Source organism: Sander vitreus, chromosome 12 (genome assembly GCF_031162955.1).
Source record: "Sander vitreus isolate 19-12246 chromosome 12, sanVit1, whole genome shotgun sequence".
Lineage (NCBI taxonomy): Eukaryota > Metazoa > Chordata > Actinopteri > Perciformes > Percidae > Sander > Sander vitreus.
In genome coordinates, this window is record NC_135866.1 from 19,891,304 (window position 1) to 19,948,857 (window position 57,554).

General features: G+C 39.7%; 5 protein-coding genes and 4 non-coding genes across 13 annotated transcripts; all 9 read right to left on the minus strand.

The window, feature by feature from the left end:
• Window positions 1-11,992: 11,992 nt before the first annotated feature.
• On the minus strand, window positions 11,993-19,514 carry rabggtb (Rab geranylgeranyltransferase subunit beta). 3 transcript variants are annotated; one of them, XM_078264422.1, is made up of 9 exons: window positions 19,415-19,514; window positions 18,691-18,798; window positions 18,013-18,210; window positions 16,987-17,092; window positions 16,657-16,709; window positions 15,680-15,790; window positions 15,252-15,377; window positions 14,840-14,989; window positions 11,993-13,359 (listed from the first exon to the last, which is right to left on the minus strand). In XM_078264422.1, exons 3-9 carry the CDS (start codon window positions 18,181-18,183, stop codon window positions 13,219-13,221), a joined length of 858 nt encoding a protein of 285 aa, XP_078120548.1. In that variant the 5' UTR covers window positions 18,184-18,210; window positions 18,691-18,798; window positions 19,415-19,514; the 3' UTR covers window positions 11,993-13,218. The 3 variants fall into 3 exon arrangements, with proteins under 3 accessions (XP_078120548.1, XP_078120547.1, XP_078120546.1); XM_078264421.1 differs by having other exon boundaries at window positions 19,405-19,514; XM_078264420.1 differs by lacking the exon at window positions 19,415-19,514 and adding an exon at window positions 19,184-19,379.
• Window positions 19,515-20,036: 522 nt separating this feature from the next.
• On the minus strand, window positions 20,037-29,837 carry acadm (acyl-CoA dehydrogenase medium chain). Its single transcript, XM_078264423.1, has 12 exons — window positions 29,730-29,837; window positions 28,454-28,565; window positions 28,010-28,107; window positions 27,591-27,660; window positions 26,286-26,386; window positions 23,649-23,729; window positions 23,052-23,182; window positions 22,735-22,843; window positions 22,211-22,351; window positions 21,680-21,775; window positions 21,196-21,444; window positions 20,037-21,106 (listed from the first exon to the last, which is right to left on the minus strand). The coding sequence occupies exons 1-12, from the start codon at window positions 29,742-29,744 to the stop codon at window positions 21,035-21,037; spliced, it is 1,275 nt and encodes a 424-aa protein (XP_078120549.1). The 5' UTR covers window positions 29,745-29,837; the 3' UTR covers window positions 20,037-21,034.
• Window positions 29,838-34,347: 4,510 nt separating this feature from the next.
• On the minus strand, window positions 34,348-38,481 carry rps8a (ribosomal protein S8a). Its single transcript, XM_078264424.1, has 6 exons — window positions 38,400-38,481; window positions 37,326-37,432; window positions 36,971-37,070; window positions 35,972-36,147; window positions 35,324-35,453; window positions 34,348-34,502 (listed from the first exon to the last, which is right to left on the minus strand). Exons 1-6 carry the CDS (start codon window positions 38,401-38,403, stop codon window positions 34,393-34,395), a joined length of 627 nt encoding a protein of 208 aa, XP_078120550.1. The 5' UTR covers window positions 38,404-38,481; the 3' UTR covers window positions 34,348-34,392.
• Window positions 34,939-35,007, minus strand: LOC144527238 (small nucleolar RNA SNORD38). The gene has a single exon (XR_013502808.1). It is a non-coding gene; the product is annotated as a small nucleolar RNA SNORD38 (small nucleolar RNA).
• LOC144527239 (small nucleolar RNA SNORD38) lies at window positions 35,649-35,717 on the minus strand. The gene has a single exon (XR_013502809.1). It is a non-coding gene; the product is annotated as a small nucleolar RNA SNORD38 (small nucleolar RNA).
• On the minus strand, window positions 36,830-36,899 carry LOC144527231 (small nucleolar RNA SNORD38). Its single transcript, XR_013502801.1, has one exon. It is a non-coding gene; the product is annotated as a small nucleolar RNA SNORD38 (small nucleolar RNA).
• Window positions 37,170-37,277, minus strand: LOC144527240 (small nucleolar RNA SNORD46). Its single transcript, XR_013502810.1, has one exon. It is a non-coding gene; the product is annotated as a small nucleolar RNA SNORD46 (small nucleolar RNA).
• A 2,039-nt stretch (window positions 38,482-40,520) lies between the features above and the next one.
• hectd3 (HECT domain containing 3) lies at window positions 40,521-51,681 on the minus strand. 3 transcript variants are annotated; one of them, XM_078264426.1, is made up of 20 exons: window positions 51,596-51,681; window positions 50,777-51,236; window positions 49,946-50,199; window positions 48,649-48,784; window positions 47,077-47,198; window positions 46,408-46,521; window positions 45,893-45,975; window positions 45,591-45,756; window positions 45,268-45,349; window positions 44,428-44,610; window positions 44,215-44,267; window positions 43,937-44,105; window positions 43,728-43,841; window positions 43,527-43,616; window positions 43,029-43,235; window positions 42,775-42,904; window positions 42,033-42,107; window positions 41,791-41,872; window positions 41,589-41,660; window positions 40,521-40,684 (listed from the first exon to the last, which is right to left on the minus strand). In XM_078264426.1, exons 2-20 carry the CDS (start codon window positions 51,128-51,130, stop codon window positions 40,600-40,602), a joined length of 2,571 nt encoding a protein of 856 aa, XP_078120552.1. In that variant the 5' UTR covers window positions 51,131-51,236; window positions 51,596-51,681; the 3' UTR covers window positions 40,521-40,599. The 3 variants fall into 3 exon arrangements, 2 of the variants coding, with proteins under 2 accessions (XP_078120552.1, XP_078120551.1); XM_078264425.1 differs by lacking the exon at window positions 48,649-48,784 and adding an exon at window positions 49,702-49,837; XR_013502776.1 differs by lacking the exons at window positions 40,521-40,684; window positions 48,649-48,784 and adding an exon at window positions 49,702-49,837 and having other exon boundaries at window positions 41,791-41,886.
• Window positions 51,682-53,186: 1,505 nt separating this feature from the next.
• Window positions 53,187-57,077, minus strand: best4 (bestrophin 4). Its single transcript, XM_078264358.1, has 9 exons — window positions 56,926-57,077; window positions 56,730-56,830; window positions 56,421-56,654; window positions 55,128-55,282; window positions 54,873-54,950; window positions 53,964-54,116; window positions 53,787-53,867; window positions 53,553-53,707; window positions 53,187-53,460 (listed from the first exon to the last, which is right to left on the minus strand). The coding sequence occupies exons 1-9, from the start codon at window positions 57,075-57,077 to the stop codon at window positions 53,187-53,189; spliced, it is 1,383 nt and encodes a 460-aa protein (XP_078120484.1).
• Window positions 57,078-57,554: the final 477 nt, after the last annotated feature.

Below are 57,554 nucleotides of genomic sequence, written 5' to 3' on the forward strand. Positions count from 1 at the left end.
AATAGGCCATGCAGTTTCTGAATCTGTCTTCATTTCAGATCGACAAAGGTTAGTTTAAAAGATTTGTCAGATTTTGAGAAGCTCATCCGCTCGCCATTTCCGGGTGAGTCCCGACTGCCCTGTCTCCGACTGAACATGTCGGGTTGGCAAAAATGAACGCCGACGGCTCCTCGGACGGACGACGGCACGGAACACACCGAACAGACTCGAGTCACCGACCTCGCCAGACGGTCCGATGGCCGATAATCGGCTCTGTGTGGCAGCGCCCTTAGACATGAAAGGGGAGAGAGAGGGGGAATGACATGCAGCAAAGGACGGCAGGTCAGAATTGAACCCGCTGATGCTGACTGAGGACTGAGCAAATTCAAATTTAAACTTTCCAAAACAAACAATATTAAATCTTATTTCATGGTGTTTTTCAACCACATTAGTCAACTTACTGAAGACGGGACTTACTGGTGGCTCATTTAGCCAAGTTCTCTTTTGAAGTCCGGGACTTTTGTTTCACGTCGTCCTCTTGTCTCGCTACTTGTTGCTCTTTAATGTCAACTATATGAAATAAAAGAGAAACCTTTTCAGGGCGGTTACAGTGGTAGACCTGATCTGTTGACAGTCCATGGTCCAACAATTCAAATTGTATGAATACAGAGAGTAGATATGTGAAAGGATGTTTCAGTTCATACAACTTGCTAAGTGTCTTGACAAAACAGCATTTATCACAGAAAGAGGTTTGAATAAATGGTATAAGCTCATTTTAAGACACCAAGGAAACAAACAAGGCTTGGCCACCCAACCAACCAGATAATCTATTTCAATGTAACCTCCTTTGATATGCAGTAATTAAGAACCGTTTTAGTTTATGATACTGATTTTCTGTATATTTATACAGAAACTGTTGGAATTATCAGAAAAAGTGATGCAAACCTGGCAAACATCCTGTCCGTCTTCACCATCATGTTATTCAGATGATGCCTTTGTGTTTTGCCTGCCTGTATGGGAGGTTGTAATTGAGTTCAGCAGCAGTCTGCCTTCTGCCAGATGACATGATACCTTGAGTAAATAGACATTTTTCAAGATGTCAGTCTTGTTTGCAAATGAAAGAAACTAATCTGAGTTTTTTCTAACACAGAATATATTTGATATACACCATCTGTAATTACAGGAACACAAACAAGCATGAATCCACCGAGACTTGCTGGTGGAAAGAGGAACATACACTCAAACACTCTTGCAGGTAACCACAGGCTGCTGGTACACCTCACTTCTTTTGATTAGCTGTCGGCACATTGATTAAACTTCTCAGTTATTTTCTCTTGAATCTTGCCAGGTGTGAAGCAGGTCCTCTAAACAAATCAATAGCTCTATCGGGGCTATCACCAAATCTCCCTCTTCATCTTTGCCTCTCCTCTATTAAAGCTTTTCAAACAGAGCATGAAAAAAAGTAAGCCTCAAACTCTGAGAGGCACATCACGGATTTAATTCTCACAGGTGTTCACCCTTCTCAAAAAAGAGAAAGCCAAGGTCATCTGCAGACCGTGCATCTGAAATTACCTCTGGGTGATTAAGAGACTATGGATGAAACCTCACCACCTTTCTGGATGTGATAAGCAGCTATCAAGCTCAGGAAAGCAGAGGAACGTAACACAACGCCATCAAGAGTCAATTTGTTTTTTTTTACTCTTCATCTAGCAGCATGTGCACATTGTGAAGTTTACTTTAAACTCCCAATTGGAAACAATGCTGTATCCCAGTTTCATACTAGATATTAATTGTATACTAAATATATATTCATTGTGGGTTAGTATACCGTTATTGCAGTTAGTACACCATTTTTTACAAGATTTAAAAGTTTAAATTTATTTTTTTCTGGGGTGTTTACAAAGCTGTTTTACCATTATACACAATGTGTTTTAATTTTTTGCAGCTCCTCAAATTCCTTTGTGCATACCTTTATGGGAAGGCAGTAAAAGCACACTCAAAAACCAAGGATTTCTTGTTATGCAAACCAACTATAACGATGTGAAAAAAGTTTTACTAATTCAGCTCTGTTTAGTTCCGGTGTTGAGACGGCAAGACAAGTGCTTCGGGACTGTCTACAAACTACAACACCAAAAAGAGATACAAAAATATTTTCAAAAATAGGCATATGCTTATTTTTTTAAAGTAAGTGCTGTAGTACAACTAGCAGGGGACACGTTATAATTGAGGTAAGTTTGGAGACACTACCTTATTTAATAATTAAATTAATAAATATTTTTGTTGTATCTCTTTTCGATGTTGTAGTTTGTGGACGATCCCTATGTCTTGCAGTCAACACTGGAACTAAACATGCATGCATTTATGCATTTCTTTCATATCTACTGCAGTCAGATTCACTGTGTTCACTCAGAAGGAATCACTTCACATGGGTCGGCACTTAACATGTTCAAAATGTCATTACAAGAGGCTTAAAACCCAGTTTCAGTCTCCTGGGTGCAAACTGTAGCAGGAGGATAACATGGTGTAGGCAACACCGATTGTTCTCGTTTTTCTCGCTACTGACAGCACTCTCTCATTTACAAACAACAGAGCTACGTGTTGAAATCGACCGGAATCCTCCTTTAATAGAGTCACTTTTCCAGTACGAACACAAAAGTATTCACAACACTTGCTTGGATTTAGTGCGTACTAGGGATTTGCAGAGGCTTATGGAAATATTTGTTTTGCCAGTCATAATAAAAAACCAAATATTGAAATTCTGACCTAATGATGGTGCAAGAGGAAAAAGTCAGACGATCATCAAAGTTTTAACACATTTATCCTAAGGGGTACACAAATGTGTGCACCAAAATTCATGGCATCCAATAGTTGTTGAGATATTTTTGTCGGGGAAGAACCAGACTGGCTGGTGTATCAAACAGCACTGCCATCCCTAAAGCCACGTCACTAGCATGGCTAAAAATGACTTATAGCACACAATTAAAAACAGCTTGACAGTGTTATTCTACCTGCAGAAACCAGAAACATCATATACATTTATGTGTGGGTATAAAAGGTGTGAAAACAAAAGTGCTTAAAAGATTAAAAGTTCAAACCATAATTCTGTTAACAAGTGCAACTGTATAATAAATACAATAAAAAATTTAAAAATGCTGGAATTCAGACAGACATGTTGACCGTAGAGGTATTAGTCATAACTTGAAAGTGCCATGAGGTTCACCTCATTTAAGGATTTTCTCTCATCAGTGAATAAATGTAAATATGTGCACAGTGGAGCCAATTCAGTACAGTTCAGTACTTTTTCTTTCTGAGCTTTTGTCTAAAAATACTGGACACTATGCCGTGAAGCAGGGCTTTGATTTCAGTTTCAGAGTACCTGGGTCCATTTGCTTAATGAGAGTGGCGATCGTTGGTCTGGTTCCCAGGCTTTAGTCCAGTGAGCCCAGTAAGAGGATGCCTGAGTGATGATGCCTGAAACCCTCCTCCTGTGCTGACAGACGCACACACAAAGACACTAGTGAAGGTTCCCAGCTGATGGAGACAAGTCGCTCTTCACAGACCGTCAGTGTGGATGAGACTGGTCTTGGAGTTGAAGACAAAAGAGATGGAAAGAGAGGGAGGTAACAGGAAATCTGTAGTTGTTAGTTCTTAGTTTAACATGTAATTATCGACCTTAATGCCAATTAACAATTGTGTTTCAATGTGTTAGAGAAGAGGATGAGAACTGGTCAAATTAAGAAATAAGGATGTTTGTACATCACTGCATGTTTCACTTTCTTAGATTTTGAACAGCCACTGATACAATGTGCTAACGCACAATATTATACAATAAAAATATAGTGAACATGACAAGATTGGCTTACCTCAGTCCACACATTAATAGATGTATTAAAGGGGGGGATCACGGTGGTGCAGTGGTTCGCACCGTTCCCTCACAGCATGAGGGTTCTGGGTAGCCCATGTCAGCGTGGGTTTTCTCCGGGTTCAACGGCTTCCTCCCACAGTCCAAAGACATGCAGGTTAGGCTAATTGGCAACTTTAATTGCCTGTAGGTGTAAATGTGAGCGTGAATGGCTGGCTGGCTGTCTATGTGTCAGCCCTTTGATTGACTGGCTTTTTGTCCAGTAGCCCGCCTCTCGCTCAATCCAGCCCCACGAGACCCTGTAAAGGATAAACGATTATAGAGGATAGGTGATAGATGTATTGAGGGTATCCTTGTGAGTTTTTAACCTCTAGTAGCACTATGGAGCAGTTTTTTACCGTTCATATTTTAAGACAAATCGGCATCCACTACAGCGCCTGCTCTTAGAAATTGGGGGGAAAAAAAAGGATTACTTTGTAATGACTCCAATGAAAGTTTACCAGCACAGCAGCGCAGGAACTTCATTGTAACTTGGTTTCATCCATGTCCATAAAACTCACCAACACTCTCTTTTAAAGTAATTTTTTTCAGCTTTCTGTGCTATCTAAAAACTTCCACCCCATTCAGTCCTCTTAATCCTGCTGCTATTACAGACGCGTGTGAACTAACTGCAGCCTCTTGAAAAAAGAATTGAAATGAAAAAAAGGTAGTCCACAAATTATTTGACTTAGAAAGTTTTCATTTTCACTCTCGTGTAACTAACCTCTTGAGTTGCTTTTAATGAACTATTTAAAAATGTAGTTGTAATCTAATAGTCACTTTCTAGAACAGGTATAGTCTTGCTGTGACTTGAATAAAGTGTAACTCGAGCAGCACTTTCACACTCAAGTGGAGCATTTCAGACTTACCACTCTGTACAGAGGATGTACTAGCACATCAGATTGCCTCCAGCTACAGAAACAGTGGATAAGCTGCTGTCCTATGTTCCTTCTCTGCTTCCAAGAAGGCTTACCAGGATCAATCAGCATGACTCAATATGACAGATTTGTATCCCCTCCACTGAAAAGAAGCATAAATTGAAATCTAATTACCACCTGTCCTTTTGCACAAAAGTTTGTTAAAGTGTGTAATGGCTCATCTTAAAACACAAACTTCTTTTATATTCATATTGTTTATTTTGCCATTAGCGAGATCATTGTATTGTGTCTTGACAGCATCTGTCTACTAAAACAAACCTCTGATAGATGTCACCATCACCATGTACTGTGCAGTGTCTGTGCAACATTTGTGCTTTACTGCCTCCTAGTGATTATCAGGAATAAAACAAGGAGCGTCACATCATCAGGTATCATTATATGTTGATTTAAGGATGCTTTCCAGGCTGATTCAAGACCCCTCTGCTTCGCTTCAGGGTCCTGATCACCCTGTCGGGGTTGTATTCGCTAGAACGACCCCCCTCGCTCTACATTATCCCACTTATTACACGGCTACTTACCAAATAAATTAATAATTTGACACAAAATATTGTATTAGCAACCAAGCCGCGTAATTATCATCTATAAAAGACAGCATAATGTGTACAATGTGTTTGTGACATCTTTGCCGCTTTAAAAATTAACATCCGTAGGCCAAATGTGGAGTTGACAAAACAATCTCTCTTCAAAGTTCATTTAGTAGCCGGTACACTTGACCCAGTTGCCATTGAAAATGCAGATGTGATATCATATGAAGATGTGATTTCATATGATCAACAACAACAACAACGCCATGACAACGGAGCAACTCCATCTGCCAATGAAGATCAGCTACTAGACGCACCTTGAGGACTGTTTTGTCAGCTGCTGTTGCCGAGGTCAACAATTAACTTTTCTTCAGATTTCTGCATACAATCCATTAATATCAATAACTGTAAAAAAAGTATATATATATATATATATATATATATATATATATATATATATATATATATATATATATATATATATATATATTCAGCATTTAATCAGCCTCAAATTCTGTGTTGCCCTTGAGCAAGATGCCCTTGAGCAAGTTAGTTACTGCGTGAGAGGAGCTGTTCAGCATTCAAAACAGGCTGGTTGTTGCTGAATGGAGCTCAGTGGAGTTTTTCTGGAAAAACAATAGCTGATGAATGAATGGCGCCGTGAACACAGAGTGAATTTTATAAATCTTGTACGTACTCCAGGAATCAATATTATTCTTTGAGCTCTTGACAGCCCAACAGTGAGAGAACAAGTTAAGTTTTTAGTGAAGTCTGATCATAATTTACAGCAGCAGTAAAACAATGCCTTCTCTCTTGATTTCTAATCAATTATGGAAAACATGACAGACAATTTAAAGATGATCATAGGGTTGTCAAGAGGGGATTCTTCAGGATCACAATGTTTAGAATCCTTAAATCTTTAGGTAAAAAACTCTTTTTTGTTTCAAAGCATCTGTAACCCATAATTTTATAATAACAATGGTATGTATAACAATGTGAAAAGAATGTGACCATGTGAAAGGAGTTCACTCGTACTGATGTGGCTCTGCAGCTCCCCTCGGCTTTAAGGAGCTCTGTGAGTTTCAGCCCATTGTTTAGCTGTCCGACCAAGCTGCCCACACATGATTTGCGGGAAAACCGCTCTGTGCTGACTTTGCTATCGTTTTCCTATGGGGAGTAGGGGTGGAGACAAATAGGAGGAAGCTCTACCCTTGGCGTGGCGCATCATTTGAAACTGTCACCAAGCACTGCGCTCATATTTCAAATTATTTCAACTTTGGTTGCTGCTGACCTTTCAAAGCACAACCAATGAGATAACAGCTGTATGTGAGGTAGCCAGAAGCGATGACGACGTACACCTTTGCTGTGCTTTGCCTCTGAAGTGTCTGCACTATGCTCTGTGCCCTACCTCGCACAGGCAGCTGTTTTCAGGGGAAAATCTCCAAACACCCACAGTACATAACCTGCTTAGCAACAAACAGCAGACATAAACAGTTAGTAACTAGCTGGTAAACATAGTTGAGCATTTAACTGCTGAAAGAGAGCTAAAAGAGGGTGAATATTGGACTGTCATCTGGTGGACACAAACAACTCCAATTGAAATAGCTCAGCTCAGCTTAGCTTAGTTTAGCGTAAAGACTGGAACCAGAGGGAAACGGCTAGCCTGACTTTGTCTAAAAGTAATATAAAAATAATGTTAAATAATCTTCATCCTCAACAACAGACAGAAGGAAAGGTGAAGATGGCTATGAGCTAAGAGGTGAAGATGATTATTTGATATGGCCTCAGCAGATTTCGGTGATCAATTTGTTTTTAAGGCAGTTTAGAAGTTTTGTTTTTCTTCAGCTAGACTGCTGCTGTAGTTGGTAGTAGTGTAGTGGTAGTCTTGCAGTTGGTTTAGTTTTGAGATTTTAGACATCAGCTTTTGCAACTTTAATCAAAGCCCTGTATATCTGTATTTACACCTGAATGTGACAGGCGTGTCAGAGGACAGCAGAACTTTGACCAAAGCAACCACACCAGCAACAACTGCTCTGTCAACAGACACTGTAGTAACTTGATGGGTGAAAACTCCACAGTGACTTAAGATAAATTATGAATTTCATGGGAACAAACTTTCAACAAACAAAAGTATTCAGTCCAAGCCAGAGTTTTAAGCTAGAAATCAGACCTCCCCAGAGCTGTTGAGGGGGTCATAAGTACATGTCACACTATGTCCCTGATAATAACCACAGACGTCCACAGAGTAGACCAGTAGACCACAGAGGTGAAACATGAATCTCTTGTGGAGACGTTTTTAAAGCATTTCCATTTTCCACCAAAACTTGTGAGTCATCTCTACATTCACACATAACACTGCAGTGGTTTAATTAAACATTTATTAAGCGATTGTCTGCTGTGCCTGTGGTTCAGCAGCATTTGGCTGCAGCCCCTGTGGCCTGGACTAATCCTCAGCATTTTGTGCTGAGAGATAACAAGAGGGCGACGGGACGGAGGACAGGAGAGGGAGGAAAAATGGGTTGCGGCATTCCTTGCAAACAAACAAGACTGAGAGGTGAAAGCTGTGATGCATCCATCTGTCTTAGTGCTTCCGTTTCTCTCTCTGTAGCTTCCTCACTCTCTGCACACTCTCTCATTTCACTTTTCTCCCCCACCTTCCGTCTTTCTCTTAATCTGTCTCTTCCTCACTAATGAGAGCCGGTGGGGTTTGTCAGTAGCCTAACAACCAGCACAAACTTGTCTCTGCCCAGATACCAGGGGGCCACAGATTACTGCTCCCCCATCGCCTGAATAAATAAGACAAATAAATAGAAAACTCACAGGGCTGCCAGTATATTTTTTTTTATATTTCTTGCAGTTCCACGCTGCACTGACAACGTGACATTATGACTTCGCGTAAACATACAGGCCACTTTCCTAAAGCCAAGTGCTGTGTTATCTGTACGCATTTTGAGCTATCCGCGTGTATATCTACGCTGCTGTATGCAGCGTAAACATACACGCCACTTTCTAAAGCCACGTGGCGTGTCATTGCGAGGCTACGGTTGGTTTTAACATCACATGCGGGGGAAAAAAAATACCGGTTGGGATTAGGAAAAGAAGAACTGGGTTGGGTTTAGGAAAAGAAAAACGTGGTAAGGAAACATCACACGCGGGACACAATCCCCACTCTCCTGTGTGAAAGTCCTGTGTTTTACCCATCCACCATCGCGACCGACCTCCCTACCTACGTGTATTTTCACCCTTTCATACTACTCGCTATGTCGTCAATTCACACGCAAACGCAAGGTAATGTAAGTCAATGGAGGACAAACGGCGTTGATAAACACGCTGAAAAGCAAGTGTGCGTCTTCATAACACACCAATAATGCCATACATACGCCACTTCATGAGAACAGTCTGGCACTGAGAAAATTCACATGATGAAACATGCAGTAGCAGGAACAGAAGCAGGGCCAAAGGGGTGGCATGGGCCCCTTCCCTGGAATCTGATCCCCTCCCCCCAAAAAAAATAATCTAGGTAGTTGGCTTCTTAATATCATGGATGGATTACCGAACGGCCCTCACGGGTACAAGACCAGGGGCCGCTGGACCAAAGCCTCTGTATGAAGTTAAAACTTTTTGTTGGAAAGCAGGCTAAATCAAACGACTACAAAAAGATAAATTGGGGAGAAGATAAGGAGATCCAAAATTACTACAAAGCGATGCAAAACGAGCATAAAGAATACAGGCCATGAGGCTCTCAACGAGGTGACATTGTGTTAACGTTTCTTGTTCAAAAGTCAAACCACTACAAAAAGACCCAAAACAACGACTAAGGGATACACAATGATTACAAAGTAGGGCTGGGCAATATGAAGAAAATCAAATATTACAATATTTTTAGACCAAATACCTCGATATTGCGACGATATTGTAGGGTTGATAACTGGTGCTTTCACAAAATATATAACACAATGAGATTTGTGACAAATAATCATCAGTAATGTTGATATAATGACTTAGTGGGTAAAGTTAAATAATAGAACAGCTAGAACAGTCTTGTAAATTCAGAAAATTACATCACTTTACTGTAATGCAGACTGTAAAACCAGGAAAAGACAACACTGATGTCATATTACCATATTACAATATCTAGGCTCATATCACGATATCGACATATTGCCCAGTCCTACTATAAAGAAGTGAAATGACCACTAAGAGAAGCACAACAGCTATAAACGGATGCTAAACGACCACAAAGACGCCAAACAACCACAAAACGACGCAACATAACTACAAAGATGTAAAATGGCCACAAAGACACACAAAATTCCTAAAACAAGATGCAAAAATGACTACAAAGAGACGATAATGACCACAAAGACACAACATGACAATATACAAAAAGGCAGAACAACTACAAACAGATGCAAAACGGTCACAAAGAAATGAAAAAGACCACAAAAAATGCAAAACAACCGCAAAAGTGTACTGGCCCCTGTATTAGGTGACTGTTAACATTTCTTGTTGAAGAGTCAAACAACTACAAAAAGATTCATCCTTACTACCCCCCCCACCCCACCCTCCCTCTTATTCAAAAGATTTTAAAAGCACCGTGTCTTTCTCACTATCATGAAGGAGTAATTAGTGCATGGAGATAATAATGCTCCACATAGTTGCTGTTATCACTTGATCATTAGTCTGACATTTGTTATTCATTATTTTTTATACGAAAGCCATTGTTGGTAATTGTTCCAGGTAAAGTGTCATTTTCTTATCAAGCTGTACATTACAGGAGAAGTCCTTATCTTTATTACATGAAAGAAAACATTCCCTGCGGCCTCTAATTTCTCAGGCGGAGTGCATCAATCTTTTACGCTCCATTATTACAATCTTCTGCCACTGCTATGAAACATAATTTCTCATACAGTATCAGCTGTGGCATTTCTGGGGTGCCAGCATTATTACTTCAGCCTCAACATGGATGAGATAGGATGTAAAATGCATGAAAAAAAATGTAAAAGCGTTTCAAGTGACCCAAGTATAGGTTGCAAGTGTCTCACAGTACAACCTAACCCTGCAAGTTACAGTTTTGCTTGCAATCACATTACAAACAACCCATAATCTAGGCAGTTTCTCACCAGGATCATTGGTGAGAAAATAAGACGTATGTAGTTTGCATCAACATAAATGCATTTTGAATGGTAAGACTGCCATCTAGTGGCATCTACTCAAACCAGCTACAGAGGCTAATTTAATTGGTTTTGTAGAAAGAATCACTAAATGGGAAGATACAAAAGTATCATGTAAAAAGTATTTGAAAATGTTAACAATATTCAAGCATTTCACTACATTGGTCTCTCACAATCGCGCGCACACACACACACACACACACACACACACACACAATGTGGAAAAACATGGTTGGGCAGCAACTACATTGGAATGATGCAAAACCAGAAAATGACATTTTATATAATAAAAAAAATCACATCCCCATACAGTTTAACACAGTTGGTAATCCGACTGAGCACTACCTGTTCTTTAAAATTTGCTGTTACACTGCTCCATCCCCCGCTGTGTAACGCGCTGACAGTTTGAATAACTTAGCTAGCTAGCTATGTTTGCAAACAATTTTACCTTGTTATCCTGCTGTTTTCACGTATGGTAATCCCCTCAGAAAGACGCTTGTGATTCTGAAAGCTTGGTCTCTGGTACCATCCGAATAACAAACATGGGAAGCAAAAAAGAGAAGCGTCTTCTTCGACAAGATAACAGTTAACAGTTAACGTTAGCCACTCCACGTAAATCTGCGTATTTGTTACCAGATATTTATATCTGGTAAAATAGATTAAACTCCTCGTTACCCACCTTTAATCTCAAATTCTTCATCAAAAGGCAGGCTTTAAAATGTGTGATAAACCACATCATTCATGGTGACCGCAGTTTATGTTATTTAACAAACTTCTGACAACTAGGAGCCAGTGAGTGACAACAGGCAAAAAGCTAATCAAATTGCAGCGGGACAACAGCCAATCAGCACCATGGCTGTAACAGAACCATGCGCCATCCGCTTGCTAACTGCATGCTTGACTGTGAGCATGCGGCTGTGGGGCTATGGGGCTATGCCCACATAGGGCCTCAAGAACCAATTAAACCACATTTTTGGGGCTTTACTTGCCACTTGCCCCCATATTACCAAAATAAAATGTAACTCTATTTTGTATCTATATATATATATATATATATATATATAAAGCAACAGAAACCCAGCTCAGCTTTTTTCCATACTCACTGTGATCAACACAGTTACAGATAATGATACGTTTTAAAGGAAATTAGTAAATAATCAAAGTTAATCAGCCTTAATAACCCAATTGTATTTCTAATTCAGGCAGTTTAGGATCTCCATTCCTGTCCAAAAAAACATTGTCTTATATCTTATAGGATTTTCCGCACTGTAAAATACATGGAGCTAAAAAACAGCTTAATCCACTATATGTTAACTATCTGAGCAGAGCACTTTTTCGTCCATTTTGTCCTTTACAAAACAAGATTAATCCTTAATATCATCTCAGTGAGTATATACCAGTTCACTAATATACTGAGGCCTGGGCATCTGCTTCTTAAAATGCTCATTTAGTGCAAAAACACAAATCCAAAAAAAGTTGAGGGAGAAATCATACATTTATTTCCAATCAAAGATTACAAATAAATTACATTAATATACACACATTAAGTTGTGCAACAGTAATCAGCTTTTTGGATTAGAGCTGCCCCCACAACACAACAATGAGACCTAGTAGTTTAACAAGTTGTTAAGGTTTTGAGTTGTCTTTCAGATTTGAATCACCTTTAAGAGGCACAATTACTTGAGAACTGTGCAATGTTTGAGTAATGACTTAAAATTAATTTGCATAACAATGTCAATTAATACATTTACAATCTGAGAACTAATACATTCAACATAATTTAAATGTGTTTTACCTCTGGGTGTCAAACAAAACACTGCCCCATGCTCTAATTCATGCAAAAACATTTTTTCTTTACTGTAAAGTGAAGTTATTTTAATAAATAATAAAGACCTATTAGCCCGGTGGTAGTACGATTGCTCAAGTTTATAACAGGACGAGGATAGTTTGCCCTTTACATGCTGTCACTTTTCAAACACGGAAGTTTTTTCATTTAAAACAGTAGGTGCATAAAAAAGGCAGAACTCTCCAACAACAAACCAGTCAAGTGTCTTAAGTCCCAAAAACAAAATTAAATCACAGAGCCAACGTTCTCATTCTTGTCTGTTCCACACAATCTGTTTAGGATGCACAAATCTGTCAAATTAAACAGAATATTCCTTTATCATTCAGGTCTTTATCATAAAGTACATGAAAAAAAGCTGAGCCAATCAGTGCCTGTCTCTGGATAATGATTAAGTACAGTAAAATCTTCCTCACAGGGTGATGGGAGCAAGAAAGATAGATGAAACTGACTTCCACAACAGTTTGTCCCATGTTTTCCCTCAGACAAACTGACATGGTAAGTAAGTCAACGTGCTAAGGAATGTTGCTCAATGATTTCTGGGCTTTAGCAACGATGATCACACTTCAAAGCATCTCTTTCCCAAACTGTTCTCTTGCAGTAAAACCAACAAAAGTAACTTGATAACATAATGGTTGAGAGTGTAAAGACAGACTCAGAGGAATCGAGTCAGAACTGCGAAACTCTTTTTGTCCTTAGTGAGCAGAGACTGAAACCTGCATCTAAAATGTGTCTGTAGACTTCAGCTAACACTACGATGTGTGGTGGTCCTCTCTTTGCTCTCAACACATAGCCATGGTAGTTGGGTTGTTTAGCAGGGCAGGTGTGTGTGAGTGTGTGAGATGATGGTGTCAGAAGGCTAGCTGAGGAGGTCAGGCTGCAGGTTGATCCTCTGCAGGACATCCTCAGGCATGCACAGAACAGGATTCACTGGCTTGATCTGTTCATCTCCGAGAAGGGAGAGACCTGCAACTCCGAACAGAGTGTGGAAAGGATCCACCTGCAGAGAAGGAGGGAGCAGGAGACTTAATGACAATCAGAGAGATACCAAAAACAAAAAAGAAGTTGCATGTCCTCCTCCACTATTATCTGGAGTTGTAATGAAGTATTGTAACAGAATGAGTTGGCATTAGCTCAGTCTATCCATACCAAGTATGGAGTGTGGGCTGGTAGGTGCCAGTTTGCCTCTTAGTTTGCCTCATAGGAAGGCCCCGAAACGCCCAAACTGTTCCAGTGGTGCCGTACCATGGTTAGCCCTGCACTGCCCCTTGAATTGCATGTAGGCTGTGTGTATATAAAATGGATTTGCGAAAGCTACATTTCAACTGCCAATTTACCTTGGGGATTGACAAGTAAAATTAAAAAAAATAAACATCTTAGCACAGATTTTGGCTAAGAAAAAATATGAGGATGTGCATCATATAGTAGATCAAAATCAAGTACATCAAGTGGTGGGAAGTGTGGGATTGAATTCAGCAGAGATGAGCGGCCTTGTTCTACATTTAACGTGTTCTCTCTCACTCCTTAACAAGCTTAGAAGCCAGCATAGGTAAGGATCCACTTGTACATAAAGGCTGCTATTTCACTAACACTGGTTAGAGTTTATAAAGTTAATACCGAAATAGCAATGGTGAAACTGAAAACAATGCATTTGCATAATTCATAGGTAAGGAGGAAAAAACTGCAGGCAATGTGATCTTGTGATATTTTTCTTTGGGTTTTCTGCTGATGAAGTAATGAACCATATCAATTCAATACACAGTACATGTACAGTATTATACAAACATTTCACTTCTTCTCTATACATTTCCAGACATATGGACAGTACTGTGCATACTGTATCAACTGACCTAAAGAGAATTCTGTTAGCATTACTTGTACTTACACTATGCACGAAATGTTTTATTTTATACTATACCAGCACTGCCTACTATGTTCATACTGCTCATGCTGTATATACTGTATTCATACCCCTTACTCTTTATTGTATACTCTATTTATTCTATATATTAATCTGTACATTACTATGCACTTTACTGCTTTTTACACTTCTGGTTAGATGCTAAACTGCATTTCGTTGTCTCAGTACCTGTACTCTCTGCAATGATAATACAGTTGAATCTAACCTAATCTAAAACCTTACAGTACTTAAGAAGTTCTAAGTGGGGGCGACCTCTAGCTCACCCAGTAAGAGCGTGCGCCCCATGTAGGCTGAGTCCTTTGCAGCAGCCTGGGTTCGAGTCCGACCTGCGGCCCTTTGCTGCGTGTCATCCCCCATCTCTCTCCCACCTTTCCTGTCTATCCACTGTCACTATCAAATAAAGGGCAAAGCCCCAAAAATAATCTTTAAAAAAAGAAGTTCTGAGTGTATCAGCGAGATAACGTTTATCTTAAACCTTTTTATTTTGGGAACAGACAGGTCTAATACGTTCCCCCTTTCCATTGCAGCATGCAGGAGTTGGCTGTGTTTGACAGCTCACCATGTCTCCCGGTCTGTCAGCAAAACCTCCAGTCTCCTCGTCTTGACAGGCCAGTATAAACGATCGCAGCTTGGCCTTGTCGATCCAGTGGATCCGACCAATGATTTTCAGCGATGCCAAAACCCACCACGAGTAGCACACATCTGGAAGCTGAATGAGACAAACAAAACCAGAGCTTGGTCAGTACTGTAACTAAATCTGATTGAAGTATTAGCTTCAATACCTTTAACGGTAAGTACAGATGTAGACATACCATTTTATTTTACAAACGACTTAACTACTCGGGCTAATTTAGAAGCCTCGATTACTTTTAGAGTAGATATGTTGCAGGTTAAAGTACTATAACAGGAATCATGCTGTCCTGATTTTTTTTTTAAAGGTTTCCCCACTACAGCATCTGGAGAGGACAAACCTTCTCTGGTCGTCCATTGAGGCCTCCGGACGGCAGCTGCCTCTCGCAGAGCCACCAGCCCAGCAGGTCAGCGTTCACCTGGTGCAGCTGACCGGTGAGCGACAGGAAGCCAGAGCAGCAGTAAATCTGATGGACAGAAGGGAAAAGACCATAAAGATTACATTTGAGAAGGATTTTAACATGTAACTGCTCAGGTGTGTGAACGTAATACCAGCCACCTTCCAGAGTGAGAATATATTTCATCATGTTAGTGTCGGGGATTGACAATCTCTCCGTTATGCGTCAGACTCTCTCCCACAAGACCAGCCTACAGCCTCATATTTGTGATGTGTTAATAATTCAACTGTCTGATAACCTTTATGTGGGAACTAGCAACTTAAGTCCCACAGAGACTGCCATTCACTATACAAGAACATCAGTGGACTCACCTGACCAGCATGAGACTCTGAACCAGGTCTGCAGCCAAAACCACCGTCAAAGTTCATACAGGACAAGACGAACTCTACAGCTTTGTCAACATTTATTGTGTCCATCTTGCCCTTGCAAGGAGGAGAGGACAGAGAGTCATCTTCAGACTATAAAGTGTTACACTTAGAGCCCGACCGATTTTATCAGTCGATATTGGCCTATTGCAGGCATATCGGTATTTATCGCTATCGGCATATATGTTGTCCATCATGCACCGATATTAACTTTTTTTTTTACTGGAACATATGCAGAAAACAATGCTTTGTATATAATGTATGACAATGTTAAATATTCTTTTAATAAAGTTATTTGTTTAAAAGGTGCTCTAAGCGATGTTGGGTGACGGCACTTCTTGTTGACGTTCGAAGTATTTTCAAACAAAACGAGGCCAGCTCGCCCCTCCCTCCTCCTCATTCCGTCCCCTCTCCCTCCCTTCCGTGCTTCCGCGCACTAACCCCCCAACCCCCACCCCCAAATCCTTCTTGTCGGTTATTGGCTGGTACGCTGGAAGACTGTTTGTTATGTTTGGTGGTGCAGGTTGGCACAGTTTGTTTTTGTTGCCGTTTGTGGAGCCTGGGCTGTCTACAGAGACCGCTTTTTTACAGTGTGTTCAGGGGACAGGCAGCTTGTGGATAGTGAGGCGATGTTTGCTGTATGGGACAAAAAATGTTGTAGCCTAAAAAACGTGCAACATTGCTTAGAGCACCTTTAAGAAAGCAGCCTTCTGACTACATTTACATGGTCATACACAATCCACATAGAAAAGGTCTATTTTCATTCCAGCTCAAAAATTCACTATATCTGCGCCAAATCTGTAATCGGTGAATTTTTCCCCTCTACAATGGGTATCAGTCTCAAAAATCCCATATCGGTCAGGCTCTAGTTACAGTGTTGTGTAAAGACAAAAAAGTGAGAAAAACTGTTATTATATACATACCAGTAATGCAAGTGTGGCAACAGCACAGAAGGAAAATCTTGTGTCTATTTCTCCTGTAAAGTTACACAACATTATACTATTTTAATATTGTATTTAAAGCTAACTATAATTTGAATAAATGAAAATGACTATATGGTTTTACTGGAATTTCAGCCGCAAGCTCAATATGACAACAATTATTTAAGTTGTAGATTTGTACAAATATAGTGTGATACAAATTGTGTGCAGACATTGCCTATTATTTTATCCCCTGTATTAAAATTCTTGTGTGCTTTTCATTCACAGCAAATGTTTCGTGAGACAACACAGATCGGAGTAAATCTTGCTCACCCCATTTGTCCCCTGCAAATGAGCCGTCTTCCTGCTGCAGCCCTTTGATGTATTCCACCACTTTGTCCACATCAAGTGCATCTACACTGTCATACAAGCACAGGATCTGAGGAAAAAATAATACGGTAATTAAACCAAAAACCCGTCTTGCGCTGCTGGTATGAAATACTGCAAGATAGACTGTTGTACTAGTTGCAGCTTTCACTACACAGTAGCAGGAGTTGGTTGGGCTTGACATTCAGAGACAGCTTGTACACGACCCTAAATCTGTCTGATCCCATGTGGTATGAGACTATAATACAATACTTGGAGGACAATAAGCTAGGGGAGAGGACTAACAAATCAACAAACAGGAAACCAGAAATGGTGGAAGGTTGGGCTTGGGTTTGCAGCCCCAACCCGTAAAAAACATATATGCTACAGAAACATTGATGAAACCCTTTCGTTGATGACTTATGTTTTTTTGGGGAACATAAAGGCCTAAGTAAGTCAGTAAACCAAAACTAAAAAGTCATAAACCAGAAAAGACTAAGCACAGGAGTTTCAGAGCAATCAAGCTAATGTACAAACCTGTAGCTAACAGACCAATTGAGAAGTTTTGCTGGGAGATAAATACAAATATAATTTTCATCATAAGGATCCTTCAGAAGAAATGAAATCTTAAAAACCACAGAAGCTGTTCAAGACAGTGAAATATACAGCATTAACCACTGAAATTGCTAGAAAATTACAGTAAAAGAGACTTCCAATGAAATGAATAAATACAAATTTGAGCACCGCATTTATTTATAGCGCTGTATGTCATCCAAGAATAAAATCAATTAAAAATATATGTATATTTCTGGTTTATAAATTCTCGGCCTATTTGATTTATTGTATAGAGGACGACATCTCATCAATCTCAAATCACAGCAAAGTGTTGTCTAGTTGGTAACAATTCCAACTTCTCTCAGTATAAAAGTTGGTGTGAAAACAAGAATAAATTGGTCAATCTGTCAAATGTCAAGTTGACTGTCTTTCAGTCACCTGGACGGCGCTGAGGGTGTAGAGTAGGTGGGGGTCGTGTCCGATGCTGGCGCTGATGCCTCCACACTCGTGCTGACAGGCTTTAATGAAGTCTATGATCTCCTGCCGGTTCATCCTGGGCAGCTGCCCCATCAGGTCCATCACCGTCAGCCCCCAGTAAATGCCGCTCATCCTCAGGTACTCTGACAGCGTGTACTCCTGGACCAACACAAATAGGACACAAATGAACAAGAGGAAATAATACAGCAGGAGCTGTAATACCACATGTCATTGTCACATGTCAAATGTAAAACATAAAATTCAAAAGATAAAATGTCAAATTGAAAATTGAAAGGGGAAAGGCTAAAATAAAATAATTTCTTTTTTTCTATTTGAGATTTTAATTTAAGTATTTCCATTTAAGCTTTTACATTTCACATTTAATTATGGCATGATTTTTCCTAGTACCTTAGTAAAATAATACTATTTTTAATTCAAATAATACTATTTTTAATTTGATCTTGCTTCGTTTTCTTTTTGGACTTTCAATTTGAATTATGAATAAATATCCCCTCCATACATAGCCCAAACAATGAAAACAGCCAAAGTAAAAGTACACAAAAGTAACGTGAAGTTGACAAAGCTGTCTAAGGTAGAACAAAAACATCTAGAAAGCCCATATGATTGCCTTTTACTCACATAGTCATCTTTTTTGGAGCCGTAGGCAGCGATGTAGTCTGCATGTTTGTCCAGCAGCAGTGTGCTGGGAGCCTCAGGCTTAATGAGGACATCTTTCACTTGGGTACCCTGACAATAAACACATCAACATGTTTAAAACATGCCACACATTCTAACTGACCCCGTTTCAATATGATTCAGTTATAACCTATATAATTTCGTTGTCAAACCTGATACTGAATAAACTCATATTATGTAGCTAAATGACTTCATATGTAAATAAGTGACTATTTGTTGACAGGTTGTGCTATCAACAAGCTACATGCTAACACGGATGCTAGCTACATTTTAGCCATTTTACTTTAGTTAGCTGCTTTCACAGATTAGCAGTCAATGTGACACTAAAGTCAGACAGAACAAAGACAAGTTGACATTTCTATTCACTTCGGCTATAATGTTTTCTTAAAATACGCGGACTAACTATAACATTTAGCTATAATATGACGCCAGTTACCATTCTGAAAACGTTCGCATGATCAGGCTTCTTCTTCTTGAGCTTTTACGGCGGTTGGTTTTAGGTGCAATACCGCCACCTTCTGCTTCGGAGACTGTACCACAGTCTACATCCTGCCCTTCTGCCGAATACTCAAAATCTACTAAGTGCACATACTTTACACAATTCTGAAGTACTTTTCTTACCACTTTACTTGATTGTTTTTGTCTACTTCTTCTTACCCAAGCTTACAAGATAACTCCATCAATGTCTTCTTCCTCTACTGAGACTGCATCCCAGGTCCTTAAATTGCATCCCCTTCACCGAGGAAGTGGTGCTGAAGGAAACGGAGCTGCTCCGGCAGGGTGTGTTGAGGACCTGAGGAGGCGGAGCTGCGCTCCCGCCCAATTTCACCTCTGCCCTTCACCGAGGAAGCTTGGGAGAGAAATAAGGGTACATCCCATGTCCCTTATTTGATAGCTTCTCGCCCCTCCACCGTGAAGGCCGTCTCAAAGCCCTTATTTGTACCCCGTCTGTCTACTTAATATGTAAAATTAAGTACCATTTTCCAAATGTGAATATACTGTTCTAGCCAATATTAATCTATGAGTTTGCCTCCCAGAGAGGAACACTTTCCCTCCCCCCCCCCGCGCCCGGAAACCAGTTTATCGGACTCATTGAGGTCATTCAACCAGTTATACACAAACGGTTTCGTTTGGTTTTCTTGGTTCATCTAAGTTAAATATGAAAACAGAAAAAAAAACTATTTCTATTATCGGTCCAGAAATAGAAAAAAACTTAAACCATGTTCAGTTCAAGATTAAATGGAAATGGAATAAATAAAAAATAAAAAAAATGATAGAGACTTTAAAGCTTCTGATGAATTCACCTTTATGTCATTGTCAAAAAGTGATGTGTCTAACAGTAACAACTGAACCACAGTACATATTACATCCATACTTTCTGCAGAGGTTCTCCATTGGAGGGTAATGAAAAACTTAAAGACCTAATTTCTAAATCAGACAGAAAACCATTTTCAGACATGCATTTTTAAAGTTGTTAAATCATTAGACACAAATTTCTCAGTTTCTAACACATTCTGGTGAGAAATGGATTTGTACAGATCAAGATTAATATTGGTTCTGCTGTGTGAAAAATCTGAAGAATGGGTGCAGAAGGTCAATAGGGAAAGCCAAACAAGTGTGTAAGTTTTGTAGCATGTCAAAAGGTAAAACAAGACATCAGTTGGACATTTTGAGAACATTTTTTGATTTTGCATGCTTTTACTGCCTATGAGAATAAACAAAAAAGCAATGCATGTTTGGGCTGCGCTTGTCAACTTATAAAGTCAAATATGTCCAAGTTTATTATCATCATCATCAAGTTGCCCTGAGACAGACACTGTTTTACCGGCTAAACAACTTTACAGTTTAAAGTCCAGACTGCTATTAAAAGCAGCAGTGTTTGTGCCTGGCTGCCATTATTTACAACCTACAGAGGCTGCAGCCTGACAGGACATGGTCATAGGATCTCGTGCCTAAATGTTGTGATCCTCAACGCTTCAAGTCACAAAATAAGGCGACAGTTCCAAGCTGCATTTGGATAACCCTTTTTAAAAAAAGGACAGGTCTTGTTGACAGGTTCTGATGTTCTCTGATGAAAAAGGTAGACTTATCTACCAATTCAGGGTCTGGATCAGTTCCACAAAAACAAAAAAAACTAAGGCAGGATGAAGTACTTTTAAGGCAAACGACATTCTGCAAATGTATCCTGAGTATAAGTAAGCAGATATATTTCCAGGAACACATGTATATGTGTAGAAAAGTTACAACAAAAGTACATTTGAATGAGGACAAGTCAGGTGTGCAGAGTTCATTTCTTATATCTTCCCAGGTGTTCTCGGGCAATAATGAGTCTTTGGATTTGAGCAGTGCCCTCGTAGATCTACAAAAGGAAACAAAAATGGTAATCAAGAAAATTAAGTTTTGCCAAATACCTCTGCTGGCAGTGATTAAGTGCACATCATCACCCACCTGGTAGATCTTGGCATCTCTCATCAGCTTCTCCACCGGGTATTCGCTGTTGAAGCCGTTGCCTCCAAATATCTGAACAGCATCGGTGGCCACCTGATTGGCGATGTCTCCAGCGAAGGCCTTGGCGATGGAGGCGTAGTAGGTGTTTTTGCGGCCCTGGTCCACTTCCCAGGCAGACCGCTGGTACGCCATCCTGGCCAACTCCACCTTCATCGCCATCTCAGCTAGGAGGAAGGACACTGCCTGGTGCTGTGAAACAGGAGGAGACAGAGGGGCCTGTTGATCCTGTACTCTTTTTACTTGTAACACTGTACAGCACTGTACACTGTGATGTCACCTGGCCGTCAGTTATCATGATAGTTAAGACAGTTTTGCCACAGTTATTTGCATTATACAACAAAATTCTGTAATACAGTGAACTCAAAACGGGGTATATCAGCGCATGAAGCCTGCAACAGAACAGAAGAAAATGAAGCGAACAAACCTCAGCAATGACTTTGCCAAAGGTCTTCCTCTCAAGTGCATAATTGGTAGCTTCATCAAGGGCCCTCTGTGCCAGGCCTGTTGCTCCTGCTGCCACCTGCATTGCATTAAGAACATTAGTAAACGTCACAGACACAGATCGTCAATGACCGATACACAACATTGTTTTTTCATTTGCTTAACAATGTTTAAAAGCGTGTAATGGTTTGGTTGTAGCAATGGGTTATCAGATATTTGGATATGAAGGTAGGAATGTCCTTCAATTAGGTGATGTCTTTGACGCCATGTAGGCAGTGGGTTTTACAGATTTGTACCAAATACCTGGAGCATATCAGTGTCGCAAATGTGTGTCCACACAGATCCAAAAATACACTTGACTAAAGTTCACTGTAACCAAGGGTCTGCTGTGACAATACCAGATTAAATGCATTTTATAGAGAAATGCAAGAAAAAAAAAATTCTGAGAAAAGAGTTGCTGATTATAGCAGCTGATATCCATCCAGCCATCCATCCAGCCAGCCATCCGACTTACTGGTGGACGAGTGTTGTCAAAGGCACCCATGGCAATTTTGAAGCCAGATCCCTCTGCGATCAGGACGTTCTCCTTTGGTATTCTCACATCCTCAAAGGTGATGCCTCTGGTATCAGAGCACTTCTGGCCCATGTTCATCTCCTACAAGCACAAAACAAAAACACAGGGCATGTTATCTTGTAATGCACATATCAAATGTCAAATTATTGGACTAGATTATGGCACCATCTTGACTAGATAGCAGAGGTTTTCTCTAAGAAATACTACGATACAAATTTTTGGTCATACTGCCCAGCACTATTTTGTGTAAGAGATTGAAATTGAAGCTTGGTCAGCCAGAAAAATATCCTGAAATATTCAAAACACAAGAGTACAATTTTTTTCAAACTGACATGGGCAAAAGAAACTTCAAGACATGCATTACGGATCACATTTCCACCATTAATACAATGTTTCTTACCTCCAAGAAAAATAATGATCTTAATACAAAACCAGGCCATGTGTTGTCATGTGCCTCATCTTACCTTCCTTCCTATTTGAATTCCTGGAGTGTCAGCATCCACAATGAAGCCAGTAAAAGCCTTGCTGGTTGGACATTTAGGATCTGAGTTAGTGCGTGCCAGGAGGAAGTACCTAGGAATATGAAAAGATGTATAAAAGTTCAAATAACCTTCAGAGCAACAGACAGACGTCAGTTTTTGCTCAAACTGTTGATTCAACTTTCTGATCATTCCGCAGCATCACAAACTGCAGCCTCCACAATCATCAGAAAGTTGAATTAACATAAAAAGTGGCACTTGAGTGTATACTCTTCGTTTACAATGAGAGCAATGGTACACACCAGTTAGCTTTCCCGCCATTGGTGATCCACATCTTCTGCCCATTAACAACATACTCATCACCCATCCTCACAGCCCTGGTCTTGAGGCCGGCCACATCAGAGCCTGCGCCGGGCTCTGTCACACAGTACGCCTGCCGAAAACACACCACACAGTAAGTTAACACGGTCTGATCTGATGCAAATTAGACCAGTACCATTTTTCATTATTTCTTCTTTTTGCAGATGTCAACACACATTAGTAAATGTAGTACCATGATATGTCAGGGCTTATGTTCCTTCCTTTACAAGAAGCCATTTATCTTGCACAGAGTGAGATAATCTCATTGTCAACAGTGCAGTATGTGAAGCAAGATCCAACATTAGTTTGAACAGCATGTTAAAGAATTGCTAGGAAACTTTATTTAGTGGGGCTGCAACTTTTGAAAAACCAGACAGTCAGTTAACTATGGGATTAAGAAAGTCCACACATTTAAGATGAATTATGAGTTTATCAAAAGTAGCATAAATTGGCTATACTCAAGTACCTCATGAAGTTCTTAAGTATAAATACTTATTTATAGGACAATTTTTGTACAGTGATGGAAAATAACTACTTACACACATAAGAGGCTCCTCAGTCATCCTTCCCAGGTATTTCCTCTTCTGTGCGTCACTGCCAGCTATAATAACAGGCATTTGCTGGGTAGGAGAAACAGATAGAACTTAATTCTAACTGAGCTACAACCACAGTTATTATGGTTAGGACTGATGCAGATACTGGAAATCTCTAGTGAAATAACATTGTAGAAGGTTCAGTGAGCAGCCTTCTGCTTTTTGTGGACTGTTAAAAGTAGCACACTTCTCCTTGATTTAATGAAACGCAAAGATGCCTATGAACACTACTGCCAAGTGAGTAGCAGCTAGGGTTGGGTATGGTTTGGGTTCCCCCCCAATACTGGTGCTAAATCGATACTTTTAAAATGGTGCCTAAACTGAAATAAATAAAAATAAATATCTAGCTATGAAAATTTCATACACATTTGAACCAATACTTTTCCATGACATTTTTGGCAAATTTCCATGACTATGTATTCCTGAAAATGTCAGTCGACATTATACAATAAGAATAAAAATCTGTGTTAAAGTTTACCCTCAGAGGTTTAACAATAAAATGAATGACAATTTATGTGGTTCATAGTGGGATTCGTAATATCGCGCCCCGAATAGAACGTTGAGGTTAGGACTACGTGAAATACATTTATTAATCACATATTATTATGCTGTGTTAAAAAGAAAATTCCATGACTTTCCCAAAACTTTCTGGGTCTTATGTTTCCAAAACATTTCCAGGCCTGGAACTTATCCAGGTTTTTTCAAAACGTATGAACCCTGTATATAAAATATATTTTAAAAAAAAGGGAGCACAAAACGACAGTTGGCGACATTAAATAACGGCTTGTTTATTGCTAAAGCCATATATCAAAATTAAATGATTGATTAATAAATGTAATAACAATAACTTATGACTTATTTCACCAGTAAATTGCTGGTAAACGACAAAAACCAAGCACCAGATGGGAAAAGGGCATTTTACAATGACTTAAAATGCACCACAAGGCTGGCGAGTTTCAAGAGTTTCAAGTCTGTGTGTTGTTTTTCCGACAACGGCAGCTGCAGTCAGACTGTTACGCCCCGGTGTTGGAATCCTCTACAGGGAAATACAGTCAGGCCGGTTACACACTGCCTGCGTGGCGTGGAGTTTCTGTTGCGTGTCAGCTGCGTGGCGGCTGAGTGGATTTTTCTATGTCTTTACACACCAGAACCGTGTCTGATGCGCTGCTGCTAGCCTTGTCTGGACACATGTATGTTTCCCATTGATAAAATTAAATACCATGTTAAACATAAATATATACTGATTTGATTACAGCAAAGACAACGTCGGCAGTATTGACGGCAAAATAGGCTACAGAATATTTCGTTCTGTATTGACAGGTGCAATATTAGAAAATCAATTTCTTTTTTTTTAAATTACATTTATATCTGCATTTATATAAAAACCTAGAGACTTTCAAACATCAACATGTCATTTATTAATATGCATTTGTGTCTTAGCGACATATAAACATCTTTTCCTATTCTATTTTGGCTGGAAACGCTTCCAACACGCTTGAGTGTCGTGTGAAAAATAGGCGTGTTGGTCCTATTTCTAGCATGCACGCGTTTTCGGCGTGGCTAAAGCTGCGCGTGTCACACAGGCAGTGTGTAAGCTCTAACCTGTTAACATGGGAGCCGAAATATAAACGGAGCCGAAATATAAACGGACACGCCACGCAGCTGCCACGCTCGCGCAACGCATCCAGTGTGTAACCGGCCTCACACTTTACAGCACTTAACGTAAGCTGTCAGCATTTTAACCATTGCGTTTAATCCAGCTACTAGTTAACGGTAACGTAGCATCCCGTGCAGCGATGCTTCTAAAAAAAAATGAAAAAAAGTCAGGCACCGAAATGAGGAACTGATATTTGTGTTCTTATTTTGGTCTCGTTACTACGGTTTACGTCGGAACCGTCGAAGTGTTTCGGTACCCAACCCTAGTAGCAGCACAGGTCTAATTGAAAACATTATGCGTATGGTTGATCCCAACAATTCAGTTACATTCTTCAGAATACATTTGTGAATTAACCAGCCACATTAAAGGAAGTAGGAAGAGTTTGGACTTATTGCTCTTTCATGTGCAAATGTGTTGGCTTTGTGTGTGCTTAAGAGTCTTTTTAGACCGCTAAAAATCAATAGAAAAAATCTAAAAATAAGAAATTGACTTCCAAGTCTACAATAATTTTCCAAATTTTAGGACATGGATAATTAGGCTAAAAAGTCAGACTACATTCAGTTATCTTTTATATATATATATATATATATATATATATATATATATATATATATATATATATATATATATATATATATATATATATATATATATATAGTTCATAACTATTTCTATTAGCCAAAGGAGTGCACTGTGGCTAAAACATAACCACAGCAGATAGGAGACTGCGAGTAAAGAAGTAGAAAATATTGCTGTTCTACAAGTTTATGCTTTATGCTAAAATTTGGCACTAGTTCCAATCGGGATTCGGGGGTCATCCCCAGCGGTGGACACCTTAAAAGACTATTTTTTTGTGATTTGAAAACTTTTTAAAAACTGGTAAAGAGCAAATGAAACAATAGCAACCCTGATAAACAACAACTTACTCCCAGAGAGTTTGCCTCGATAGCAGTCTGTACTCCTGTGCAGCCATAAGCCAACTCTTCTGTGATAAGACAGCTGTCAAAGCTGGACAAGCCCATTCCACCTGAATACAAGAAGAGATAAACAACAGGGTTTCTCACAGGGTTTTCAAATGGAAATTAGCCGTTTTTTAGACCACTGGTTCCCAACTTGGGGGTCCTACGCATGGCCTTTCTGATTTTTTTTTTTTAGGGGTGCGAGACAACTTTTTTCTCTTTTTTTTTTTTAAAATATACAGCTGGTCTATATCTCAGCATTTCATTCATTTCTGTGCAGAAAACTAAAAGAAATTGTCATTTTTAAAGTTTGGTTTTAGTGACTGATGGGAACAACAATCTTTGACAGTGGTCCAGTATTAAGCAAGATCGCTGCTGTCAGCAGTCAGAAAAAACAAGCCACAATGTAAGTTATTGGGCAATTATGCACCTTCAATTTACGGTCACAAAAGTGCTTGTTTTGCCATTGTCAGGCTCAGATTCTTATTCCAAGTGTCTGACAACATCAAGGAAAGGATTTCTAAAAAGGGAGGTCGACCTTTCTCTTTCTATTAAAGATTTTTAAACATAAAAACATCCGTGAAATTACATTCGCTAAAGCCACCAGACTCCATGTAAATAAACAGTAATTTTAGCATCGTTTTGGTTCGTCTTTCCACTTTTCGCAACAATCGCAACTCTAGTTTTGATAGAAATAAACAGTTTACAGATTTACATGTGAAATTATGTTGGCTCTATACACGCTGAAGTATTGTTTTTCTTTTTGTTTTTTTAAATGGAGTCTGGAGGGTTTAGCGCTGGCAATCTCAGAGCCGTTTCTGGTTAAACAAAAATGTCTTTTAAAAAAAAAGGTCTATGTAGGGATCCTTTCCATAATATTGTCAGACACTTTTAATAACAATCTGGGTCTGTCAGTGGCAAAAACGGCACTTTTATTGCCCAATAGGATTAAATTGCAGCCCGGTACACAGCTGCTGGTCACAGTGTTCTCGCTTAATACTGGACCAATTACAAAGATAGTTGTTCCCATCTGTTACTTACACACAAAAACATAGGAAAATAGGGTCCAGATAAAAAAAATAAATAAAAAAAAAGAAAATAAGTTGGGAACCACTGGTTTAGGCCATCATCTACAAACTAAATTGATGCAAGACAAGAGGTGCCAGGATCTGCATGGCCTACCACAAAGGGGGCAGCCAGGATAATGTTATGCAAAAGTTTAAAATATGGCAGGCTATTTTCAAATAGTCAATGAACAAGAAAATAATATACCATATTCCTGTGGAATGTGGCTGTTCATTAGACCAAGCTCCCATGCCTTCTTGATGATGGGTACAGGATACTGCAAAATTACAAGAGAGGTGTTATTCAAACTTTTTATTTTCTATTCTGAGCCCCAATTTAAGATAAGGCTATATTAATGCTAGTGAATTTGTGCAAATATTTGTGCAAAATAAGTCAGTAGTGGAACTCCGGCAGCCAAATCTGTTAATTATGTACTGTATTTTGTATACAAGTATAGGTGTCTTAGGTTGAATTATTCTATGCAATTAGTCTTAAAACTATAATCAGCCAAATTTCACATCAGGGTAGTGTTTTTAAACCAGCTTTAGGGTCAGTCAACCATCAAGTCAAGCCTCATTTAACCTGCATATACACTGACTGCTGCCTAATCTTTGGGCTATACTCACTTCACCACTCCGGTCATAAGCAGCTGCTGCAGGGATGATCTCTTCACGTGCATACTTCCTCGCCAGCTGTTGGAACTCCTTTTGCTGATCCGTCAGCTCTGTGAACCAAGACAGCAAGAAGACCCATGATGAGCACATTAAACACACACTTTAAAAGAAAATGCACACGTTTTTCTGTTTAAAATAGACTTGGGCGGATGATACCCAACTACCAACTAAACTTTGGAATATAGTTTTTGCACAAAATAAGGACGGTGCATTTTGTCACATCAGAGTCGCTTTAGGAAGGGATCTATCAGTGCCAGTACAGGCAGGAGGAACAATTACAGTGACCAAAAATTATTTAATTGTATATTTGGCCATGCAAGTGTTGTTTTAAGGCAGATATGACAAAATGTGAACATATCCTTTAACATTATGTACAGGTTTCTACATCCTACTCACCAAATGAGTAGCCAAGGGAAGCTGTGCTGTGGGATCCTGCAACACTGGATGCAGCAGCAGCAGCACTGGAGCTCTGCAGCCGGATCCCAGACCGCACACTGGCTTTGACAACCTGTGTATGGAGGAGAAAATCAGCAACAAAGTTAAGTTACATTCAATTTAAACACAAGACCTCTACACCTTTTACTCTTTAAAGTATTTAGTTAGTAAAACATTAGCCCCATGTTCTGCCTTTTAGCATGTATAACCATTACATTCAAGTCAGAGTGAGGCATCCGTTTCCCTGAAAAATAAATATTCTACAATGTTTGAAAAAAAATTAAAGTTCTCAAGTGAAGGCAGACTCTTCTAACCACCTGGGTTAAAGAAATGCAGAATAAAAAAAATAAATAAAAAAAGATTAACCCCTTTCCCAAGCTGCAACTGTATTGCCAATGGAGTCATAAGGAAATGACACACACCTGCCCTTGCTCTTTTTATACAACACAAAAAAACTCATCCCTGACCTCGATGTAATGCACTTTTTCCCCTTACCTTTATTCATTTGAAAAACAGATATTGTACATATTTATATTTTTCACATTTTAATGTAATTTCTTTTCTAAATTTGTGATTCTTGAATTTTGCAGTACTTGCTTTTTATTTTTTAAAACAACCCGTGAACAATATTTCGCAAATTTCTACAAATAACTACTAACGTTACGTTCTAAAACTGCTCTTCATTTTATAACAGATATATTGTTACATATTTTTATAGTATTTCCTCATTTTTTATATATACGTTTTCTGACTTGTGTTGTAACGTTGCTTTTAGTTTAATTCTCTCTCTTACAATGTTTACTCCTATGCACTAATACACTAGTAAAGCAAATTCCTTGGATAATATATTGTATGCGATGTATTAACGTTAGCTAACGTTACCTTCAGTAAGTTTTGGTAAACGACCTTCTGGGTTTTTCAAAGATAACCAGGTAGCTGATTATATTTTACAGAAAGACAGATGCTTAGCTCTGTGACTAATGTAAGCTAATGGTAATACATAAGCGGCACAAACGTTACTGTGTAATACAGGTAAATAGACAGTTAAGACAGTTTACGCTGTTAGCTAGCGAGCTAACGTTAGCGAATGACGTAAGTTGGCTTGCAAAGCTTTCACTTGGTTAACTCGAAAAATTAAAATGTAGCTACGTCAGGAGGACAACAAGCTGCGGCGACCCGTATTTAATTAACTAAAACTGTGAAAATAAGATGGGGAATTGTCGCTAAAGACACTTACCTTGTTGAGCAGCATTGTTGTGTTACTACTGCACAAGTCGCATAAATAGACTGGCACACCACAACCTTTGTCCTACATATTAATATCCGCCTTCTCAGCCAATCAAAGCAGCAGGATTGATTACGTGTCGCTGGTCTCAGCATCCAGAAAATGACTTTTACCCTTTACCCCAGTTTGTTACCTAACCGCTTGAGGGAGTGCACTCCAAATCTTAAAACTCGAATGTTTTCATATTCTCTTAGGTCTCCCACGTATGAAATCGATTTGATTATACAATTGTTTATTTTATTTTACTGTGTGACACACCCCATAAATGAAAGAAGTGCTAAATAAAGCCAAGCAAAAGAGATGATACGGAAGCGTATTACATTCACCATCGAAAAAGAATGTAGACACCTCATTACGAGATCCTGATCTCGTAATTTTGAGACAAGATCCCGTAATTACGAGAAAATAACTCATAATTTTGTGAAAAGATCTCGTAATTATGAGATAATTTTAAACACCTGGAAGGCGGCATATCTAGCTAGTTGTCAGTAGGCCACGGCGATCAGCTGTACCACCGAGAGGTAACATTAAATTCATCTGGGTTAAGTTAGCGTGATACTTCTTATGTCACTTTATATTAGTTAATGGACATATGTTCAACAGATCAGAATGGGCTTTCCTCCGGAACAACCGCAAAGTCCTGAGGTGCCTGTGCAAAGTCGACAAACTGATACCAATCCCATCTATAGTACTTAAAGACATTAGCATCTCCCAATGTCTCAAACCCAAACCAAAATAAAAACGGATTAAACTAAACAGGTGAGACGTGTGTTGTAATGAATCAGCTGTGGAGGGTGTAGGTATGTGACCATGGTGAATGTTGGTATTAAAGGAGACGAAGATGAGTAGCTACAAGATAGGTTTTGGCATTGGTGACTTTTATATATTATGTGATGTCTATGATTGGTGATGATGTTGGTTCGTACATTAAAGTTTGAGCACAAGCTCATTGTGGATTAAAAACCATGTCTCAACACATGACGTAGGCATTTGCTTCCATGGCATCAGCTAGCCTGAAAGCTTCACACAAGAGAGCTGTTTTCTGTTGTTGTGAAAATGCATTCATCTCATAATTACGAGATCTTTTTTCAAAAATACGAGATCCTGATCTACGAGATCTTTTCTCAAAATTATGAATTATTTTCTCGTAGTTACGAGATCTGTTCTCGTAGTTACGAGTGTCTACATTTTTTTTTTTCTATGGTGAATGTAATACGCTTCCGTATGATACACCTGAACTAAGGTCATAATGCAAGCTCTGATTGATCCCAGATTTGGTGTGACCGTTGGCAGGGCAGTCTCTCTAGGTGTGAAAAAACAACAATGTGATTATCTTGATGCATTGAGGAAATACAGTTCTACAAACTGATGAATTTATGTATTCATTTGCTTTCAGGCGGCTTTGGTTGGTTGTCCCAGAAACACTAGTACATTTAAATGCTGTGGTTATTGTAGAATAATGTTATTACTATTTGTAGATAAATATAATACGAATGTAAACGGTTTCCATAAGAGACCAAGTGTGTTTTGGTGTATGCTTATTTAGCTTAAGCCATAACTGTAAAATGGGAATATACACTCACCTAAAGGATTATTAGGAACACCCTACTAATACCGTGTTTGACCCCCTTTTCGCCTTTAGAACTGCCTTAATTCTTCGTGGGATTGATTCAACAATTGGTGCTGGAAGCATTCTCTAGAAATGTTGGCCCATATTGATAGGATAGCATCTTGCAGTTGATGGAGATTTGTGGGATGCACATCCTGGGCACGAAGCCCCCATTCCACCACATCCCAAAGATGTTCCATTGGATTGAGATCTGGTGACTGTGGGGGCCATTTAAGTACAGTGAACTCATTGTCATGTTCAAGAAACCAATTTGAAATGATTTGAGCTTTGTCACATGGTGCATTATCCTGCTGGAAGTGGTGGTCATAACAGGATGGACATGGTCAGAAACAATGCTCAGGTAGGCTGTGGCATTTAAAGATGCTCAATTGGTACTAAGGGGCCTAAAGTGTGCCAAGAAAACATCCCCCACACCATTACACCACCACCAGCCTGCCCAGTGGTAACAAGGCATGACGGATCCACGTTCTCATTCTGTTTACACCAAATTCTGACTACACCTATTTTTAGTGGAGATGAGTGCTACCCGGTGGGGTCTTCTGCTGGTGTAGCCCATCTGCCTCAAGGTTGTGCGTGTTGTGGCTTCACAAATGCTTTGCTGCATACCTCGGTTGTAACGAGTGGTTATTTGAGTCAAAGTTGATCTTCTATCAGCTGGAATCAGTCGGCCCATTCTCCTCTGACCTCTAGCATCAACAAGGCATTTTCGCCCACAGGACTGCCGCGTACTGGATGTTTTTCCTTTTTCAGACCATTCTTTGTAAACCCTATAAATGGTTGTGCGTGAAAATCCCAGTAACTGAGCAGATTGTGAAATACTCAGACCAGCCCGTCTGGCACCAACAACCATGCCATGCTCAAAGTTGCTTAGATCACCTTTCTTTCCCATTCTGACATTCAGTTTGGAGTTCAGGAGATTGTCTAAACGTGGACCACACCCCTAAATGCATTGAAGCAGCTGCCATGTGATTGGTTGATTAGATAATTGCATTAATGAGAAATGTAACAGGTGTTCCTAATAATCCTTTAGGTGAGTGTATACTATAAGATGGGGAAACTGAGTCTCTGCGTGCTTTGTGATCCCACAGGTCTGTGTATTGAAACTCTGATGCTTGACTGATTAAACGAATGTATTTGACTTTATCTTATTGTCTTATTTGGCTCTTGCTTAGGATCAGTGTAATTCCAATTTAACAAATGTGCAGGGATATATAGGTCTTTCATTTGGAGTCAGACACAAAAGGGGGGACACAGAGGAGGAAATCCCCAACATTGTGCTTGTGAACGTGGAGCTGAACGTTTATATTGTTGGACATTATATGTAGGGTACTCAAGACACTGGTGGGTATACCAGAATATTTGGTTTGTTGGTCAGACACAAAAATATGATTTCATTCATCCATTCCTTCCTTTTGTCAAAGAGATAAACCGAAGGTGGAAAGAGAAAGGAAGAGATATTTCTATTAGCTGCTTCTTTCTACTTTTACCTTTATTTCAATACACTTACATTGTTTTACAATTAATATTCAACTTGAGATATGAACACTTTATGATTTATATTTTTGTAGGTGTACTGTACCCTTTTTATATTTGCATTCTTTCCTACTTTGTACAGCACCTGCTGCACAATTTCTCTTGCTTTAAAGTTCAATCTTATGACAAATGTATAAGATGGCCCACTGCTATAGTCTAAACCAGAGATCTTCAACAGGGGGTCCTCCGAGTTAGTGCAGGGGAGGTTCCAAATTATGTAAAAACATATTTTTGAAAAGTTTAATTAAAAAAAACTGAAGATACAACTCAATTGTATGCAATATATGCATCATGGGGTCCATACTCTTCAGCTTAGGGGTCCTTGGCCTTAAGATGTTGAAGACCCCCGGACTAAACTATTTAACATTTACATCACTAACACTAATATCATAAACAGCATAGTGTATTATACTACTGAGGCCTATATACATATATATAAAAAGTACTTTTGATAATGTGGTTCATGTGGATTTGTTTTTTTTTTAATCATCCTGTTTGTGATGTATGTGAATGTTGTTTGTGACGTCTGTAAGTTACTGGGACCTTAAATTTCCCCTTGGGGATCAAAGTATATATCTACAGTGCTAGGGCACAACTTTTACTTACATATTGGTACTAGAGATGCACCGATTGACCGGCCGGTGATCGGAATTGGCCAATTTTCACGTGACCGGCCATGACCGGAGTCCGGCAGGTCAGTCTGATAAACGCTTTCCAGGTTAGTAAGGGGTGCATACTGCTCCAAACCAACATTAAGAACGTAGTAATCTTCCCTCAGCGTTTAGTTTTGTTGCTAAGCTGTAAATGAGCAATGACGTTAAATAATCTGTTTCAGGTAACAGCACTCTAGGGTACGGTCTATTTGCTGGATTGTTCGAGGTAACTGTGATTTTTTTTTTTAGATTAGATTCAACTTTGTCATTGTGCAGAGTACAAAGACAGCAAAATGCAGTGAATTTCCCACACCAGGAGTAATTTATGTAGTTTTATAATAAATAGATTGTGTTCAAAAAATGTTCTATGCAAAATGCTCTATTAAAGAAGAGAAAATAAATGTTAGAAAATATGAAATCGGCGCATCTCTAATCGGTACTACTTTTACAAAGCCAAAGATTTCAAATGTCTTCCACCACTTCCTGGTCTCCCAGCACGGCTTCTGATCGTTAATCCCTACAGCCATTTGTACCATTGATCAAGAAGAAAGGTCAACAATTTGATTGCTCAACATTTGTTCTGACCGTCAAGCAGTTATCTAAACATGAAAATGTTTATACTGGAGTTGCGTCCCAAAGCCTTGCTAATTGAATGCTTATCAGTGAGTTTTAAGAACTGTGGCCAAGATTAGATTCAATGGAGTTTCAGATCACCAATAAACTGAGAAGGCATAAAAGCAGTGACAGCAGACAGTTGTGGGGCGTTTAGATTTTATTGACGTATCAAACAGCTGTACATCTATTTGCCTTTCTTGGCCTTGATCTTCCTCAGGTAGAACTCGAGCTCCTTGCCCTCCAGAATGTAGCCGTCTGCCCTGCCGCACTGGCCGGGTCTGGAAGCGATGCAAGCTGCATGAGGGGAAACATCAGTTGGAGGTGAATAAATAGTTTCAAAACAGGAAAGAACGCTAAAGTCAATTATCTCAAGTCAAAGTCAGTTTTGAGGTTACAGAAATGTTAAGACGCTGTATAGTTATTTTGATGTCAGATAAAGTATCAAAAGATGAGGAATTTAAGAGTGAGTAGAAGTGACCAACAGTGTACAGGATTTTGGTTATTTCATAGCCAGAGCCTTTGATCTGACACCCGTCTATAATTGCCCTGCTGCACTCTGCTATACAATCCACACGAGGCATTTCAGTACAAAAACTGTCCTCTGTCTACCACTAAACAGCCAAGTGTCTGGCTTAAAAAGGAAAACTCAGGAGGTATTTAGGGGGTAAAGCGCCTATATTTAACTCAAAACGTCATCCCTAAGAATGGGTGAATGTGTAGGTAACAGGTCTTTCTCAGAGTCGTCATTATCACCACTTTCATTCAGTAGCAGAACTGGACAAAGTTATCTTCATGGAAAGACGTGCACCAAAGAGGACAGCACTTTATGTAGGTACCATGGAAAGAATCTCTTTCATGGTGACCCTGGTTGTAACTGTTTATTTTGTCAACAAGTACATTTATACATAAAGAGAACACCCTTTAAAGTGTACTATTATTTCCCCTCATTCTGCATCCATACCTTTTACACAGAACAGCAAGGTGGAATAACTGTACAGTCCTGCCTTAAACAGGCAGCGTAAAAGAGGCCAATCAGTGGTCAGTGATGCAATACAAGTTAACTTGATATAAAGCAATTCTGGACAGCTACTACAGTATAACATGTTGAGACTTACCAAGCAGTTTTCCCTGCTGGAACTGCTCTTCCAAGAGGGTGCTGATCTTGGCAGTCTTTTTACGGTCATCATACTTCTTCTGGGTCTTCTTTGACCTCTTCTTGTTAAGAACCTCTTCCTCCTCAGGTGTCTATAAACAAGGGGGGGAGAAGAGAATTAAAACTTTTTTGACACTTCAACTGCTGGGCAACACCAAGTAATCTCCACTAAACAGCCAAGTGTCTGGCTTAAAAAGGAAAACTCAGGAGGTATTTAGGGGGTAAAGCGCCTATATTTAACTCAAAACGTCATCCCTAAGAATGGGTGAATGTGTAGGTAACAGGTCTTTCTCAGAGTCGTCATTATCACCACTTTCATTCAGTAGCAGAACTGGACAAAGTTATCTTCATGGAAAGACGTGCACCAAAGAGGACAGCACTTTATGCAGGTACCATGGAAAGAATTGCCTTTAATTAGTGACCCACACGGATCAGACAGCCCGCACACATATATACACAAGATGCATTCTATATACAAGGGTGGCCCCATTTTCACTAAAGACTTGTCTTTGATTTCACTTTCAGCATTTTAACCTATCGACTGTGATGGCAGCACCATAGAGTTTATACAAACGCCAAGTTCTAGACATTTGTATTTCCCCCCACATACCAGCTTAGCTCCCTTCTTGCGTCCCAGAGGAGTGGCAAAGTGGGCCTCATACCACTGCCTGTAGGGAAGGCTGTCAACAAGGACGATGCAGTTCTTCACCAGGGTCTTGGTTCTGACCAGCTCGTTGTTGGAGGCATTGTAGACCACATCAATGATCCTGGTTTTACGTGTACAGCCTGTGTATACAAAATCAAGAGCCGTTGGAAAGAGTAAAATTTCCCTAGTCCATTTCACTTGTCAACTAAATGCCGTTTACAGCCTGGCGAGGTCAGTGACTCGAGTCTGCTCGGTGTGTTCCGTGCCGTCGTCCGTCAGCCTTCATTTTGGCAGATTTATAATTGGCGGGGCGGGCACTGCCGGCAGTCAGAATGACCCATCTGATTGGTAGAGTGCTAACCCAGAAACGGGGAGCATGATGAGCGTGACTAGAGTCTCTCAAAATCTGACGAAAATCTTTTAAACTGACCTTTGTTGATCTGAAATGAAGACAGATTCAGCAACTGCATGGCCTATTTCTCGCTTAAAATGTTTTCAGAAACACGTTTCGGTGAACTATTTTAGTACAATATCAGATCGTATTCTGAACAAGCCACCATGACAGTCTGTCTTTGAATTTCCAGAGAAACCAGACCCATGTGACGCGTTCGTCCAATCAGCTGCCGGTTTTTATTTTTGGGCGACAATACAGATTAGCGCCGCCTGCTGTTATGGAGACGTATTGCGTCTCGTCGCTTTGGTGTGTCCGAGGCACTTTTTGACCAATTTGGGGAGACTGATCAGCCCAACTGCCTCTTCTGCCGACGTTTGGCCGTCGGCTCTGTGTGTCTGGGCCTTAACCGTGATTAGAGCAAATCAATCTTTCTCAGATGTCTTTGTTATCACCACTTGCATTCAGTAGCAGAACTGGACAAAGTTATCATCATGGAAAAATGCATGTTAATGTCAAATGGCTCACAAAGGGCCCCATGAAATGAAAGTGGGCATTTAAATTACACTTACACTCTGAGCCCCATGAGAAGTTACCAACATCCAGCCTCAGAGCACGGTACTTCTTGTTCCCACCACGGACCCTCACTGTGTGGATGCGACGAGGTCCAATCTGAAGAAATACAGGTTTATTATTTTTAAGATTCTGGTTGTGTGTAAAGATTGCATTCTGGTAGTTTATGAAAATTAAACAGTACTATGCAAGTATTGAAGCGTGTCAGTGTAACTATGACAAGTCCTAACATTGGTAAGTCAAAAACTTTGAACCAAAACGGCTCAAAAAAGACATACCTAAGGTCACGTTTTCATCACCCACGCTACATCATCCTAAATCCATTATAAGCAAGTAACTGCTTGATTAACTTACTTTTGTGTTTGCAGGAGGGCGCCCAAGCTCATACTTCCTTTTCTTGTGGTAGGGCTTGCGTTTACCGCCGGTCTTGCGGCGTTTATGCCAGTTATCCCTTGAGATACCTGAATAAATGAAAAAAAAAGTAGAAACCAGTTATATTGTTGGACAATTCCCAGCACATTCACTGCAAAATATGTCCTATGCTTGAGCAATCAGTTCTCCAAGGTAGAGGTTGTCCGCAGTTTTAATTTGGATTCCGCTTTAAGAGTTTCATCATATTGCTCAAGCAATTGTAAATTGCTTCATGGTTAAAGGGCCTGCATGTTTGTTACTTTTCTAAGACCATGCTGAACTGGATTTAGGACCATTTAAAATCGAAAGGTCCAATATGCTAGAGGAGTTTGATGTCCTACAGAACTGAACAGACCATATGATTCACACCGTGCTTCAAACTCTCCTTGCACATGTAACTACAATCATTGTATGACGGCAAGCTAATCCCAGTAACGTTACCAATTCCGAGATGTGGCCCAACACGTACCTCGTGTCCAAGATACAGCATTAACTAAGCTACGCATAGACATCACTTTAACATTAAATATATTAGAAGCACCCAACTACCTTCTCAAACAAGTTATTCTTAGTATTCCCTTAAGTGTTTTAGTGAAGCAGCGTGACCTGATCGCGACCATCCCGCTAGCTAATGCTAACATTACCTTTCCATTTGCCTGGCTCTCTTAAGAAATCCCCAAACTACTCCTGAAACGGCCGACACGTTGAGTACACAACGCCGAAACCTGCTTAAATATTATGAAGCATCGCAAACAGCAAAATTATGCTGTTTTCAAGCACACTGGAGCACTAGACGCTAACTACATGGCAAACGAGAGCAGCCATCTTGGAGCACATAGCATCCTTTTCAAATAACTCATTAAAATACAACAAGTTGACTGTATACAGACCAGTTAAATATACATCTGTTCAGAAAACATTTAGCATCAATATAGCAAACCATTATCGAAATATTTCTTCGTTTAAACATCAGATGGACAAGGATTCTCCCTCCGACCCGAGCATGAAAACACGTACCCATTCTCAGGCGCCGGCTAGAAAGAGGAACCGCAAAGGCTCATGGGGAGGTTTGAAGCCACGTGTTCTCGCGAGAATATACGCAACAGCGAACGGTATTTTCTTCGGGTGAGAAAAAAAGCAAATACACATGCGATATTTATTATGATTCCTATTTTTGTAAAGAATTACAATTATATTTGTATGCTTCTGGCTTTATTTCTATTTTAATGGCTAAAAGTAAACGACACAAGAAATATAATATATTATTTTATATATTATTTTTATTTATACTTTTAGTGAAACATTATTAAATTATAATTTTTGGCAATAATATTAACTATATGGAAATATAAATATTAAATGCATAGTTGCATTCACCTTTTAATTTAATTAATAATATCATTTATATGCATCTGTGTACATTATAAACTTAGCACAAAAAGTAAGGAAATTTGTGTTTGGTAGATTATTTCTCTGTGGTAACAATGCTTTTTGGCAATAAATCTTATACCGTTGGAAAGCCTGTTTAGTTCCCTTTCAAATGGTGCCCCATTTGAAAGGAACATGCATTTGTGGGATGAGCAGCAGCACTGAGTATGTGGGTTGCGCCCATGAAAAATTTGCCAAATCTTCTCTGCCAATGCCAAACAGCTTATTCTGCCATTGACTCGTTTGGTGGATTGGATTATTTATGTTTGAAGAAACAAGACGTATTGGCAATTTAACAATTTATTCTTTTCACAAACAGGAGCCTCAGTAGTGTGTGGAAGAACCATACACAGCCATAACAGCCTGGCACCTCCTCCTCATGCTGGTCACCAGCCTGGTCACACACTGCTGTGGGGCGGCATCCCATTCTTCAACCAGCATTTGTCGCAAGTCAGCCAACGTGGTTGTGTTGGTCACTCTGGCACAAACAGCAGGCCCAAGCTGATCCCACAAGTGTTCAATGGGGTTGAGGTCAGGACTGCTGGCAGGCCATTCCACCCTCTCCACTCCCACATTCTGGAGGTAGTCTGTGATAAACCCCGCCCTCGTCACCTTGGAGGATAGAGTTCGGTCCCAGACTGTGGAGATATGGGATTGCCACTGGTTGCAGAATCTCATCTCTATATCTCTCTGCATTGAGATTACCTCCAATGATGACGAGCCTCGTTTTTTCCAGTGAGGGAGATGCCGCCCCACACCATCACACTGCCTCCACCAAAAGGTGTTACTCTATCGGTGCAGCAATCAGCATAGCGTTCTCCGCGTCTTTAACATTTTGACCCTATGATCCAACTGCCATAGGCAGAATCTGGACTCATCACTGAACATAACGTTCCTCCACATGTTCAGGTTCCAGTGCACGTGTTGCCGACACCAGCACAAACGGGCTTGACGGTGAAGAGTAATGGCAGAGAAGATTTGGCAAATTTTTCATGGGCGCATCCCACAAATGCACGTTCCTTACAAATGGAGCACCATTTGAAAGGGAACTAAACAGGCTTTCCAACGGTATACGATTTATTGCCAAAAAGCATTGTTACCACAGAGAAATAATCTACCAAACACACATTTCCTTACGTTTTGTGCTAAGTTTATATAGGAGGTAAATCTAGATATACATAAAAATCTATTTAATTATTATTTTATCCATGGAAAGCTAGTGAGAGGACATCAGTTCGAATTATTTTGTCCAATTACTTTTTCCAAGGTCATGGCAGAACTTTGGGGTCAACTTTAGTTTCATTTATTTGTTTTATTATTATTTATTATCTGTTCATGTGTTATGCAATATGATAGTTAATTTAAAATTTGAGTTTGAATCATACTTATGAATAATGAATATATTCTGGTCAGATTCTGCTCAGTATTTTTATAATACCAAATACCTATTTTTGTATATTAAAGTATTGTATCAGTGAGTTCTAAAAATGCATATTTTTTCACAATATACTGTATCCTATTTTATTTGTAGGACATTATCCATGAAGAAACTTTGCACATCTTCATTGACAAGCCTGCCACAACTTGTAAAAACAAATGTAAACACATCGATTCATTTAATGTTTCATTCAAGAAAAAGTAAATAAGTCATATCCACGTTTCCATTGAGTTCTTTATTATATAAAGGGAGGATTAATTGGCAGTTGTAGATATAGTTATTAACATGGCAAGTTTTCTCTCCATTCAGCCATGATTTGTAAAGTGTTTGTTCAGGGAAACAGCAAAGAGATCACTCTTCCCAGGGGCTCATGTCGGTGTCGATGGCCACACAGTTGTAAGCAGCATAACGCAGCTTCTCCTCACAAACCTTTGCACTGAAGGACAGAACCAACAAGAGGAGAGGAAAGGATGGGAGGCATTAAATACAACATAGCTTACAATAAAAAGCAGTTTTTACAAAAAGTTCATAAGAGCTCAGAGCATTACATGATTGTAAGTGTAGAATTATGAAAGCAACTGGTATTTAACTTGTCTTGCTATAGCACTACAAGTGCAATCAGGCAATGCATACAGTACATTTTAAATACAATATAGTAACAGATTCTGCATGTACAAAACAGAAGGTTATTATACCTTGTAGGGTTGCACGATATTGACAAAATGTGATATTGCGATATCAATTATGAATATTGCGATATCAATTAATTTTGATATTTTTAAACATATGTAAAATGATGGGAAAACGCATAAAAATAGATTCATAACAAATTAAACAAGTTTTCTTACAACACAAGGTTTATTTCAACTGACAGTCACATTGGACTGGTACAACCTGAATAAATAAATAAGGACCATGTCTACAGAACAGGACATGTTTTACTGGTTGGACAGTATATAATAAATAAATAAAGAGAACAGGACACAACTTTTCTTGCTCTTCTCTGATTCGTTCCGTTTTGATGTCTCTATCTATTTCTTCACTTACACTGTCACTCTGTTGAAATATGCACACACGTCACATGGTACGCTCCATAGGGTTTGTCACGTAGTGGACCCGTGCGCTGACGTGTACTAACATGTGCAAGTGGCACGGTAACTGGCCAATGAAACATGATCATTATAGCGTTTCACATGGGCTCTTAAATCAAACACAACTAAGCCAGACAGCCAATGGACGGACGCAGCGCTCCACAAAATAAACAAAATATTGCATACTTATTACACTTTCGATATATTGCGATAATGATATTGAGTCGATATATCTTGCACCCCTAATACCTTGGGTAGTTGGGTAAATAAAGAGTGCTGGAACATGTAGAGGACTGTGGAAGTGCATCGGTCGTTTCAGAGCTAAATCAGGAAACAGAAAAAATAATAGTCATGCTTATTTTATACTTTTTCTAAATTAGCTATTTTGCTATAAATATCAAACAATAATGTTTCTGTACATTTTCTTTTTTAGGGATGAACTTGCTCTCACCCTTGTTTGTCAGGAAAGACGTAGATAGGCGCAGGTAGACGACTTCTACCAGTTACAAACCTCAGAAACCTGCTGCGATCCTCTGAAAACAAAATTCTAAATTGTTGTTTATTTTCAACACAACAAATAAACCAAAACACTTGTCAGACTTCAAACGACGCAGTGCATAGGCCATGTTGTAAAAGACATTCGCTACGATAGACATACTCTGTAAAATGTTGACAGATAAACAGTGAACTGACCATTGGTGAAGTTCGTCAGTGCTTCCCATAAGTATTGCACTCTAACATCATTTTGTTCCAGGTCCTCATAGCGTGCTGGTGGGGAGATAGAAACAACATTGATGCATTCAAAAGATGTAGACTCCTTACTACAATATTTCAATCAAACACCTACGGAGCTTTTCCCCTCACTTAATTTACAGCTTGGCAGGTAATTCTGGTTTATAACAACTTGGGTCTTATTAACTTTACTTTTTGGTTTAACCTCCAAATGAAGTGACTTGGATAATCGGAATACATTTTTTGTCATGTTTACATCCTGTTTGACTTTGCTGTAGCATTATAACATGTTCTCAGATTTTAGCAATTGTAATGTTATTTTAAGTGATTGAAACAACGAACAACAACAACAACAAAAATAACACTTAAATCGCAATAATCCAGAATTATTCTTTAATTTGTTTTTGTGAGCATGTCAGCATGCTAATGTTTAGCAGGTGCACTGTAATGTTTACCACTTGTAGCATGTTAGCATGTAGGCTGATGAGAATTTCATTAGTTTTGCAGGTATGTTTATGAACCAAAGTATTGGACAAAGTGACATTTTGACCTGATGATAGCGCTAGATTAAAAATCTGAAGGATTATCATCATCATCATCAGCTAGCATGACTAAAAACAAACAAAGTGTCACCTCTTCAACCAGTACAGAAAATGTGTTTACTGTCAAAGACGCTGAGATAAATTCTAAGCTGGACACTCACTGAGTCGTTTCAGAGCCTCCACAGTGATCTCAGGGTCTCCACACACTTTCTTCTCTACTTCCTGCCAGGTGAGCAGGTCCAGCACCGCCTGAGGAACCACCTTTAGCAGTCCCGCCTGCATGGCTGCAATCTACATACAGACGATGAGCCACATGCACACACTTGAACAATTTAGCAACTCTATACACAGACACCACACTGAAGAATAAAAGCTAACCACACTTGTAGTAGCAATGTTAGAAAGGCAGTCCCACCTGCTGCCTGCTCTCCTCTAGCCGAGCCTTCTGCACCAGACGGACAAACTCGCTGCGGTCCTCGTAACGAACGGCCACGTTACTGCCGCCGGGGATGAGCTCCACCATCTGGCCGTCGCTCAGCAGGCTGGTGTACACCAGCTCGTCACCAAACCTGAACTCATACGTCTCCTGGTCCATGTTCTCTATGGCCTCCAGCAGGTTCACCTGAACACACAGCAACAATTTTACTTAAGGCAATGACTAGGAAAATAAAGATAAGTGGCCACACCAGACCATTAAAGTAAATCAGTGAAGTAAATTGAAGTCTGTGTAGCCGATTAGGAACTAAGTAGAAATGCAAATAATATAAGTTTTATATAAAATATTGAGAATGACAATTCTTCTACCAAAGATATTTTGGATTCAAAGTGCTGTACATATATGAAACTCAGTCTGCAGAGCCAAATTTATATTACATTACATGGTAAGTTAGTGTAATAATTTGAATATCCTCACCAGCACAGAGTCTACAGCTGGGAAATCTTTACTCCAGCTGACAGCCTCCCCAGTCAGCTGCTTCCACACCAGCCCGGGCAGAGCCAAGACCTGCAGGGTTGGACACAGAAGAAGCCAGAAAATCAAGTATCTACATCCACCCATTCTTACTTTATAGTGATGTTAACGATGTCCAGTTGGTGGAGAGTGAGCATCACTCACCAAGAAGTCTTTTCCTCTGAGAGCAGCTCCCATGAGCTGACCTATCCACTCATACTTGTGGAACTCTTTACAGGACGGATTGGGGACGTAGTAATCTCTGGCCTCTAAGGAGCCCTGAGAGACCAGCAGGTAAAGAAAAAGCCACAACCAATGAGAACACTGTCCAGTCAAATCTTTACTGCGTGCAGGCAGTGCTGGTGAGTGATTACCTGATTGGATGTACGGCTGAAGAATGGCAGAGGCATGGGACACTCAGCTGAGCTGGGGCAAAGCTCCTCAGACATGTCAGCCAGGCTGTCCCGAAATCCACCGCCCTGGTCAATGATTCCCTCTGCAATGAACTTACATTCCCACCACTGGTCATACCGAGCGGGCCATCTGACAAACCAAGAGGAAAGATGGTAGGTTTAGATTTTAATGCTTTTAAGTTTCAGTCATATTCAGGCAAAAAAATATCTGACAGACATGCAAGCCTTAAAATCCAAACCTATAATCCAAAGTCTTCTCAAATTTGTCTGATGGCTTGAGGCCTTCATACACCTGCAATGACAAAATGAAAATCATAAAGCAACAGTAAACTGCTGCCGTTGAAAAATGACTCATGTTTCTCCAAAGCAGAATCCCCAAACACTCCTTTTTGTATAAATACATCTTATCACACATAAGGAAGAGGTGTCACCACTCAGAAAGTGTTTTATACCTGATTGAACACAGCGTTCTTGCAGCTAGCGTCCAGAGAGGGGTTGTCTCTGTGCTCCATGGCCAGACGTCTGTTGATGTAGAGTCGGGGCATGAAGTTTGGCTTATTGGTCTCGGAGTCCTTCAAGCACTGTGTGATGAGGGCTGATCGGCGTTTGGACAGCAGCAGGAACTGCTTTATGCTCTAGAGGGCGCCAACACAAAAGTAAATTTGAGATTAAGAGAGAGAGAGAGAGAGAGAGAGAGAGAGAGAGAGAGAGAGAGAGAGAGAGAGAGAGAGAGAGAGAGAGTTTTTTAGACACATGACGAAGGGAAATCAACTAGTGTGGGTGGGAAAGTACTAAATATTAGTGATTTTCTTTGTCTAGAATTCACTCCAAAACTAATATACCTATAGAACCTATAGATATTGGCAGAAGAGCAAGGTGGCTAGAATGGACGCAGAGGCCACTTCAGGCTCCTAAAACTATAAAACATGTTGCTTGCAACGGTTTTTTATCTTTTCTAACATGATTGTTTCTTTATTGTGTACACTGCAGCACTGAAGAAATGCAATGTGGCTCCACTCTATAGCAGGTACTGTATATGGAGAGATAAATGAATAATACATTCTGCCGTGATTGCGACATTTTGTGTTTTGAAAGGTTCTCAATGAAACTTTTATTTTTGATCTCTGAGCCCTTTTCAAAACACTGTTTAACTGCCATTTAGTAAAAGCCACCCAGGCTTTGTATTTTGTTTTGTATTTTTACTATAAATCTGGTAAGAACAACAGTTTGGGGCTTATTGCTGCTTGTTCAGTATCAGTCTTGTTTATTTTAAAAGCTTCATGATGACTCACTTTGAGCTGGTTGAAGGTGCCCAGACTATAGTCCCAGGCCGGTACCAAGTGTGGGAGCACACTGTCCAGGAGACAGATGAACCTGCAGAGAGTGAGACAGAAGAAAAGAACCAACACAAACACTGAGAAATGCTTTATGCTTACAAGCAATAAGGACAATTAAAGCGTTGCATCTGACTCGTTTTTCTGAGATTTAAATAACTTTTTTTTTTACTTTTTGTACATTACTGGACTTCAGCCCACTAAAATATTTATTTATTTAATAAATATTTAACTTCATGATGTTTACTATGACTGGAAGAACCCTGGCAGAAAGATGTTACCTCTGGATGATTAGTGCTCTGCGGTACAGGACGTCTGGCGTGTTGCCCTGCAGACGGGGGTAGCGCACCAGGTTAGAGGACAAGAAAACATCAGCGTTCAGACCCAGGTCTCTTTCACATGACGACTTGATCTTCAAGCCTCGGATCCGGACGTCTATCCCCTCATCTGTAGAGCCAAAAACATTGTCATCACTATAGCAGCTTTTGCAGCTACGGAACCACACAAAGTCAATTGAAGTGTTTAAAATGACAGGAAATATCTGGCTAAATAAACACAGAAACATGTAAAAGAAAAGCCTTACCTCTACATTCCTCAATCCGAACCTCAATCACAGGCAGGTGAGACGTCATATCCTCCAGCACACATACTTCTCCAATCAGGTTGCTAGGGGCAAAAAAGAGCAGAGGTGACTCATAGCAACTGTAGTCAAACAGACTATGGAATACGTTAATTCCTGGTATTTGTCAATATGCTCCAGATTTAAAAGCTTGGCGTGATAGGCACATATTCTTCAAAATTACAAATTACACTAAAAATAGCCTAATCTTTGATTTTGCTGCTTTTATCAAGAGAAAATACAGATTCTTCAGCAGAGCATCACATTATTACATCACATTATTAACAGGGCTAGAACAATATATCGATATTGTAGTAGATATTGGCCTTCTGTTAAACATCGGATATTGATTATGATAATTCATTTAATGCACAAAATAATATCAAAGGTAGTTCAGACAATGTGTGGGTCATTCTGATATTACAAACTGACACATATAAAACGGAAAATTCTGACGAAATCCATTTAAAAAGGCTCACTCGTCTATGGTGACATCACTCAGCTTCTTCAGGTTGTCTCCCTCTCCTCCAAACACTGTGATTCGCTTGGGCATGTAGTTGTCATCTGTAGAGTCCACCGTCAATATCAGCTTACTGGAGAGCAAAGAGAAGCATGCTATACACAATAAGGACATGTCCACATATCGACAAGATTAAAGTTCATATGAGAGGAGCATGAAATAAATGATGGAAGTAAGATTTGGGTGTGGTGTCACTAAGAAACTACACAAAAGTTAGATTAGATCTTTAGAGAAAGAACTGAGATTGATTAGAATCAATAATTTTATCATTTTACAACACAAAGCAATGTGTTTTTTTTGCTAACACGTCAACAAACTGTACACTGCATTTCAGATTAGACTGTCGGGACCAAAATCATCCAGCATCAAATGTTATTGCCCCTCGTGTGAATGTAATCTGGTCTATTATTCAGCATCCTGTCAAGAACTGACTGTGTGAATACGTAAGTGAGTGTCTGCCCACAGAGTCAGTTCCTAATGTAGATTATAATCAAAATATCCCAAATACCAGTTGAAAAAAGTAGATGATATCAAGAAATGACTAATAAAAATGTTAAATACAGTAAGTTCAGGTTTTGCATTACAATGAATAACGTTGGAACACTTTGTTGCATAGCAGCTTCCTTACTTGACCACAGTGCCTCTCTTCATATGTAGGCGGATCCAGTGTTTGTCATCCTTGCCGTCACTCTCCCAGAAAGTTTCAACATCGCCGTCTGTCAGACGGCTCGCCACTCCGCTGGGATCCTCCTGTCAGCAAATATCAAAGTCATTTTATGTGTAAAACAATTCACTGACTGACTTGTAATTACATGTTTTAACATGGACCCAATGTAACAATCATTATGTGTATATCTGTGAAATATGTGATATCTTCAAGGTAAAAAAACAGAAGATAAACAGACTCAATGCTTGCTTGCCTTTAATACTCGTACAACTTTATTCAAATAACTGTCTTTACTCAAAAATCTACACAGCTGCAGATTTCAAATTTCCATATCAATAACTAAAACCCTGTATTTGAAAAGATTGACTGTCTAGACTGTTTGGAGGAAGAAAAACAAAACAAGACTAGGTCAAAACCTAGTATGTGCCTGGGCCATGTATGGTCAATGTGCTAAACTGTGGCCAAATATGTAGTTGTTTAAAGAATAAATTCTGAACGGGATTAATTAACTGATTCATATTTTAAATACAACTAAATGTTTCTAGAGCAGCAACAGTAAAGTTAAGTTAAGAAGAAATCCCTATATAATCTCAATAATATCTCACTGGATTTCATTTAAAATGTCAGTCAAATAAATTATATTCCTGACATCAAAATACTACGGAAAGAATAAAGAACAAAGACAGTCACTATTAGAAAACAATTGGATGTTACACATTGTTGCAATGAATTACACATTGGCAATCAGAATAGGTGTGCTGTATGAGACCAATTTGGTATAATTTGTAATACTTTTTTTTTTTACTTACATGTGCTTGTTAGCACGGAGGTATTAAAAATAACATTGGTTTGTGTCAAGTAAAGAGTATTTTAAAAGTCAGCCTCCAGTGGTTAAAGTCTGGCTGTAACCACCATAGAAGACTGTTAGCGCCTTTTCATTTCGAAAGAGCAACAGCCAATGGGGAACGACCAACACTCACGCTTACCAATGGTGCAACTTCATCACTCACTCTGACTGCGCTCCTTTTCCTACAGCTGGGACACAATCCGAGCAAGAAGTGCTGACAAGCGGCGAGAGCGGAGCATATCTCTTAAATGGAGGGGAAAACATTTGCCGGCGGGAGGAGGCGTCCCCATAAACAAAGCATGGATCTGTCAGAGTGAGTCAAGGTTTAATGTGTCATTAATCTTTGACGAGATAACGATGCCACAGAGAAAACAAAATACAAGCAATCTTGTTAAGTATATTTTATGGTATTAGATCATTCAGTTGTAATAGCCCTGTTGTGTTTGTGTCAGCCATTTGCCCAAGGTCGGTGTACATGCCACTTTTACCACTTGAATTGTGTGGGGCATTTGGCGTATGCGACGGCTGATACGCCTTTTAAATGGTGTGCAGACTCCGCCTTCTCTGTGCACCGTAGGCGTATGCTGGCGTGGTAATGGTGCGGAGTGACAGACTGTCGTGTTTATCGGGCAGCTGCTCTGCGGTCCAGCCAGAAATACAGAAATACCTGAGCGCAATTGACTCACTGAACATGAAGAAACATCGATGCTGGTCACGCACTCCTTCAAACTCCCCAGGATCTCATCCTCTTTCTCTATGTGGTTATGAAAGTAGTGTACCAAGTCTTCGTCACATTCATATACCCAGGTGGGGGGAACATACCTTGAAGATTTGAGGAAACAACGAAATAAAAGCCTCTTATTTACGAGAGCGGTCTGAGAGACCTCCAGCTTACAGCGGGGTCTCTGAGCATGACTGGCCGAGCGACGAGCTAGCGGCCCGCTGGCTGTCGCCCGCTGGCTGTCGCCCGCTGGCTGTCCCCTGCTGGCTGTCGCCTGCTGGCTGTCCCCCGCTGGCTGTCCCCCGCTGGCTGTCCCCCGCTGGCTGTCCCCTCACTTCATGGAGCTTCTCAACTCCGAGCAGTTTGAAGCAAATTGTCAATTCGACATCAATTTTCGCAAGACTGCCTATATTCGAAATCTAAACAGTTCATTTCTCACCTAAAACGTTGTCATAAATAAAATTAGGGATGAATAAGATTGCGAAAATTGTTAAAATGGTCCCGTTGTTGGTCTGACTGTACCGGAAACCCGACCCTCGTTGACCTAGGTTCCTTTGCTGAAAAGGGAACAGCGAAAAGACCCTGCCCTGAAGTAGGAGCTGAAAGAGTTACAGGAACTGTGGCCAGAGGGACTTAAAAATCCCCAAATTGGTCAGTCGGAACACAAGAAAAAAAGGGTTCTAGGAACTTTATGTTCTAGGAACTGCAAAAATCCCTCCGGTCAGAAAGCGGCTATTATGTACTATTTCTGTGAAATATGTGATATCATCAAGGTAAAAAAAAAAGCAGAAGATAAACAGACTCAATGCTTGCTTGCCTTTAATACTCATACAACTTTATTCTAATAGCTTTGTCTTTACTAGAAAATATACACAGCTGCAGATTTCAAATTTCCATATCACTAGCTAAAACCCTGTATTTCTTTTGAAATGAATGTCTAATAAATGTCTAGACTGTTTGGAAGAGGGAAAACAGAGAAAAACAAAGAAATACAAATACCTGAGCGCATGTGACTCACCGAAGATGAAGAAACATCGATGCTGGTCACGCACTGCTTCACACTTCCCAGGTTTTCATCCTCTTTCCCTATGTGGTCATAGAAGTAGTGCACCAAGTCTTCGTCACATTCATATACCCAGGTGGGGGGAACATACCTTGAAGAGTTGAGGAAACAACAGCTTAATTTGACAATCTGCTGCGCTCTTAACACAACCCAAAAAAATTCTTGACTCTCTTATCTGATTTATAACAAACATGCGAACCTTAGCTTCTGGACGGCAGCATCATCACACTCAGCGATTTGGGGTTTGGAGCCGATGTAAAGCGCGTTCTCCACACTCACCACCTGCTCCCACCTGTTGCAGGGCTTGTGGTCATAGCCGAAGAGCTGCTGTTGTCTGCTGATGGTCTCTGGCGATTCCACCGGCACCAGCCTGTCGCCTCCCTCAGTGTGTTTACACACCAGGATCCAGCCTTCCTCCAACTCCTGGCCCAGACGGTGCTCCTCCAGCTGCTCCTGGACATAGACATGGATCGTTATGTTAACATGCGTTTTCCCACCACATTTAAAATCATCAAAACTGAATTACCAGATAATAAAACCATCCTAGTGTAAGAGGGACAAGTAGGGTTGTCCTTAAGCAAGACACTAAACCCAATTGCTCCTGATCAGGCCAGCATCTTGCATGGTAGCGCCGCCACTGCAATGTCAAACTGGAACTTTCATATATTTTTGCAACAGTGTGACACTGAAAATCTGCTTTACAGCCTTATTTGGTGCAAAAAGTGAAAAAAACATGTGTAGACAAAAGAGAATGAGAGAAACTGAATCAGTTGCATTTGAAGCTGCTCATATTTGTCACGTTAACAACAACAACATATATTTTGGAGGAGACTCCAACGAGAGGAGACTTTAGAAGAAACCCGTGCAGGAGGACAACATGCAAACGCGACATAGAAAGATCCAAGCTGGTCTGTAGTGCATTTAGTTATGTAGAGTTATGACAGGTCTTACAGCAGAATTGGACAGGTTGCAGTAGTTTAATGGATCTGGTTCAGTGACTGTAACCTGACACAGGGAGACAGAAGCTTACCTTATTGATTTTGACCCACAGGCCTTGGCTGTTGCAGTATTCCTCCCCTGTTGTCCGGATACAAGTCCCTTTCTTTGGTTCAATGTTGTACTTGCATAATTTCTTAACGTGTGGAGTCTGATGTGGACTCTCAAAGACGGAGACAAGCGTTTTCCCGGCAGTGGATCCTGCTGTAGATGCTCCGGTGGACACGGAGGAGGAGGACGATGAATCCTTGCAGATTTTGTAGCACACCTCGTTGGGGACATAACACAGACACTCCGGCAACGCCTCGCTTCTCTTGAAACATGCAATGCACCTGTTCAGGAAGCGGATCCTGCCGAGCAGCAGGTGAGGGTTGTCGCCCAGAGACATGATGATGATGGAGGTGACAGTCAGCAGCTCAGCAGCAAGGGAGCGTCAGCTGGCATTACACCACTGTCCTGCCTTTGTTTTCCTGCCTGGTCCCGCGGGGATGCACCTGTCAAAACAAAGCAAACAAAAGCGAATATTCTTGAGAAACAGTGCATTCAATAAACAGCAGCCAAATCCTGTGTTTTTCTGCTCTCTTTAATGTGAGTCTAAAAGATAACAAGTCCGCTGACAGAGTTAAAAAAAATAAAGTATCGGCTCCTTCTAAACCATAAAGAGTGAGTAAGCTAACATTAGCAAGCTAACGTAACGTTAGCTAAATTAGGTGTTTGGTAAATTAGTGTATCCTGGGACGTTTACGATAGCTGTTATCCACAGAACCACGTTCATTTCAATCAGAAGATAAGAAAATAAATGTTTTTAATGAGATAAGAGGCAAAGTGATGTCTACAATCAGTATAAACGTACCGTTACTGCCGAGTAGTATTTCAAATATGAAACTCGCCTATCGGTGTGGACTTCTTCGGGTATCTGACAACGCGGAAGCGCATAAGAGACTTTTGACCCTCTCCAACTTCCGTCGTTTGTATTTCAAAATAAAGATATATATATATATATATATATATATATATATATATATATATATATATATATATATATATATATATATATATATATATATATATATATATACATTGAATACTCATGCTCTAAGTACATTTCAAAGCAAAAATGGCAAAGCTGTGTTGCACCGGCGATCTTTTTACTCTACACTGTCTTGTCCTACCCTGGTTGCACCGGATTGTTGTGGTTTGCAGAAGCGCAGAGAATTCTCTCTCATCTAAAAAAAAAAGTATACCTCTTTGTAAGCAGCAATATAAAGTACCAAAAGTAAAAGTACTAATTATGCAGAATGGCCCATTTCAGAATAATATAATATTTTAATAGGATTGTAATTATTGATGCATTAATGTCTTAATCGCTTTATTATTGCAGCTGGTAAAGGCAGACCTTATATTAACGAGCTACTTAATTTATGGGTAGCTTAACCCATACATCATAATTTATTACTCGATTATATTTTGTATTAATAATCTAAATCTGCAAAGTAAAGCTGTCAAATAAATGATTCAGTAAAAAGTACAATATTTCCCTCTGAGCTGAAGTGGAGTAAAAGTATAATTAGCATAATATGGAAATACTCAAGTAGCCTACAAATACCTCAATATTGTACAGTAGGCTACAGTACTTAAAATCTAATACTTTAATACGTAAAAAATACTTCGTTAAATTCCGCCATTTTTAACAATACATTTATTTAGCGTTTTCCAACTCCATACATGTGATGATAACAGGTGTGAAGTTATTATTTTATACAAATACTAATTCTTATCAACTACTAATATTTTTTAACATCACAATTCATAATTAATACAGAGGTACTCTCTCTTTATTTTACAAACCTCGTGCATTACATTAGGTCACTTTACGGTATGGCTTCAAAACGAACAAAAAATGGTAAAGAAGGCTGGCGGTAGCTAGGGGCAGGGTTGGACTCAGCCCACCCAAATGTTTAGCCAATGGAAAAAAATAGCACAGAAAATACCAGTACCGTTTCTAACTTCTTGTTGATAGCACTTAATAATCATAGTCATTTTTAAACATCCAATAACATTAGGACCAAATATGTTTATTTCACAAATGAATTTAGTTGTGACAAATCGAAATATGTTATGCAATAAAAGAACATTCTTAGTTCAAAAATACATAACGGTTGCATCCATGGATGGATTACTGAACGGGCCTACCGGGCACAGGCCCAGGGGCCCCAAGTGTCAGGGCCCCTCTGGCCTTCACCTGTAAAATGTCACTCGAAGAGACAAATACCAACCAGAAACAGAATCAAAATGACCACAAAAAGACTACAAAATGACTACAAAGAGACACAAAACAACAAAAAGAGGCTAAACAACTATAAAGTCTGTGTCTGTGACCTTTTGCATGTCTGTGCCCGGGGGCCCATCGTCCTGTAATCCACCCATGGTCACAATCATTTTCACTAGTTGTGTTCAACTGCAACTTTAATTAATGCCATTTCTTGTTCTTTGTGGTTGGTGGTGTTGATGTTGCCCTCAGGGGAAGCATCAGCATCATTATAATTTGGGTGTGATAAGACATCCATCAGAGAGGGGAGGCTCCCACCTCGCAGGATACCATTGCCCCTCTGCAGAGGACTGTCGAGCCCAGCGCCCAAAGAGCCCTTAAGAGGTAAATAGTGTTTCTTTCCAGGAGTGTCTACAGGCTGGTGAATCTCAAGATCCTCTGCGCTCATCCTGCAAATACAGGCAGACATTTTGGTTGGGAGTTTAGTGAACTGTGCAGCAACAACAAAAGGCACTGAAACATATTGGTAAAATGATTTGACCTCATGTCAAAAGTGGAGCCTTTGAAGGCCGGTTTGAGAGTCTCTGCTGCTGTCGACACAGTGTAAGGGATGGAAAAATGTCTCTGCGCCCAGTGCTTGTCTTTTACAATTGGAGCCAGGTTCTGGTACATATCATCTACAGCCAGCATTGACACCTACAGGAGTATAAACAGTTAGCGCTCATTTTAGGTCTTTAGACTGGCTGTATTGGAGAGAAGCCTTGAGGGGAAAAACCTGAATGTTTCTGTCAATCAGCTGGTTGGTTTCAAAGTCGTCATCGTCCTCGCCGAATGGGTTGATGATCAGCTCCCCTACCTACAGAGTGGAAATACATCATGAAATTGCCCTTTCATGACAAAAATCTAAACAAAATCTGTTTTCTACAAGTGAAACATGAATGTCTCGTCTCACCTTTAGCCAGCCAGTGTAGAAGAAGAACTGCAGCAAGGTGAAAACAGGGACGTACATGTCCAGTTTGTGATCCTTGTATCCTTTCTCAGGGTTCAGAAATTGTCGGCCAATCACACAGAAGGCAAAATAAGAGTAAACTGCTAAAGTAACTACCTGCACAGATAAAAAAACAAAAACTAGTCAGTGATAGACAGAACTAGGCTACTTGGACCACAGTGTACAAATACTCTGTTACAAGTTAAAGTCCTGTATTCAAAATTTAACGTAAAAGTACAAAAAGTGTGAGCGTCAAAATATACTTACTTATAAGTACCAAAAGTAAAAGTACTATAGTACCTATTTTAGAATATTTATATCACTGGATTATAATTATAAATGCATTACTGTGTTCATCACTTTAATGTTGCAGCTGGTAAAGGTGAAGCTAATTTGAAATACTTTATATACTGATGGGTAGCTTGTCGATTTCCCCCTGCGGATCAATAAAGTTTGATCTTAGCTTAATCTATAATATCACATAATATTTTTTGTTGATTATATTTTGTTTTGTTAATCTGAATCTATAAAGTAACTAAAGTGATCAAATACATGTAGTGGAGTAAAAGGACAATATTTGTCTCTGAATTGTAGTGGCGTAGAAGTATAAAGTAGCAGAAAATGTAAATACTCAAGCAAAGTACAAGTACCTCAAAATTGTACTTAAGTACAGTAAATGTACTCTGTTACGTTTCACCACTGGTGTTTAAGTCAGTTTTGTAATGAATTTCATTTTGTATAAAGTACGACTGTATTTCAAACTAAAACTAAAGATAAAGAAAATACATACGTAGCTATCAAATGAAGTAAAAAAAACAAAACATTTGTGCATGACAGTTCTATCTTGTTATACTTTTGAGCTCCTGATCCTACCTGGGTGTAGACCAGAGGGATGCTTATCCAGTCATAGTGGAACAAAAGGCTGCACTTGCCTCTGTACTTATTCAGCTCCTGCAGTTATACATACATATTATACATTTAAAGTAAGTTATACAGAATGTGTAGACATACTAGGGCTTTAAAGTGAATTTTCACATCCCTCATTCCTACATTGTGTATATATATATATATATAAATTGTGTAAAACTTTAGTTGTTTTGTCAATTTGCAGAAAAAAAGCCAACACACATCCATCAGCAGTCCTAAGGCAATGTCGTCCCTCACTCGACCCTCCTCTCTCGCTCTGGACGCCAGGTTTGAGAACCAAGTCAAAGGCATCCAGTACTTGTTGAAATCAGAGTGTAGCGACTCAAACTTTTTCAGCTCGTGTGTAGTCATAAATCCTGCATAGAGATTAGACAGGTAGGTTCCAGGTGTAATAGATGTTTGTGATCCGAGGACATTTTCAGATAAGCAAATGCGAAAAAGGTTTATTGTCCAATAAAAACATCCCTAGAGCAACCTCATAACTGAAAACAGACACAAATGATCTTAATGGGGTAATAAATACTCAAAATACTTATTTTAAGAGGGAGTGGGGTGTAAACTGGACACCTCTGGGACGGGAATGGATGGATGTATTACACAGATTTGTTTTGTTCATATATTTAATATTTTAATTTATTTATTAATATTTCTTTCTAATGCAAATGCATAATATGTATATTGTATATGCAGAGCTGTTTCTGTTGGATGGCATAATGTATTTAGTTTTTTGCTAAAGATCAATACAATTTGTAAAAAAAAAAAAAATCCTTATTTTAAACATCAAATTCTTCCAATATAGTAGGTATTAACAGGCATGTAATTCAATGTTATAGATTTTAATCAACCAATTAAGTGCAAACCCTTTGTGCTTTGTGTTAAAGTGTCACAACCGGGGCGCCTGGGTAGCTCACCTGGTAAAGCACGCGCCCATACATAGAGGCTCAGTCCTCACAGCGGCCGCGGGTTCGCTTCCAACCTGCAGCCCTTTGCTGCATGTCATTCCCCCTCTCTCCCCCTTCAAGTCTATGCTGTCCTGACAATAATAAAGACCTAAAAATAGTCTTTATTTAAAAAATTGTCACGACTGTCTTAAATTTTATTTTTAAAGCAGCAGCTTCATCTTTTTTGCTGGGTAACTTAAACTTCTGTAATGGCTCATATTTTATGAACTTACGTTTTACAAGCTAAACCATGTTGTACAAAGTCATAATAACAACTTCAGGTGTTAGAGAAATAAAGTGCAGTAAAAAGAGCAATATTTTAGATATGTGAAGTGATAGTAAAAAATAAGGTAAGGTAGTTTTCCACTTTATAACTGCAGTAAATCTACTTAATTTTTCTTCACTTTCTTCACCAGCCCTGTAGAAAGGCATTTTCTATGGGCCCCTCCCTGCATCCACAGCTATTCATTCTAGCATCTTTTTGGGCCCTCCTCACATGAGGGCCCTGGGTACTCAGTCTGCTTTCCACCCCCAGTCCGACACCTCTGCTTACCAGCCTCCACTATGTGCTCCAAAGTTGGGAAACGCTTGTGAACTCTTGTGCTGATGGAGCGGAGGATAAGAACTGAAGATAAGTTGGCGTATCTCATGAGTGTTCGTCGCAGCAGACGACCCCTCTCGTCTGTCCCATGGACGTTCCCGGACACCACCATCATTAGATTATCAGGCAGTGGGAAGCTGGTGTACTGACCCCACCATCGGTTAAAGGCCAGAGTCACATAAAAACCTGGGACAAAAAAAATCTGAATTATTATCTTCAGATGTGGCTTGTGATAGACAGAGCCAGTTCGATCAGACTCACCCAGTACAAACAAAACTGGGATGAAGTTGGTGTTGGTGAACTGGTCACAGTAAAGGGCGATACGCTCAAACAGATCCTGCTGCTTTGGTGTGAGGAGGAACCTGTGAGGAAAAGAAAAACTTCCACTGATGAGCCACCAACACTTGACCACACTGTAGCAAACAGCAGAATTCAAACATGAAATCAGCAAATTTACCTGTAAAACACACTGAAAAACAGATAAACCCCACAGAACACCAGAACTTCTTTGTAAAGCAGCCTGTAGATGCTTCCCTTCCACCTAAACAGGAGCTTGGAGAAGCCACAAAATCGTGCATCGGCCACTTCAAGGGTGTAAGAAACTGTCATGTCTGGGTTTATTGTGTTGTAACAGCTGAAAATTCCTGTAAAATATGAATGTGTGAAACATGAATCATGATATGTACATTTATTACAACTATCTCCTATAAAAAAACATTAAGCTGTGTCTTACCTATGAATGCAGGTGTATAACCTAGTCCTGCTGTCCTGGGAAGAAAGGTTCTTCCTCTGGGTCTCAATTTAAACCTCTCTGTTGCACCATCATAAATTAACATTTTTAATTTATTACCTGGGAACCTGAAGCCCAACAGATACACACCTACAGTTACTGAGTGAGTATGCTGTGTTTTTTCCTTGGTAATGGTTAGGGACTTCTTTTGGGTGGTCAGCTGTCATTATACTGCTGTCACCAAATCTTTGCTATAAGATCACAGCAAATTCCCCCAGTGTTAAGAAATAGTGATTATTGTTCACTTCAATTCTTTGGTGGATAGAAAGTTGATTAGAGAGTTTATGTGTTCCCAC

Excerpts from the sequence above, each read along its gene's own strand:
- acadm (XM_078264423.1), bottom strand. Across the intron at positions 27,661-28,009 it reads CTTATGACCGGAGTGGTGAA|TATCCTGTACCCATCATCAA; the intron begins GTGAGTATAGCC and ends GTAATTTTGCAG. Across the intron at positions 26,387-27,590 it reads CCACATTCCACAGGAATATG|GTGGAATGGGCTTGTCCAGC; the intron begins GTATATTATTTT and ends TCTTGTATTCAG.
- hectd3 (XM_078264426.1), bottom strand. The coding sequence starts at position 51,130 with ATGTCTCTGGGCGACAACCCTCACCTGCTGCTCGGCAGGATCCGCTTC. Across the intron at positions 45,976-46,407 it reads AGTGATGTCACCATAGACGA|CAACCTGATTGGAGAAGTAT; the intron begins GTGAGCCTTTTT and ends TTTTGCCCCTAG. Across the intron at positions 44,268-44,427 it reads AGAACGCTGTGTTCAATCAG|GTGTATGAAGGCCTCAAGCC; the intron begins GTATAAAACACT and ends TTGTCATTGCAG.
- best4 (XM_078264358.1), bottom strand. The coding sequence starts at position 57,077 with ATGACAGTTTCTTACACCCTTGAAGTGGCCGATGCACGATTTTGTGGC. Across the intron at positions 53,868-53,963 it reads TCTACACTGGCTGGCTAAAG|GTAGGGGAGCTGATCATCAA; the intron begins GTGAGACGAGAC and ends TCCACTCTGTAG. Across the intron at positions 53,461-53,552 it reads GGCTCCACTTTTGACATGAG|GATGAGCGCAGAGGATCTTG; the intron begins GTCAAATCATTT and ends CTGTATTTGCAG.
- rps8a (XM_078264424.1), bottom strand. Across the intron at positions 37,071-37,325 it reads GCCCTCCTGCAAACACAAAA|ATTGGACCTCGTCGCATCCA; the intron begins GTAAGTTAATCA and ends GTATTTCTTCAG. Across the intron at positions 36,148-36,970 it reads CTTCTCATGGGGCTCAGAGT|GCTGTACACGTAAAACCAGG; the intron begins GTAAGTGTAATT and ends TTGTATACACAG.
- rabggtb (XM_078264420.1), bottom strand. Across the intron at positions 14,990-15,251 it reads TCAATGGACGACCAGAGAAG|CTTCCAGATGTGTGCTACTC; the intron begins GTTTGTCCTCTC and ends TGTCTCATTCAG. Across the intron at positions 13,360-14,839 it reads CTGACAGACCGGGAGACATG|GTGGATCCTTTCCACACTCT; the intron begins GTGAGCTGTCAA and ends CCTTCTCTGCAG.